At 30.7% G+C, this 53,887-nt stretch overlaps 1 protein-coding gene, 2 long non-coding RNA genes and 1 other non-coding gene across 11 annotated transcripts; 3 read left to right on the forward strand and 1 right to left on the reverse strand.

Annotated features, from left to right (window-relative positions):
• The first annotated feature begins 6,733 nt into the window (after nt 1-6,733).
• LOC149517594 (small nucleolar RNA R71) lies at nt 6,734-6,840 on the forward strand. The gene has a single exon (XR_016344349.1). It is a non-coding gene; the product is annotated as a small nucleolar RNA R71 (small nucleolar RNA).
• Nucleotides 6,841-20,150: 13,310 nt separating this feature from the next.
• Nucleotides 20,151-21,864, forward strand: LOC111278907 (uncharacterized). The gene is made up of 2 exons (XR_002688835.2): nt 20,151-21,437; nt 21,575-21,864. It is a non-coding gene; the product is annotated as an uncharacterized LOC111278907 (long non-coding RNA).
• A 13-nt stretch (nt 21,865-21,877) lies between these two features.
• On the forward strand, nt 21,878-22,436 carry LOC149517595 (uncharacterized). The gene is made up of 2 exons (XR_016344015.1): nt 21,878-22,016; nt 22,337-22,436. It is a non-coding gene; the product is annotated as an uncharacterized LOC149517595 (long non-coding RNA).
• Nucleotides 22,437-39,766: 17,330 nt separating this feature from the next.
• Nucleotides 39,767-51,539, reverse strand: LOC111278908 (histone acetyltransferase HAC1-like). Of its 8 annotated transcripts, none has more exons than XM_089764641.1 (18): nt 51,130-51,486; nt 50,409-50,623; nt 49,250-49,364; nt 48,837-48,975; nt 48,681-48,734; nt 48,085-48,546; nt 46,180-47,966; nt 45,705-46,001; nt 45,328-45,606; nt 44,601-44,729; nt 44,199-44,399; nt 43,923-44,065; nt 43,501-43,813; nt 43,189-43,328; nt 41,810-41,888; nt 41,303-41,695; nt 40,665-40,882; nt 39,767-40,550 (listed from the first exon to the last, which is right to left on the reverse strand). In XM_089764641.1, exons 2-18 carry the CDS (start codon nt 50,615-50,617, stop codon nt 40,436-40,438), a joined length of 5,073 nt encoding a protein of 1,690 aa, XP_089620767.1. In that variant the 5' UTR covers nt 50,618-50,623; nt 51,130-51,486; the 3' UTR covers nt 39,767-40,435. The 8 variants fall into 8 exon arrangements, with proteins under 8 accessions (XP_089620767.1, XP_089620766.1, XP_022721386.1 ...); XM_089764640.1 differs by having other exon boundaries at nt 48,085-48,600; XM_022865651.2 differs by having other exon boundaries at nt 50,409-50,826; nt 51,130-51,444.
• Nucleotides 51,540-53,887: the final 2,348 nt, after the last annotated feature.

The following is a 53,887-nucleotide window of genomic DNA, read 5'->3' on the forward strand; positions in this document are numbered from 1 at the left end:
TTTTTCAAGTTTTATATCTTTTAGGTGGATTTCCTAGAATGGTGAACTTTTATTATTTTGTATCCTTGATTAGAATTATTAAGGTGGTGTTTCTGTATCCCTTAGTTTCTAGTCTTGGTGTTGAACTTTTATCTTTTTAATCTAATAATCATATTCTACTATTATTCAAATTCTTATGAGTTATCTTCTTTGTGAGTTTTTTTGTTTGCAGTTAATCTTTATATCTCAAACATTAATTTTTGACATCAAATTGGTATCAGGCTATGGTAGGTCATTATTGTCAAGCACTAGCAAAAGAGGTTGAAGCCAAGACCAATGTTGCAGCAACTACCAATATTGACCCAAGAGATGCCCTTATATAAGAGATACGACAACAGATCCTTCAACTATAACATCAGCTGCATATACAAAAAGAGAGAAAAAAGATACGAAAACAATGAAAGAGAAACGAAAAAAATGAAAGAGAAACCAATCCATTCCATATAAACAACAACGATTCTGATGATAGCATCTTATCTCACCCACAGTAAGTTAGAGACTATCTACGCAAAAACTAACTTCAACCTAGCATATTCAATCCAAAAATAAAAATTTCTAAGTTTGAGGGGAAGATGCAACCTAAAGAACTCTTAGATTGGTTGCACACGATAGAATGCATATTTGAATACCATGATACCTTTGAACATTGCAAGGTGAAACTAGTGGCCATCAAACTCAGAAAGCATGCATCCTTTTAGTAGGAAGATCTAAAGAAGCAAAGGGAAAGAGAAAGCAAGAGAAAAATTGCAACTTAAGAGAAGATGAAAAAATAGTTGAAGAAAAGGTATCTCCTAGACAACTTTCAACAAGATGTCTTCCTTAAGCTCTATAATTTGAAATAAAAAGATTTTCTAATGGAGGAGTATACAATTGAGTTTGACCACTTCATGTTAAAATGTAATTTAGTGAAACGGGAATAGCAGACTATTACCTGGTATCTTGCAGGATCGAAGATTGAGATAGTTAATGTTGTGCTACTATAACCCTATTGGACTTTCAATGATGTGTGCAAGCTTGCCCTTAAGGTGAAAAGACAACAATAGGAGGCCCGTGGTAGCAACTTGAGATTTAGGTCTCGAAAAGGCTATATCAATAAAAGTGGCTCATCCAAAACAATTAGTTCTTCCACGCCTATTCCAAAATAGCCCCAAAAGAAAAATGAAACCTCAACAAGCAAGCCTCAGTCCAGTGCACAAACCAGAAGGTGTTTTAAATGTTAAGAGCTTGGACACATTGCCTCAAAATGCCCAAACAAGAAGATTATGACTCTGGTAGAGGAAAACTTGAAGAAAAATGAAGAAGAGTTAGCTGAAAAAGATCAAAACCTTGAAAAGAAAGAAGAGATAACCTATGGTGATTGTGAAGCCTCCTTAGTCATACAGTGCAGCTTGAGTACCACACCTACTAAGAAGAAGATTGGTTACGTTGGTGTACTGCCCATGGGAAGGTATGTGATGTTATAATTGATAATGAAAGTTTAAAAATGTTGTTTCTAGCTTTAAGGTGCAAAAATTAAGCCTCAAGGCAGTGGATCACCCCCAACCATATAAGCTATCTTGGCTGCAAAAAGAGAATGAAATTAAGGTTAGTAAGAGGTGTTTGATTCTTTTTTCCATAAAAAAGAATTACAAGGACAAAGTGTGATGTGATGTAGCTCCGATGGATGCTTACCATTTACTACTCAAAAAACTTTGGCATTATGATAAAAGGGTTATTTATTATGGTTACCGTAACACTTACACATTTGAGAATAATGGATGCAAAATCATTCTAGGCCCTACCAAAGCCATGGTAATGTCCAAACCAATCAAAAGGGAAAGAAACAGCTTGTTTACCAAGGTTAATTACAGAAAGAAAATTAAGATGGGTGATACTATGTATGCACTGATATTGATTGAGAAAAATAAAAATAGCAAAGAGCTCTCTGCAGTGATACAACCATTATTGGCAAAATTTTAAGATGTTGTTTAGGAGGAGTTATTAGCTAGTCTACCACCAATAAAGGATATTCAACACTGTATAAACCTTATCCTAAGAGCTGTTCTACCTAATAAAATAGCCAATAAGATAAGTCCTAAAGAGCATATGGAGTTGTAATGCCAAGTTGAAGAATTGGTGAAAAAAAGAATGGTGCATGAAAACATGAGCCCTTATGTAGTCCCAGCCCTTTTAATGCCTAAGAATGATAGATTGTGATGCATGTGTGTAGATAGTAGGGTAATCAACAAAATCACAATTGACTATCATTTTTCTATTATGTGCTTAGATGACTTGCTAGACCAACTACATGGAGCAACTATTTTCTTCAAGATAGACCTACACAGTGGTTATCATCAAATCAAAATAAAACATAGAGATAAGTGGAAAATAGCCTTCAAGATAAGGGATGGTCTCTATGAATGGATGGTAATGCCTTTTCATTTATCTAATGCTCCTAGTACTTTCATGAGATTTATGAATCATATCCTTAAACCTTGTATTGGCAGATATGTAATAGTATATTTGATGATATTTTGATGTACAACAAAGATGAGAACCAACACTTGAATCATCTACACTAACTGTTTTGCATATTGAGGGAACAAAAACTTTATGCTAACTTTAAAAAGTGCAATTTCTTTACTTCCAACCTTGTGTTTCTAAGGTTTGTGGTGTCAAAAGAAGGAATAAAAATAGATCCCAGCAAAGTTGAGGTAATTTTAAATTGGCCAACACCAACATCTCTGCATGATATCTGTAGCTCTCATGGTCTTGCATCTTTTTATAGATGCTTCATTAGGAGTTTTAGCTCTATTATTGCTCTCATCACTAAATATTTGAAGAATGAAGCTTTTTAAATGGATAAAAAAATCCCAACACAGCTTTGAGCTCATCAAGACCATGATCACTGAAGCTCTCATCTTGTACCTACTAGACTTTGATCAAGTGTTTGAGGTGGAATGTGATGCATCCAATTCTGAAATAGGTGTTGTTTTAAGTCAAAAAGGAAAACCTATAGCATTTTTCAGTGAAAAACTTAATGAAGCTAAGAAGAAGTATTCAACCTATGACAAGGAGTTTTACACCATTTATAGGGCTTTATTACATTGGAGTCAATATCTTCTTCCTAAGCCATTTATCTTATATTCAGACCATGAGGCCTTAAAGTTTATCAATAGCTGGCACAAGCTCAACTGAAGACATATAGCTTGGGTGGAGTTCTTTCAAGCATACAACTTCACTATCGAACATAAATCAAAAATTCAAAATGTAGTGACAGATGCTTTGAGTTGAAAGCACTTCTTATTGGGGAATATGGCTATTGAAGTTATTGGATTTGATGTGATCAAAGGTCCCTATAAGATAGATCTTACTTTGGTTGAATTTGAGAAGAATGTAAGCAAGGACCACACAACTAGTTTTTGTTGCATGATGGATATCTCTTCGAGACTAACAGTCTTTGCATTCCCTTATGTTCTTTAAGACAGGCCTTAATTAATGAGGCTCATGATAGTGCACTAGGTGAACACTTTAGAAGGGACAAAACATTTACTCTTTTGTAGAACAGGTTTTATTTGCTAAGAATGGAGAGGGATGTGATGAAACACCTTAAACGATGTAGATTGTATACTCTACTGCCTATGCCTAATGCTCTTGAAAAGATGTTAGTTTGGACTTCGTAGTTAGACTGCCTAGAACTCAAATAAACAAAGACTCTATCATAGTGGTTGTGGATCATTTTTCCAAGATGGCTCATTTTGTTCCATGTAACAAAACTATAGATGCTTTTCATGTTTTTGATTTGTATTTCAAGAAAATTGTGACTCTACATGAAGTTCCTAGATCCATGGTATCTGATCAAGATTTTAAGTTTCTTAATCATTTTTGGCGTACCCTTTGAAAGAAGTTTGGCACCAATCTTAAGTATAGTTCTTCTTATCATCTTCAAACAGATTGTCAAACAGAGGTAACTAACTACAGCTTGGGTAACCTACTAAAGAGTTATGTGGGAAAGAATATCAAGCAGTGGAATTTTGTTTTACCTCAAATAAAGTTTGCCTACACCCACTCACCAAACCAAACCACTGGTTGTAATCTTTTTGAGGTGGTATATGGTAAGAATCTAATCAGTCTTCTAGATTTAGTTTCTCTCCCTACTAATTAACAATTTAGTGAAGATGTAAAGAAAATGGGTAAGGATATCAAATAATTGTATGAACGAGTCAAAATTAAGATTTTACAGCATAATGAGAAGTATAAGAAGGCAGCAAACAAGCATCGAAAACATATGGAGTTCAAAAAAGATGATTTAGTGGGGATTAACTTGCAGAAAGAGAGATTTCCTCTAAAGAAGTTTGATAAATTATAACCTAAGGTAGATGATCCATTTAGAGTTTTTCAACGCATTAAAGAGAATGCCTACAAGCTTTTTGACACTTATAGAGTATCTTCTACTTTCAATGTTGCTAATTTGTCACCCTACCATGACAAGAATACTAGTTCAAACTTGAGGACAAGTCATTTTTAATCAGAGGAGATTGACATCAGAGTGTCTGCACAACATACAATGTGGGTTAAAACTAAGGCAAGCTTATTCAAAAATAAAATGGGCCTATCATTGGTCTTAATCCACTAAATAAATACATAAATAAAGTGGGCTAGAATAGAGAGATTGCATTCACACTAGCTGGAAAAAAAAGATCATGAATATGAATAAGATTGTGGTCAAGTTTATTATCATGTAATCTACAGGAGTAAATGGGCATATTATGTTCACATACAAATCTCATGATTTTAGGCATGATTTTAGCAATGCAATCTAAAAGTTTCCATGCTTAGAGAGATGTTCCTAGCCTATATATTTTCTATTATTCTTTGGTAAAAGGCAAAATAGAGTTTTCTTTATCTTTAGGCAATCTTCTAGATTATTTTTTAAATTCTATTTCTCTTAGGTGGATTTCCTAGAGTAGTGAACTTTTATTATTTTGTATCTTTAATTAGAACTCTTAGGGTGGTATTTCTGTATCCCTTAGTTTCTAGTCTTGGTGGTGAACTTTTATCCTATTATTTCAATAATCATATTCTTTCGTTACTCAAATTCTTGTGAGTTGTCTTCTTTGTGAGTTTTTTTGTTTGCAGTTAATCTTCATATCTCAAACAACAATTCCCAGTATCATCCCTTGTAGTAACATAACAAACTGGTTAACAAATTTAAGGTTGAACTTTACGAGCTTCAGCTCTTCACACCCTAATTGTATAAAAATATTCAAAAGTATTAGGTTTATGCTAAAGCCAAGATCATAAAAAGCATCATCAAATTTTAAATGTCCAATTTTGTAAGGAATAGTAAAACTTCTTAGATCTTTTTGCTTTCTAGGCAAGAGTTGTTGAAATTCAGGGCTATAATCTTTCAAAAATGTAGCTTCCTTCAATTTTTTAGGTAGCTCCTTTTGAAAAAGCCTTGGGGAAGGTGGTGTTATGTTGAAACACTATATATACATTCTTACAATCATTATTGGCCTTGTTTGAACTTTTTTGTATCTTTTTCTCTTGATTTTTTCATTTTGATCTTCTTCTTGAATTGCCTCCTCTTTAACTGTTTCTTTAAGTTTAAGCTAAATGCTTTCAAATAATACTCTCCCTACTTGTAATACCATTTACCTTTCTTCAACAGACCCTTTATTGTATTCTTCATAATGTTCTTCATATTCAATCTCAGTATTTTCCTCCTGACTTCCTTATAAGGCTCAATGTTTTCTAAGGCCTCTAATGTCATGGTGTTAAAACCTTCTAGAATTTCTCTTTCAAATCTCAAAAGTTCTTCATCTTTTAATATATCTTCTTTTCCTGTAAAATCTACTTCTGGTTGTTTTACAAAACTAGGAAGGTTTAACACTTTATGTTTATCCATGAAATCATCATCCTTATCATAAACCTTCATCCTAACATCTTCCAAATAATATATACCATTACATCCTTCATTGCCTTATATTTTATGGTTGGATTCAGTATTATTGGGCAAGGTACCTATAAGGTAGTTAGCTATAGCTTGGGCCAATTGACCTATTTAGTTTTCAAGGTTCTTGATTAATGTAACTTGGTATTGGATATTAGCATTGTTGGCTTGTATCAATTGGATCAACATGTCTTCAAAACTTGGTTTTTTTTTTTTTTTTTAAGGTGGGTTGTAAGTTGGTGGATTATGGCAATAGTTATTATTTTAGTTATTGGTGGGATGATGGTTTGGTTGGTTCCAAAAAAATTTTGGGTAGTTTCACCATCTAAGGTTGTAGGTATTACTATAGGAATTGTGGTTAGGCTTAGATTCTCGATGTATTAGATAGGTTCTAGCTTGAATTGACATCTTTCATTGGAATGGGGTCCTTCACATATATCACAAGACACAAAAGGGTTTTGGATTTTATTCACATGGTTGGTTTGGGGCTAGGCTCTTAGGCTTTCTATCTTTTTAGTTAGGGTAGCTAATCAAGAATTGATTGAGGTAATTACATCTATCTTAAATAAACTAGCAGACTTTTTACTTACTTTTCTTTTCATGCCCTATCGGTAGTTGTTAGCAACCATCTCTTCAATCAACTTAATTATTTCCTTAAAAGTTGTGTTCATAATTGCTCCTCTAGCAGCTGTGTCCAAAGTGGTTCTCATAGAAGGTGTAAGACCATTATAAAATATTTGGATTTAAAGCCACTAGGGTAATTTATAATGTGGGCATTTCATTAACAACTTCTTGAATCTTTCTTATGCATCACATAATGTTTCACCATCTACTTGTAAAAATGTGGTGATCTCATTCCTAAGCTTTGTTGTTTTGGTAAGTGCAAAAAACTTTGCCAAAATCATTTGTACCAAATCATCCCATGTGGTGATAGAACCAATTTTTCACCTTGTCCTTAATAGAAAAGGAAAATTTCTTAGTTTAATAGCTTCATCAAAAATACCATTATAGCAAAAAAATCATATAATTTAAGAAAATTAGAAATATGAAAGTTAGGATCATCGTAAGGTAGTCTTTCAAATTGCACAGAAGTTTGGACTATTCGTATAATTGAAGGCTTGATCTCAAAATTGTTTTCTTAAATGGCTGGCTTTCTAATGGATGGTTGAAAACCATCATAATGGGGAACTATATAGTCCCTTAAGATTCTTTGAACCTTATTGCTTGCATTGGCCATTGGTGTAGGTGAATGTGGTGCTTATTTCTCATTTCTTCTTCTTTTCTGAATGTTTTTTCTATTTCTTGATCAATTGAAGATAAGTCAACACTTTCGGATCTGCATATGCAAATAAGAAAAGATCAAAGAAAAGTAAAACATACAAGAAAAATTAAAACATACAAATCTATACTGATAGGTGTTTACCTTCAGTAAAAGGTATAATGGTGGAACATATAATAAATGTTATACTAATAGATATATATTTACTGATAGTCTTAAACTGTAGGTATATCTCTACGAGCTATTCGACACCTTAAAAATCATCAATATAGGTTTATACCGATAAAGAATATATTGACAATTAAAAATTCATTCGAATATATATTTTGACTTTCGATATAGGGTTTATTGTGCTATACTAATGGATTTTATGATTTTACCGATGGTTTTTTTAGCGTCAATATATGCTAAATTTTTTGTAGTGTTATTAAAGTGTTTACCACTTTTGTAGTAAAGTTGTATGAGCTTAAGGAAAAAAGCATAGAAGTGATTTTTTGAGCAATGTTAGGGCTAGATTTTTTGGCATATTGGAGAATTTCCATTGGTCAAAAATTGAACAAGAAAAGCTACAGAAATTGGTGCTCAAAATTACAAAGGGGAGAAGGAACAGTCGTATGATGCATTGAGAAAGCATGATACAGAATTGGCACCTATACTTTAATAAAGTGGAAGGCCAATAACCAGCAGCTGACTTGGCACTTTTGAGGCTCCAATTGGTCATTATTCTAACTTTTTAAAGATTAAATTATCAAAGGTAGAAAGCTTGAAGAGAAAAAAAGAAGAAGAGTGCAAACAACAACCTTATGGATGAAGATTGGATAAGTTGGAAATATCTTCTAATGTAACATCCTTGTTGGCATTTTAAAGTGATTTTAGTGGTTGGAATGCATCATCCTTGGCCTGTAAATAAAGCATTTTGGGCAGAATTCAAGGAGAGCTTTACAATTTGGTTTTCTTATCTTTTCTTTCCAAAATGTTTCATCCTTGTTCATTTAAAAGGCTATTTAGAGAGAAAATTCCTTTAATTTTTCAGCAAAATTTACATTTTTGCTCTTCAATTTTCATGAATTTTAAATGCTTTGCAATATAATTTCAATTTCTTTAAATTTCATGTACATTTACTTGCAATTTCTTTGTTTAATGATGTTTGGTTGTTTTTAGTATTGCACTACTTTCAATTTTACATCGAAACTTTATGAGTTTTTACGATTTTTAGCTAAATTTTTTTCTTTAAAACTCTTCATTAATCAAACTTAATATCTGGAAATTTTTACATTCAAATTTGCACTATATATTTTTTTAAAAATCATCAAAGTTTTGGCTGAAAACTTGGAAGCAAATGAGGCAACAGGTGGTGATAGCACTCGTATGGCTTTTCTCCATGCTAGATGGCTGGTTGATTCTTGATCACATTTATACTTGTTCTTTTACTTATTTACTTCAAGTTTTATGATTCTTTACCTTTAATTTCATGTTTTTAATTTCTGTTTGGATATTTTCTTTGTTTAATGCTTTGTTTTCTTTATTTTTTCCTTTAAGAATGTTCATAGTTCATTGAGCTTGTTTTTTTACATTTTGAGCTTATTTCTCTTCATGCTTTTAATGTTTACATGTTAATTGATGTTACTTTAGTTTGCCTTAAGATCATTTACTATATTGAAGTGTAGATCTAGGTTTTAAGATTCAAAAGTTTGAATTTTTGTTTTAAGATCTAATTTTAGCTTTATGTGTTCCTCAATTTCCCTGCATTTAGTTTATGCATTTTTATTATGCTGCATTTAGATCTAGGTTGTTATTACATTCAATTGCATTTATTTTTCTTGCACTTGGCTTAGATCCATCTTATCCCTTGTATTTTACATTCGGTTCACTCTATAGAAGTAGTTACAATTTTACGGTTTAAGTTTCAAGTTCATTTTCTGTTCATGTATTTTAATTACAAGTGTACATTTTATTTTTATATATTTCATGCATTAGATTATATGTTCCTTATGTTTACTCATATGTTCATTTGATTTTGTTTAATTTCATTTACTTTACATGTTCATTGCTTTAGGTTAATAGTAATATATTGATAATCAATACTTAGGCTAAACTTCTCAAATGATTAGTTTTTGTGAGGCAATAATTTAGAAAGTTATCTCTAGGCCTTATATTCACATCCCAACCAATTGGCGAACATCATTGTTGATTGGTTGGGTACCCTTTTCTATTAAAAAAAACCCTAAAACTCATCTAGATTCATTCCTATTCCAAGTCAAATTCTTCCTAACTGATTGACGTATGTGTAAGTCAATCAATAATCACTTCCTAGGCCTATTCCAAGCCCAAAGTTAAGCCTTATTCATAATTTTGTCCTAAATTGGCCCAAATTCATCAACTATTGGTTTTAAATGGGCCTCTCTATCAAATAGGGTTATTGCAAATAGGCTAACAGGCCTATTTCTACCTAATTTCGTAATATGATCAAAACTCACATCAACTGCTATGAAATTCCCAATCCTTTTGTTAGTTGTCTCAGCAACTCCTGCATTCATCCACTTTTTTGGTAATAAATAGATCCTTACCTAAAACTGCTACTTTGTTGAAGATATAATCAGAGGTGTACACACAATTTTCATGTTTGAAAATAACAAGAGGAAAATTTATAGTCAAATAATAGTTTCAATTTATTAAGAATTTAGAGTACAATCATTGAAAATTTTTAAATAAAAAATCTTCTAATTATTTTCTTCATAGAAATTCTATCAAAGGTTTCTTGAAATCTTGAAAATTGGTCCCAAAATTTAAAAAGTTTTGGAAATCTTGGAATTTGGTCTCAAGAATTAAAGATTATTAGATCCTCAGACTTTGGTCCCATTTTAGAAGGTCTTAGAATTTGGTCTTAATTTATGGATTCTTGAAATTTTATCATAAATTAGGGATTCTTGGAATTTAGTCCCAATGTAGGGATTTTTCAAATCTGGTCCCAATTTAGAAATTTTTACAATGTTGTCCCCAATTAGGAATTCTTAGAATGTAGTCCCAATTTAGGGATTCTTAAATAGTCCCAACTTATCAATTTTTATAATTTGGAATTTGATCACAATTTGAACCTTTTTCTTAGATTTGTGGGAGCTTTGGAAAATTTTTGTTCTTTGGATCTATTTTTTTCCCATTTGTCTTCTTAAACTTGTTTGTTGGAATTCTACAAACCTTGTTATTTAAATATTCCTTCTTGGACTTTTAGGAGTTCTGAGGCTTTGATTCTTCGAATCTTTCTCATTCATAAATATCTTTTTAAACTTATTTTTTTTGAATTCTAGAGACTATGTTCTTCATATATTGCTTCTTGAATTTATATAGTAAATTATTTAGTAATACATAAATATTTAATTAGTCAATATATATAATTAAATGAAAATTTTCATAGGATATTTGCCACCTTGTAATTGGTTAAAAACTTTTTCTTTCTCCAAATGCCTTATCAAGGCTTCATAACTTGCATAATTTTTTTTGGTAAAAGGTAGACAAGCCTTAAAACTTAAGTGCCTTTAGTGCCAAAGTTTGCTTGCACCTTTTCAACAACATGAAATGATTTGCAAACTTAAATTTTTCCAAACTTATGACTTTAGAAGAATTGAACCAAATTTTAGTTCAAAGGACTTTTTTTGTTTTGATTGAACTTGATAATTTGGATTGAGTTACGTACTTACTTTCCCTTAAATGCGAAGGATCAAATTATAATGTAGTTTAATTTTTTTTGCCTTAACTTTTGGCTAAACCATCATTTAAAAGTGCATTTGGTTAAAGGGATTCCATAAATTTTACCCTAAAATCTTAATGGTAGGTATTTGATTCCCATGTTTAGTTTATGATAAATTGATTATAGGGGAAAATGTCATATTTCCAACAGTATCCAAAGTCTCGAAATAAAAAACCCACATCTTCTTATGGTATACTAGGATTTTAAGAGGGAAAGTTATCTTATTTCCAAATTTGACCTAAATAAAAAATTATCACATAGCTATTACATTTTTTAAAAGCATGTCTAGAAGTGACTGAAACTAAATTATAGGTTTTTTTCAATTTAGTTTTTTTTTATATTACAATTAAGGCATTTGATATAAAGAAACACCTTAATTGTAGATCAATTAAGGCACTTGGCTTGAAGAAAAATGCCTTAATTGATGATTTAAAGTGTTTGTGAAGAAAAATGCCTTAAATGATCTTTCAATGCGTTTATTTGGAAAAACACCTTAAAAGATCATTTAAGACATTTTTATGAAAAAAAAAAATCTTGAATTATCATTTAAGGCATTTTTCTTCACAAACACCTTGAATGATCATATTAAAGGCGTTTGTTTGGAAAAATACCTTAAATGATCATTTAAGGTGTTTGTGAATAGAAATGCCTTAAATGATCCAATTTATATATTATAAAATATGATCATTTAAGGCATTTGTGTAAAATACCTTAAATGATTGATAAACTAAAGCATTATAAAAAAAAAAAAAATGATCATTTAAGGCATTTCTGTTCATAAACACCTTAAATGATCTTTTTTTTTAATATAAAAGATCATTTAAAGTGTTTGTGAACAAAAATGCCTTAAATGATCCAATTTATATATTATAAAAAAATAAAAGGATCATTTAAAGCATTAATGTTTTGAAACACCTTAATTGATAATATTTAATAAATAAAAGCTACAATCAATTAAAATATTTATTTTCTTTTACTGCTAAAGGTATCATTTATCGTTTGGGTATCTATTATTAATAAAACAAAATGAAAAGTTGTCATTATATATGTCAAGAAGATTATGATAATTATATAAGAATTAATATACGTAGATTTCTTCTAACTAAATGAATGAATCTAAATATGGAATGCCCTGAAAATAGAAGAAAACCTCAAATATCGCACTTTTCTAGATATCACACTTTCTTCTGGAATCGAAAATTCTATGAATCAAATAACCCTTAAAGGATTTTCAATTTGGTGGTTTTTTCATTCTTTCTTTTCTTTTTTTTTTTCCCTTTTTGGTGTGAAGTTCAAGCTCTTGGTTAGGAGCAAGCATTACCCCTATTGGCCTATTTTGCATATTCACTTGGAGTTGGCATAACCTTCACTTCTTCAATTTTATCTTTAAATACTTTTAATTTAATTAGAGAAAAAGAAAATCACTAATTGATAAAATTTAATGAAATGATCCATGTAATCTTAAGAATTTGATTGGTCAGAATTTGATTTTATCTCTAAATTATTTTAATTTATCTAGAGATAAAATTAATGACTCATTAAGAATTCTGATTGGTTGGATTATAAGTTTTTGAATTTTGATTGGCCAAACCCTATTTTTCACCTTGATTTTCCAAATAACTAATAAATCTTAAATTAATTTATTTAATAACACAATAAAAATTTTAATTGGTCACCAAATATAATTAAAAAAATTCAAAGGACATATGCCATCTTGTAATTGAGCGAGCTCTTACAACAACCCCCCTCAAAATTTGTTTACATACACAATTTTTACAAAAACTAGCTCAAAATTTGTTTGCACCATTGCAAAGACATGAGAAGTTTTACAAGCTTTAACTTTGCAAAACTTGAGACTTTGGGACAATCAAACCAAAATTTAGTTCAAATGTATTTTTAGTTGATTGAACTTGGTAACTTGGACCAAGTTGCCTACATACCCTCAAATTTGAAGGATCAAGTCAATACACAATTCATTTTTTTACCTTAACTCTTGCCTAGATCGTCCTTTATAGGATTTTCAACCAAGCTGGCTTTTATCTTTCTTTTCTTTTCTTTTTATGTGCATTTTAGGCTCATGTTTAGGTGCGAGCATTCCCCCCATTAACATGTTTTGCATCTTTACTTGGAGTTGGCATAGCTTTTACTTTTTTGGGAAAAAAAGATCCAAATTTTATGATTGGAGTTAAGGCTAAAGAATTGGAACTTATTACCATGGCTATGTTGGAAATGATAATTCTATTTTATAGAATTATTATGGTTCTTATTTGATTAATTATGATACTTTATTAATTTTGCTTATTTTTAGCAATATAATTCAATTATCTACCTAATTAGCTTAAATTTTCTCATATGTAGGTTAATCAAATAAGCAAAGAACAAGGTAACTTGGCAATGTCATTTGGCAATGTCATGTAGGACAAGAAAGTGCCAAGGTGCCAACCTCGCCCAATCAAATGCCTCCACTTCAGTCAAATTAATTGTTGACTAGGAAAATAGTGTTAGGAATAATGACTCAAATCTCATAGAAGATTTGTTTGGAATTTGTTAGATATTGCTTGATCGATAAGAAGACTTACAGAAGAAGAATTTTAAAAAGAAAAAAATTCTTAATAGGTAAGTTTGACTTGTAGAAAAAGAATTCTAAGAGGAGAGAAATTCTTAATAGACAAGTTTGTATGGTTATAAATAGATGAAGTCTCTACAAGGTTAGGTGTAAGAAAAGATGTAAGAGAGTTATAGGGTTTTATGGGTAGGCACCCAATAAAACTACTGAAGATTTAAGTCTTATGGGCATGTATATTTGTTTATGAGTAGACTAGAGAAGACTGAGAGGGTCCACATAGGTATGATGTATGGGCGCATATAAGTATGTGTTTGGTTATATTAAAATGGTGCACATGGGTATGCGTTTATTTTGGTTGAGAATACTCTATAGGACTAAAAGAGATTAAGAGAGTCTATGGGTATAGATTGTTGAATTGTTGATATATTTTAATGTATATTTGTAATTCTCTACAACTAATGGATCTTATTTCTCATCCATGGATATAGGTCAATTGGATCGAACCACGTTAAATTACTATCTCTTATGTGATTGATTGATTATTTGATTTTACTTCTGCTGATATGATTGGATTGGGGCTATTTGGCCTAACAAGAGGTATTAGAGCTATGGTGATCCTTAACAGTGGTATCAGAGTTGAAGCTCAAGATGTAAGAAAAGCTGATAGTTTGAGACATGAGAAAAGATAAGCTTAGAGGAGTTCGATTCAAGAAAAAAGTTCAAGTTTGTGTTTTAAAGATCGATTTGCTTGAAACGTAAAAGCATACAAAAGAAAATGATTGTGAGACTTTCATTACAAGTGAAGCCAAGCATGTCTAGCATGAAGATAAATTATTGATAGAATTTGAGTCAAGGTGGAGATTGTTAGGAATAATAACTCAAATCTCATAGGAGATTTATTTGGGATTTGTTAAAGATTTGTTAGATATTACTTGATCGACAAGAAGACTTGTAGAAGAAGAATTCTAAAAGAAAAAATATTCTTAATAGGTAAGTTTGACTTACAGAAAAAGAATTCTCAGATGAGAGAGATTCTTAATAGGTAAGTTTGTATGGTTATAAATAAGTAAAGTCTCTATAGGGTTAGGTATGAGAAAAAAATGTAAGAGAGTTATAAGGTTTTATGAGTAGACAACCCATAAGATTATTAAAGATTTATGTCATATGGGCGTGTATGTTTGTTTGTGAGTGGACTAGAGGAAACTGAGAGGGTCCACATAGGTATGATGTATAGGTGCATATGGATATGTGTTTGGTTGTATTGAAATAGTGCATATGAGTACGTATTTATTTTGATTGAGAATACTCTATACGACTAGAGGAGATTAAAAAGGTCTATGGGTATTGATTGTTGAGAGGTTGATATATTTTAATGTATGTTTGTAGTTCTCTACAACTAGTGAATTTTATTTTTCATCTATGGACGTAGATCGATTAAACTAAACCACATTAAATTACTGTCTTTTATGTGATTAATTATTTGATTTTGCTTCCACTGATATGATTGGATTGGGGCTATTTGGCCTAACAAGTGGTATCAGAGCTATGGTGATCCAAATAAGTGGTATCAGAGCTATAGTGATCCCTAACAGTGGTATCAAAACTAAAGGTTCAAGATGTAAGAAAAGCAGATGGTTCGAGACATGAGAATAAACAAGCTTAGAGGAGTTTGATTCAAGAAAGAAATTTGAATTCGTGTTTTAAAGTTAGGTTTGCATGAAGTGTAAAGGCACACAAGAAAAGATAATTGTGAAACTTTCATTACAGGTGGAGCCAAGCATGTCTAGCATGAAGACAGATTATTGATGGAATTTGAGTTAAGGTGGAGATTGTTAGGAATAATGACTCAAATCCCATAGGAGATTTGTTTAGGATTTGTTAGATATTGTTTGATCAACCAGAAGACTTGCAAAAAAATGATTCTAAAAGGAAAAAGATTCTTAATAGATAAGTTTGACTGCAAAAGAAGAATTTTAAGAGGAGAGAGATTCTTAATAGGCAAGTTTATATAGTTATAAATAGGTGAAGTCTTTACAGAGTTATAAGATTTTATGGGTAGACACCTCATAAGACTACTGAAAATTTACGTCTTATAGGCGTGTATGTTTGTTTGTGAGTGGATTGAGGAGACTGAGAGGGTCCACATAAGTATGATGTATTGGTGCATATGGGTATTTGTTTGGTTGTGTTGAAATGGTGCACATGGGTATGGGTTTGTTTAGGTTGAGAATACTCCATAAGACTAGAGGAGATTAAGAGGGTCTACAGGTATTGATTGTTGAGTAGTTGATATATTTTAATATATGTTTGTAATTCTCTACAATTAGTGGATCTTGTTTCTCATCCGTGGACGTAGGTTGATTGGACTGAACCAAGTTAAAGTATTATCTCTTGTGTGATTGATTATTTGATTTTGCTGTACTAATGTAATTAGATTAGGGCTATTTGGCCTAGCTGTCAAACCCCCATTGCTGACTTGGACAATGATTGTCACGGTTTGGGACTTAAGCTTCAAACCCGCGCGACTCCGAGACCCGGGCATGCACTCATCCGGCGTCCCAGATCAACCTGACCGTCACGGTTCATACCCTTGTGAGGTATTGTCTGCTCTGACCCCTTTGGCCTCACGGTTTTGTCTTACAAAAGGCCCCTTACAAAAAAGAGATGGTGTGAACGCTTATATACCCCAGTGACCTTTTTTTTTATATTCGATGTGAGATTCAGGACTCCTCCTACATGGACAAGCTAGCCACACCATATTCCTCAAAATGTTGCTGATTTGGAGAAAGTTGCTAAGCTAGATTGCTTAAGGAATGCATGACTCACCAGTGGACAAAAGGGGACAGCAGCACCAGACGACAAAGATGATCCCATGCTGAAATTGACGCAAAAAGAAGGCTAAAGCGAGCTGTTGACCTGGCTTTTTAGAGCATAATGGTTGGAGGATGAAGACTTAGGAGTTGCCTATATTAGGGAGGTCTTGGCTGCAAGCGAATCCAAGCCCCAGCCGCCATTTACTTTTCCATTTTCCTTTCCTTGTAACGCCATAAATGCTGGCAGCTGCTGTAGCTGTTCAATTTCATGCATTTCCTTCGTATTTTCCTTTAGTTTTTCATCGTTATTTTCATCCTTTAATCTTCTATATTGTCGCTATATTTACAATTAATTTTGCAAGCTTAAAGTTTTGTTTTAGCAATGGAAGTTTCTTGTTTTCCTACTCGCTTCTGTTTACATTTCCTGTGCTCTTTTGATTCGGTTTTTATGCTTCCTTAGCTACTTTCCTTCAAGTATTTAATAGCCTTTTCACTCCTTAACTCTCTCACTTTCCTTTACAGTGTCAGTTTTTGTTCAATGCCATTTTTGCTTCTTTCCTTTGGTTTCCATGGCTGGTTGGGCAAGATGAGGAAGGTCGAAGTTTGCCATTATATTTAGAAATCACCTAGAGGGCACATCTCTACTTGAATCTATCATTTTCCATTTTAGTTTGATTTATTTTCAAGTTCATAAAATGTTGTTTTCATTTTCTGTTTTACATTCGATTATAATTGCTTTATTTTCATGTTCTTTACATTTCATGCAATTTAAATTCCCAACACTTTACTTTATCCTTCTTTAAATTTATGCAACCTTAATGTACTTGACTTTTAATTTTAAGCACTTTTAAATTCTAGCAACTTGCTTTTAATTACTTGCGACTGACATTTCCCTTACACTATAAATTCCCTAGCTCTTTACTCTTTATTGTAATTTATTCTTAGATCTTTACTTTACAAGTTCTTTAATTTATGTTCTTTTAATTTCTTGCTTTCAATTCCATATTTGTAATTGCTTGTTGATTTGCGGCATGTTTAAGTTTGGTTGAGTAATTTACATTTATGTTTTAGGTTGTTCTTCCATGATCGGTAGTTTTATTTGTTAGATTAACTAGTTTAATTTTAAAGTTGTTAGTTAATTGGGGAAAGTAATTTTGGTAAGTTAAAATTTATGCAATTCACTTAATTTAATTAAGGCTAAGTTTGTAATTTAAATTACCTTCTCCAACTTTCACTACGACACAAAGCATATTTAGAGATAGAAATTTTGAGGCAGATACTTTCTTTTTTGTTTTTTAAATCGTGACTTTTAATGGCAAATATGGAATGATCGTCATAATTCCTTGCATCTATCTCAATTTTAATTTTTTTTAAGGGTAAATATGATATTAGTATGTATATTTATTAATATTAGATTTAAACCCGTACGAGACATGGGTGATAATTTTATTTTATAATAATTTTTAAATAAAATAAAATGAAAATTTTAAATATTAATAGTCAATTAACACTAATAATAGATTAAGAGTAATTACATCAAAAAGATTTGAATTAGTAATAATATTCATTTAATCTATAAACACTTTAAAATATATGGCAATAAAAACTAAAATCGATGAAAATTTGATTAAGATGTGATTTTGCATACAAATATTTGAATATATGAGCAACAAATTTTTTTTATTTCAATTTGTAATTGAATTTTGTTAATAATTAGAAACTTTTACTAAATTCAAGTTGAAATAATTTATAACATCACTAAAAGTCAAATGTTATCAAGTAAATCAATTTGGACATGTAATACTAAATTAGACTATCACATTTAAAAAAGATAGATCAACCACAAAATCAGATAATTTTTTAGTATATATATACTACTATTTAAAAATTAAAGTATTTATTATTAGAAAAAACATCAATTTGTTTTATTTTTAAAAAGGTTATATTTATAATTTTGCCTAAAAATTATTTTTTGATGATAAAATACGTTATTAATATTCTCATAAAAAAATAAGCCTATCAGCCTCAATGTATATAAGAGTAATAACTTATTATGCATACTTAACTTTTTTTTTTTTTACTATATATTTCAATATATTAAAAATAATAAAAGTTCACATTTGAATTTAGCTCTACTTAAATCTACATGAAACTATATCTTTTTTTAAATTATAAGAAATTCAACTTATTCTAAATGTTTTTAAAAAAAATTCACCCCTACAAATTTTGTAAAAAAAATTAGTATAGTAAAATGTTGAATAAAAAATTACCTTTTTCAATTATTTGGTTAAAATAACCATCATTTACCATAAACCTTATAATGCTTGTTATATGTATTAAAAAATTGAAACTAAAGAGCTACTTCTATCAATTTTCATTTACTTGGATAGTAATTAGCTCCATTTTAAGTTAAATCATAAAAGTGATAATATCAAAACAACAAACATAATATCAAAATGACAACAAAAAAATTCATCACTAAGAAAATAAACAAATCAATTCACTTCATACAAAAAATAAAAAATAAAATTCATATGTGATACATATTATAGGATAGGTGATAAGTGCTCACTTTTCTCTAATTTATCACCTAACTTGCTCATTTATTTCATGATAAAGTATAATGAGAATTCGATATATAAATCGATATTATAAAAAAAATAAAAAAAAATGTATAAAGATATATATAATATATGTATAGTTTTAAACTATAATATAGGTAATAGCAATAGGTAAAATTTAAAAAGAAATCCAAAACATAAAATTTTCAAGAAATTTTGCTTAATTTTATCATTTCTTTTGAAAATGATTTTTTTTTCTAAAAATAAATCATTATTCAACTATGATGAAGAATTAATATAAAAGATCTTAACACAAAAGAAAAAAAAATAAAGCAATTCCTAAAATAATACAAAACCAAATATAAAGTAATTTGTGCATCTAATCTATCTATATTTAACATCACAAACAAAAAGAAATAGAATCTAAGCTAGGTTTATTGCATGGCAAAAAAATATCATGATAATAGAAAAAAATATTGTAGGGATACAATTTATTTCTTAAGCATCCTAATACGATGGTCTTGAAAATAATTGTGAGATGATTTGTAATTTTTGAATATTTAATTGACTAAAATAAATTTAAGAATCAAATTAAAATCAATAATAATATTTTAAAGTAAGAGTAGTTTATACTTGATAATTAGAATAATCAAACATATTATGTATTTAACTTATTTTGGAAAAATGAAAAAATAAAGATTTTGAAATAAGTGTAATGATGGTAATGAAATTCATTTTATTTGATATATTTTAAAATTAATTTTAATTGATTTAATCATCTATTAATTATTTTAAAATTAATATATATATATATACTAAATGCGTATACATAATTTAAAAGATAGAGTAAATAAATAGATCATAGATTTCAAAATTACAAAGTGATTTTTTTTTACACAAATATAATTAAGAGTTGATATTATAATTAGAAAAAGAGAACACAAAATTATCTTATTGATGACAATTAAAATTTTATTAACTTTGATATGAATTTAATTGTGAGAAATTTAAAATAAATAATAATAAATAAATTAATTTAATTTAACTTTTTAAAAATAATTCAATTAAAATAAAATATGAGATACCTAAATTTTTCAAGTTCGTCTACTTATATAAATAATATAGGTCATACGCATTAAAAAAAAATTTATTAAAAATTTTGATTTTTTTTTATTTATATAAGATTGACCTTTAAAGTTGTTTTTGTTTGAGAAAAAAAAAAAGGCAGAGCAAGGAACGAATCCCAAAACTGAAAGACCAGGAGGAAAATGGGAAAAAAAATGAACGAAGTGAAAGTGTCAGCGGACCAAAAGCACACGACAAGAAGATAATCATTCATTAAAAAAATCAAAACATTTATTTTCTTCTAATCTTCTCTACAATCCATCTGTTATGTGGCTATCAACTTTCAATCACTACTTTTTTCTAAACCTGGTGTTTATGTTTTTCGTTTGGCCTTATGTTCCCAAGGTTTTCGTCAAAATATTGAAGTTTTCTTCCCAACCGAAACCCCACCGCCTTCCCAAAACCAATATCACCAAAGCCTTCAACTTCTCCTCCTAGTCCAAAAAGGGTACCAGACCAGATTCATAACTGTCGCCGCCATCATCACCAAAGCGGATAGGGAGATCCGAGCAGTTGAGGTTTTTCTGGCCATATCAATGATAGATCCAGCCTCGCTCTGTCAGATCTAGTGATTTGAAATAGGGAAGCTCCACAAAAATGAGAGAGAAGTATACCAAAATGGGGAGATTGGATTTTTCTCCTCGAATCTGTTCGTGGATTCGATGCTTCTTCTACATTTACTGAAATCAAAGATGTCGATTATCCAGATATTCTTGCAGAAAAAATTGTGCTTATTGCGGATGATTCTAGCCTCAAGAGGCAGCAGCTAACCACTTATGCACGCAATCTTGGGGTAAAGATTGTGAATGCCATGATTCATGAACGCTATCTAGCTTTTTATGACCCCTTTGCTCTTGGACTGGTGTTTTTGTGATTCTTGCTGCGGAACTACTTCCTGTTAGGTTCTACTTTTTGCAATTACTCTACAATTTGGTCATTGGATGTATTATTTCTTGTTCATATTTCTCCTAGGTTTGCACTTTTTTGTTGTTATAGTATACTATATGCTTCATCATGACTAGAAATTTTTATTGGGAAATTGATTTGACAAAAGGACACAAAGATTATAGTGTTATTTTCTGAAACATCCATTTTGGTAAAAGGAAGTTTGTTCTTAGTTCGGCAGTGAAAAAGGATTGAGGGATGGGAAGTTAATGTTGATTTCTTTTTTACGAGGATTTTCATTTTGTTCTATATTAGATAGAGCTTGCAGTACGTTGTAGGGATTCAGTCTATCTTGTGGGTTTAAATAGAAGCTTACAAGCCACATCTGGGAAATCAGTTGTGACCAATCCACCAGTTGCTCTGAAAATTAGCTCTGCTGACTGTCCACAGTAAGAGCAAGAAATGCGGAAATAATTGAGCTTGACACAGGTTTGTTTCACGCCATTTCTCAAGGTGGAATCTAATTTTACCCACATTCGGGTATCAAAGTATGAAATGGATCTTGTATCTAATTTTACCCGCATTCAGGTATCAATGTATGAAATGGATCTTGTACCCTTGTGCAGATTTTGGAAGTCCATTTTCGGGTCAGATAAGTAGGGAAGGATTCAAGCAATCAAGGAAGCTTTCAACTCAGGATTCCATTCTAACTAAAAATTTAAAAAGCAAAATGGTGTCAAAATGGGGATGCCACTTGTTAGGATCTTAGAGGTTGAAGTTCATCCTACTTTTTTTTGTGCATGACCTTTGTTTTATATTGCTTTCAAAGGTCAGAAGCTTTTACATAAAAATTATAACAAGTTTGATGTTAAATTTCACTGCTCCTACTAATGAAATTTGCTTTTTGGAACCAAAATTATTATCTATAGGTTGTATTTTTGTTTTTTTTGTCATCATTGATGCAGGGTAGAGCTTTGCTAAACGTAGATTGATGATTTAGAGCTTAGAAGAGATTATGCAGAAGCTTTGAAGTAGCTGGTATACAAGTTAAAGGATGTAGCTAAGGAGGTTAGATTCTTTAATTATTCTCATACCAAATAGGAATCTTCAGTATGATTCATTCCACTTGGTTTTCTTCCTTGTCATGACATAAGCTTAAGCCTTGGACATTAGATTTTTGGCAAATAATTGATTTTTCAAGATTTATACATATGACCTTATCAGTGGTTTCAAAGGAAGTTATATTTGAAGCCTTTTAGATAAATACTTGATTTTCTTTGACAGCTTTGGGTGAGTTTTGATAATTACTATAATTGCTAGGCTAATAATAAATTTTCTTTTGAAACTCATTAAGTTTGTTTAACAAAATCTTTTTCTATTCATTTTAGGATCGAATAATGATTATTAATATGGTGGTAATACCTAGACAAAGAGATTGCCCAAAACTTACTGCAAATGAAGATGATTATGGAACTTGGATACTTTGAAGTGTTGTTATTGGTTTGCTCTAACAAAAGATTTTGCAACTTTTTGAAGATTCATGCGGAGGAAACACAATATGTACTAACTTTTACTCAAATCTTTTTTATATTTGTTATGTACAATGTAATTTAAACAACAATTTTGCAATTTACTCTTCAATTTTAATACATTAATGAAAATAATTTGAATTGTTTATGAATATAGGTCTATAGGAACTATTTATTACCTTTTATATTGTAAATCAATTATTTAAAAAAGAAAATAATATATTCAGAGGCAGTTGTAGAAGTTTCTAAAATTTTTGTGTAGTAGTTCCATAAATTGTTGTTAGTTGTTAGTAGTGGCAAATTTTTCTGTCTTCATATCCAAATTTAGGAACAAATATAATTGTTTCTAATTCCAAAATTAAAGGCACAAGTATGTGCCTCAAAAGGTTATCATTAAAGACACAAAATAGTTGTTATAAGCTATTTTTAAGGTCAAATAAATGTGCCTCTATATCTAAAGTTAGAGGAATTTTTTTTTTGCCTCTAATAGGTTGTTGTTACATTTGGATCAATCACTTAATCAGTTTTTTCACACCATTTCATTTCAGGTAATGGAAAGAGTTTGGATTTTAAAAGTTCCTCAAAAACCTTTGGAACAGCATAATCAAGTAATGGACATTGATTTTCTTTTTATTCTTTCATAAAGTTTTTACTTTTTTCTTGCACTTATAAAGAATTAGGGTGAATTAGGGTTCATTTTTTAACTTTTTTTGGAGTCATTGTAAGATCTTATACTTACAGCCATGGACTATTTGCTTTGAACCTCTTCAATCAAAATTTTGCCCATATTGTACTATCTTCTTTCGATTGTCTTTTATTGGCGCTTGTGTTGTAACATTTCGAGACTAGAGGTGGTGATTCATCCACTAGACAAATGGAGAATGAGAAATTGGGGGCTTAAAAAGGCATTTAAAAAAAAAAAAGTCAAAATAAAAAGTCGGTCCAATTTTTTTTGGGGTATGATTGGTCATTCAAAAGTTGTTCTTTTAATAAAACATTTGAAAGATTTAAAACTTTTATAAATAAACAAATTTGTGGCTTGAGAAATCAAATTTAGAGTTCGGGAGTCCGTTATGCATGAAAAAGAATTAGTACCACCAAACTTTTATCGTAGACAGTATCAATTAATTGCATGCTATCTTTGAAATTTGGTACAATGTTATTATTATATTGTTTAAAAAATTAATTCCCTTTTTCATTCTAAAAACTTGAATTTTTTTTATCTTTTTTAAAACAAATTAATCTTTTGAAAATAAAACATTTTATTTTTGGATCAAAGTAAAAACGATTTAAATATCTAAATATTTTTTTTCACTCTTTTATATTAAGGTAGAGCTTCAAAAATATATCTAATTTAAATATTTTTAAATTGTCCCACAAAGACTTAAATAACATTTCATGTAAATAATAACTACCGTAAGTCCCTTTACTGTTAAGACAAATCTTGACTGCTATACTTAGTTGAGATGTTATCTTATTTAAAAATGATCTTTTCGAAAACATATTTTTGAAAACATGTTAATGGTATGCATGAATATAATAAAAATAAATGAAGGCATGAATGACATAATACAAATGCATGATTATTTAAGTATGTATAATAAATTAAAAATGAAATGCAAATGCATGCATTGAGTTTAGGTTAAGTTTAGGGTTTAGTTTTTAAGGTTTGGGATTTAAGGTTTAAGATTTAAGCTTTAAGGTTTAAGATTAAAGTTTAAGATTAAGATTTAGGTTTTAGAATTTAAGGTTTAGAGTTTAGGGTTTTTAATTTAAGGTTTCCTGGAGTTGGGTCTCATGGAATTTGGGGTTTTATGAAATTATGCATGTGATAAAAGTAAATTACAAAAATATCATTAATAAAAATGTAAATACAAATGCATGACAAAAGAATAAACTAATTACAAATTTAGGCATTTATAAAACTAAATTACAAATAAGATATGCATGAGATAACATGTAATGAATTAGACACTAAAATTTTTCATAATTTTAAAACATGTTCCACTATTTTTTTTCTTCAAAAATCAATCGAACAAACACAAAAAAATCTTCCAAACCTACCAAACTAACATTCTATTCATGGAATATTAAATCAAACATACTAAAAACTTGAAGAACTTACCAAAAACATAATTAAACACATGGAATTTAGCAACATTCAACCATAAAAGGGAGAGCAAGTTTCAACCAAGCAATGAAACACCTTGGTCGAATGTCCTATGGCAGCTCAAACTAACATATTTTCATTATTGTCACTCAAGCATGCATCACTTAGTCAGCAAATCATCCTATGAATGTGTCTAGATCATAATGATTTTTAGTTTACAATCTTCAAATGATTAAGGATTCGTTTTATTTTACATTCTTCGAATAATTAAGGATTCGTTTTAGTTTACAATTTTCGAGTGATTTTTAGTTTACAGTCTTTGAATGATTAGTCACCAAATCATCCTATGAAGATGTCTAGATCATAAGAAAAATTTTACCAAACATGAAGTAAACTAGAAATTGTAAAAAAAAAAAAAAAATCAACAACTAAAGCACGAACTAAGCACCAACATATATCAATAATCAAATAAAATTCATGCAAAACACAAATAAAGTCATCATTTAATCATCATAAACAACATTTAAAAGCAACCAAATCATTAAGAAAACCAAAAAGAGGTTCAACCATGGTGAAGGGGAGGTTGGTTGAACCTCCAAATGGTGGTAATAGTGGGTTGTTTCACTTTTTTTTATCTTTTAGCTTAAATCCAACTATAAAATAGTTGTTTGAATGTTTGAATCAAATTTGGAATAAAAAACACAAATAACTATGAAATTTTTTAGGAAAAGAAAAAGAAAAATGAAGACAACCAATATTAAAATGATATGGAATGTGATGGAAATGCAAGGAATGCAAGAGGAAAAGTAGTAAGGTCATACCTTCAAGCTAGCTAACATAAAAAAGTTTTTCTTTCTTTTTTTCCTCTTTTTTTCCTTTACTTTTTTTTCTCTTTTCTTCCTCTTGTTTTTTGCATTTTTTCCACCCTTCTTCCCTATTCTTCCTTGTCTAAACCCAGCTCAAGATAAGCATGACATGAAATTGAAAATAGCCCTTTGATCCAAAAAACATCTAATGGTATACATTTTCCCTTATTTTATTTGTAAAGAGCAAGCTTTCACCCTTGGATCAAGCTTCATAATGTCATCCTATAGTCCAAAATGCACACTGCCAAATATGGGATTTTTTATGCAATTGGAGCCAATGAAAAAACTATTTTGTTCATCTTACCAAATTTTTTATTTTTAGGCCAATTCCTTGGAAAACAATGTTCCTTTTGTTCTTTTTTATGGTTTTAAGCACCAAAAATATGAAATAATATGAAATTAAGATTTAAAAATTTTCATGAAAATCCAACCTCAAGAAGATCAAATTACGAAATTATCCGTAAAGGATATTTTGGTTATTTTACATCTCTCGAAGTGCAATCAAGGTTTTCAATATACAAAAAATCATCAAATATTATAGTATAGTCTTTTCATAATGTCTTCATGATTGGGGACTTCTTTGGATTAGATCCATAAGCTGCATCTCATGTAATTGGATTGGAGGGGTTGAGAATTGGTTCACAAGCCAACACTAGAAGCAAAAGTAGAAGCATTCGTGTACTCAACACAAACGTGCAAGACAAATGTTGAGACAGGAAGAAAAACCCTTGGACCCAATTCTATTTACGTTAGGGGAAGAGTTAAAGGAAGGGGCAGCTAATTGAATTTATTCTATCTTTTCCCATTTCTTAGACAAGGTAAACATGATCTGAAAAGTTTCACAAAAATGATGTTAGAAAGGTTAAATTACAAAAACATCCCTAAAGGGTATTTTAGTGATGTCACACATTTAAAAGTACAATCAAAGTTCTCAATATTTCAAAATATTAAATAATATAAAATATGGAGCCTTTTGCGAAATTTGGACATTGGGAGGTCAATTTACGAAAATACCCATAAAAGGTATTTTGTAATTTCACACCTCTCAAGGTGTGATATCGGTTTTTAATGAATAAAAAAATCATTAAAAAATTTCAATTATAATATGAAAGTTTCAAGAAAATTAGATTTCAAAAAAGTCAAATTATGAAAATACTTCTAAGGGTATTTTGATAATTTTACATTTTTTGAAGTGCGAAAATTTTTTAAAACTTTAAAAATCACAAATTTTAATTCCAAGTTGCATTGATCCTAATTGGTTGTGAATTTTGAAAGTTGATATGATTTCCATTCATTTTGAGATATTTTGACTAAGTTTGATTTTGTTTATCCAAGTTTAATCAATTTTGACCACATTTGATCTTAGGGCATTTGGATCAAACTGGTCTAAATTTTAATTTGAAAACTTATCAAAAATTGGAGAAGTGTTGGATTTGAACTGGGTTAGATTTGAAGGGCTTCACAAATGGTCAAAATTTGCTCAGATAAAATTAAGTGTTTATAGCTATCTTTTTTTACATATTTTTGAAAATCAGAAATAATGCAAAAACCAAAGACACCGATTTTGTCCAAGACCAAGGCTAAAAGGGTTTTGTTGGTGTGTTGTTTGTTTGTTTTGTTTCCATGTTGGAGGAGGTTTTTTCTATAAAAAAAAAAAAAAGGTACTCATATAGTCTTAAGTAAATGACTTTAAAAATCATTTTTTGAAAAGTGCTCTTATAAACATAGCAAGTGACTTTAAAAATCTCCTTGAAAAGTGCTATTATAAAGATAGGTAATAAACTTTAAAATTCTCATTTTGGAAAGGGCTCATATGAAAATGAGCAACAAACCTTAAAAATCTCATTTTGAAAGGGCTCTTATGAAAATAAACAGTAAACTTTTAAAATCTCATTTTGAAAAAGGCTCTTATAATGATAAGCAACAAACTTTAAAAATCTCATTTTAAAAAGGGCTCCTTTAAAAATCTCATTTTGAAAAGGGCTCCTATAAAGATAGGCAACAAATTTTAAAAACCTTATTTTGAAAAGGCTCTTATAAAGATAGGCAACAAACTTTAAAAACTTCATTTTGAAAATGGCTTCTATAAAGATAAATTTCAAAAAATTCCATTTTGAAAAGGGTTCTTATAAAGATAGATAACAAATTTTAAAAATCTTATTTCGAAAAGGACTTTTATAAAAGATAAACAACAAACTTTAAAATTTTCATTTTGAAAAGTTTTGAAAGTTTTATCTTTGAAAAGCTAGGTAGCATATGAGGCCTTGAAAATGATTTTTTTTTTTAAAGGACTTTTTTTTAGTTTTTTCTTTTGTTTTTTCTTGAGAAGTATCTTTCTTCAATTGTATTTATTTTCTTTCAAAAATCAAGCTCATTCTGCATGTAATGTATGTGATGATTGCAAAAAACACAATGCATAGGAAAACGATTTTGTTCACATCATGTGCTTGTACTTATGACAACAAGGTTTTCATGATTGCAACTATCTTCAAATAAGGTTTTCATGACTGTAACTATTTTCAAATTCTTGGTTCTAAACAAATCATCAGCAGTCAAATCATACTCATCTGATCAAAATTTTTTTTCAATTCAAGCCTTTTTTGTTCTTTCTTTTTTTCTTTATAAATTTTTTTCACTTTGATCTCTCCAGGAATTGTTTTAATGATTTTGCTAAAAACACTTTCTTTCTTTTTCATTCATTATTGTCATTCCATCATTTGTCTCCATTCATTCTTCATCACTTTTTCATTTTCAATTTTCTTCATTTACTCATTTACTCATTCATATCCTTCATTTCCCATTTTCATTCTCATTTTCATATTCATTCATTCATCATTTTATCATATTTTTTTCATTAGGCTTAATGATCTCATTTTGGTGCCAGCTAATCTAAGCTTAAATATCCTTAGTGCCAACTAAACTGAGCTTAAATCTTTATAGGTGTCAACTAGACTGGGTTTAATTCCCCTTGCTGCTAGCTAGACTAGGCTTAATTCTTTTTTGTACCAACTAAATTAGGCTTAACTCATTCATGCCAGCTAAACTAGGCTTCATTCTCTTTGGTGACAGTTAGTCTGGGTTTAATTCTTCTCGATGCCAATTAGTCTGGGCTTAATTTTTCTCAATGCTGACTAAACTGGGTTAATTTCCCTTAATACTAGTTAGATTGGGCTTACTTCTCCATAGATGCCAGTTAAATTGTGATTAATTTTTCTTGGTGTCAACTAAAATAGGCTTAATTCTCCTTCATTTCCATTTTTAATTTTATTTTTAAAATTTTTTTTTGACATTTACTTAACTTCTTATCATATCTCTTATTTTCATTTATTTTCTTAACAGCCCTTTCTCTTTTGCATATTCTTTTTCAATTCTTCAAACTTTTTTGTTATTTTTGTCTCTAGGTAACCATTTTTTCTTTTTTCTTATTTTTCTCCCTTTTCCCATGGCATTCTCATTTCTCTTTTTTTGCTTTCTTTTTTTCTTTTTGTCTCCTTTCCTTTTTCTTTTCATTGTTTTCTTCTCTTTTTTTTTTCATTTTTTTTCAAACTCTTTCCCTCCATCTTTTTCTTGGTAAACTCTTTTTCTCTTGTTTCTTGAACTAGCAGATTCTTTTCTTTTTACTATTTTTTATTGTTTTTTTTTCTTTAAATGTTTTTATTTTTTTTCTTTAATATTTACAAAGTTGACAAATGCAATTATGACACAAATGGTAATTCACAAGAAATTATGTGAATGCAAATGTTTTTATGTAAATGCAAGAATCTATGCCAGATTTTTTTCATGATGCAAACGTTCAATGTAAATGTAAGTGACTTTTTATGATATAGATACCAATGTTCTTTCCATGTGGATGAACTTACAATGATTCAAATATGAATTTCTTTTTATGACAAATGTATCTAAAAATATGGATGACAAATTTTATTACTAGCAAATTTCTTTTTCATGATGTAAATGCATCATATGAATGCAAATGCCAAATGTTGATGTTTACAATATGAATGCCCCAAATATTCAAATTTGCAAATTCATTTTTTCCTCTTTTATGTTTTTTTTTTCAAATACTCCCTGCAACCATAGAATTTCATTTCAAAAATTCCAATGCTTAAGCAAATGCAAGAACTTCATGACGTATATGTCCCAACATAAATATAAACATAAAAAATTTTGCTTATCGTCCATTTCCCGTTTAATTAAATTTTCAATTTCTCCCAAAATGATCTCTATTTACCATTCTACTGGTCTTTCATCCATCCCATTTTTTTCTTTATTGGTTTTGCTTTCAGACTAGCTCTCTTGGTTTTCTTCTTTATTTTCAACATGCTTCCTTTCATTTTCAATTTCAACATATGACATACAACATGCAAAATGTGTTTTAAACTTGTTTGCAAAAACTAAGAACCCACATTGCCAATCCAAAAAACATTTTTTTTCTTTTTTAATTTAACAACATTAATTATTCCATGAAAAAACAATTTTCTTTCTTGAATACAAATAGGCCTAAAAATTCTCACATGATTTCTTTACTTTTCATAAAATGTGAGACTAGTTATTTAAAAATTTTCCAAAATGGTCAACAAAATTTTTCCCACATAATTAAACTTCATGATCAACAAGAAATAAAATATCTAAACAAATGTGACTTTAAGAGTTTTTGGGAATTGGTGTTCCCTATTAAAAATGAAAGAGGTGACAATTTTCTTTTTAAATGGGTTGAATGGTTCAACACATCAAGATTTTAGTTCAATCAAGAAGATTTCATAACTTCAAGATGATAAAAGAAATGTATACTTCTCAATGTTGGCTCACAAATGAAACATAATTTTTTCTAAAAAATGAATCATTTGAAAACCAAACATGTTCGACATTTTCTTTAGAATCTAAATGTGGTGTTTTGATCGATGTCAAAGTCAGCTATAATAAGCTTAAAATTTTGAAAGGTCATTTAGGGATGAAGAAAGAAGACTCAAATTTTTAAAATCAATTTTTTTTTATGCATTTTCAGCTTTTAGGACCTTGATCTCTTCAAATCTTTCAATGGGTCTCAGTTGCCTTTAGTTAGTATCTATCTTGCTTAACATCAGGATTAACTTCAAGGCTTTTAAGGTTTGCTTTAAACTATCATTTGATAGGGTTTTCATCCTAGAGCCACATTTATCTTTCTTTTTTTTTTCTTTTTCTGTCTTTTTTTTTTATTATTACATCATGCACTTAAAAATTCAAAAATTTTCAAAATGAGATAACAATCCAGACAAGTAATTAGGTAAAAAAGGGAAACAAAAAGGGCTCATGGGTTTTATGGTCATTCCTCAAAGTGAAACTTTTTAATTTTAAGCATTCATGATTGATCCAATATAAACTTATATTGGGACTTAACATAGGTCAAGGTTCGGGGTTCTTAAAAAAGGGATAGATGGACCTAAAATATGTGCTTGATAATGATAAAACCAAAGATCATCTTTTCATTTAAAAGATTCACTTCAGGGCATTTGTCCTTTCATTTTTTCATGCCTTCCACTCAATCATTCATTTTTTTCTCTTTTTTTTCTTTTTTTTTATTTCTCCATTTATTTTTTCTTTTTCCCCTTTTTTTTTTCTTTCCATCATTTCTGTCCCTTTTCTTACTTTATCATTCCTTCATTCTTTTTTTTTTCTTTTCCTTTGAATGGATTCAAATCTTCGAAACCTTTTATTAGATGTTTTACCCCTCAACATATAGGGTTTCTTCTTGGACACTATCATACTTAACCTTTTCAATACATCATTTTTATCTTTCAGTGTGGATGGTGATCATTGATTAGGGTTTATTTTGAAAGAGTTTTATCAAGCTAAAAGAGGTAACAAAAGATAAATTTCTTACATCTATGAAGGAATGATGAAAGATGGTCATTTATTATCACAAGTATTGTTACTTAAATTCGAAAAGCAATTTTTCTCTAAAGAAACAATTTGAAAAAAAGGTTTTTTTTCTTTTTTTTTTTGAATTCCTTGGACTTTAACTTTCTTTAAACTCTCTAGTCTTCTCTTATTGGTTTTTTCATAAATTTATTAAGATCTTTTCATTTTTAGATTCATTTGAATGTCTCGAATACATGATGTCATAATCAAATTTTTTTTCTTTTTCATTCTTTTCATTTCATTTTTTTCCTTTTCCTTTTTTTTCTTTTCTCTTTTTTTTTTTATTCTTCTTTGCATGCCCTCCACCATCAAGAAAGATACCTTACTTTGGCAAACCATCCCTCTTATGGAATGAACTTGCTTAAGGTGTCAAATAGTTTGTCATCTCACAAAAAAAAAAAAATAATAATAACAAATTGATCATAATTCAAGTTGTCTAAAAGGCAATGAATTCTTTCTTTTTTTGGTCAATATGCCTTAAGACATTGAACAAGGACAATTTTTTTAGTAAAGAACTAAAAGACTTATATGCTTATGGCTATATAGAAGGATTTGAATGGCTTCGATTCTGGAAATTTTGAAGCTTCAACATAATCTTAACACATCAAATTACCATATCAAATCCTTAAAAAAATGTCGTGTTTGCCTAACTTCCTATGAATCTCAATTTTTTCCTTTTGTTTTGAAATTGGTTCTCTCATTCTTCATTTCCTTGGAAAAGATTATAACCCTTTTTATACCACAATATTATCAGGTGAAGGTAAGGTTCAAAAATTCAAGTTCATGTCTCTTGAGAAGTTATGGCTGATAAATGAAATCATTTAAGTGATTTGCAAATTATTGGAAGGCATTTGGTGAGTTTATTTCTAATAGAGATCACCAATTCTTTCGACACTCATTCTATCTTTTATTACAAAAAAAAAAGCTTCAATTTTTTCTTTCTTTTTCTCTTTCTTTTTTTTTTCAAGGCATTTCTCATTTTATGATTTCAAAAATTAATTATGTAGGGCTTTTATTCAAATCCAACAATTTTTCTTTTTTTTAAAAAAAATTTTAAAAATCCAAAACTTAAAAAGATTTGAAAACCTCAAATGACAATATGAGACAAAATGATGCATAATAATTGAAACTTAAAGTCTATTCATTTAATACACACAATCAAACCCACCCCAACATTAACAAGGATATACAAACCTAAAAGACTGCCTTATCCTCATAATTTTTATCCTTGATTCTCATACTATTTAACTATTATAACCACTAACCATTTCTTTAAATATTACAACTTTTCATGGAATGTCATTTGACCCCTAATATGCTCATTGTATCCCTAGTGTTTGAACTATTTAAAATAGCACTGACACTCAATCCCTAGACTACTACATCATAATTGTACTTATATAAGATTGCCTTATCACTCTTGTAGGGAAGCAAACTAGGCACACATGTGGTCATTATTACTATTTTGGGGTAGGGAATTGACTCATTCGTCATTGGTTTCAATTCTTCATAAACAATTATCAATGTTTTTTGCAATGCAAGACCCCCTGAAGGCTGACTTGATATCATATTCACATCATTCTTTTCTTCCTCATTATAAAACTCCATTATTTCAAAATTCATTAACTCTTGCACCACTTGCTTGAAGTCGTCACAGTTTTGAATCATATGTCCCATAATAGTTTCATGATATTTATAGATCAAACCTAAATCTTGATGGCTGTCCTTAATTTCAGAGATTATTGATTGAACTATATCAATTTTGATCAAATAGTCATACACTTTTTCCAGACGGGTCCTTACCTTTTTTATGCACCTTTTAACTCCCTTGCCTCTCTTTACTGCATTTGCTATAACCCTAACATGATCAAACAATAGGTTGCCACCAACATTTGGCTTCGTTAGGGTGTCAAAATTTAGTTGCCCATTGGGGACAAAGGCAATAAGGTGTTTTCTCAAGAGTTGTGGGTATAAATATATGTAAAACATGGGTATTAGGTTAATAAGAGTTCTCGCTTTAGTGTTGGTGGTGCATGAGTTTTTCTATTCTAAAGTTTGGTTGCTTTGTTAGTAAAATGGTTGTATGGTTGGTGTTGAAGGGATTTGAAAAACTTTGGATCGAAAACTAGGTTGGTTCATTGGTTTAGGAGTTGGTGGTGGGATAGCAAGCTGAACAAGTGGTTGTGGAATGCAAAGTAGAAAATATGAATTCAGGTGTGAAATCCTCAAAGGTCGCATAAAGTTTGGGGGGTTGGTCTTAGGTGCTTGCCAAGGAAGTCAAGGGCAATTATGAAAAGGATTTGAATACAGGTTTGGATTTGGGATAATTGGTGAAGGTTGTTTGAAACCTAATAACTGTATATTGGAAATTAAACTTTTGAGCTTAGTCATTTATGTGGCCAATACATCAATTCCTTTCTTAAACTTATTCGGAGTCTAATATTCATCCAAGACACCATATGCATCAAGATCTTTCTTGGGGATATTACGCCTGGTAAGAACTAATTGATTTTGATTTAATTGAATAGGAAGTAAAGACGACCATTGAGGAGAAACAAACTCAACTCCACCACGGCCTTTAATCATTTTTATCAATTGAGCAACCTGTTGTTTCATCTCTCGAAGCTCATGCCCAAATTCCTTTTGATTCAATTCTAATGCACTAATCTTTGCTTTCAATCGATCTCCTATTTTTGACCTTCTAATACCCACCAAGCAAACCTTTTATTTTGTTGGTAAAACCAAAAAGTCTGTTATTATTACTTTTTGCTAAATGAATGCCACAAAACAAATTACGACATACAAGACATGTTTATGAATGCATGAAAATGATAAGGATGCCAAAAATGTCATGAAATGCAAAAATGCCTAAGACAATAGATTTTCATATGTACGAGGCCCAAATGATAAAAAATTACATCACCTAAAAACATACAAAAAATGCAATGTTTTGTTATAGAGGTAGTGAATGCTATTTTATACAATGCATGTTTTATATTCATGGACCCACATGTATGAAATGCAATGACATACTATATGTGCAATGAGATGTATACCTATGGCAAATGCAACATACTTATATGAAATGCATTGACATATTATACGTATGAGATTTGTTTACATAAAATGCAATGCATGTTTTATGCTGACCCATTGGAATTGACACTATCTTAAGTTAAGCAATGAAATGGAGTGCATGTAGTAATTATTAAGATATGCATGAAATGAAATGCATGTACCGCCTATTAAAATGTGCATGAGATGAAATGTATGTACTATATATTATTTTCAACTTCTAGAAACATAAGAATGTATGCAAACATGACTAATTGAAATGCAAGAAATGAAAAACTACATTGACTCTCTCTCTCTTTTTTATTTTTTAGAAGGGATAAAAAAAACTCAATAACATACATTTTTTTTATTCTTCATAAAATGGCTAGGATTTAAAGGGTTTTTTTTTTCATTCTATTTTTTATTTGCCAATAAAGAATTTAAGGAAAAACTCTTCTCTTTTTTTTTTTGAAAAATTTTGTTTTTGTTAATGGGTTTTTTATTTTTTTTGTTTTGTTGGATAGTAAAAAAAAATGTTATTTTAAAGCATTTCTTGAATATGCACATTTTCAACAAACATCAAGTGAATCAAATTGTATTTAAAAGAAATTTTCTTTGAAAGAATTTTTTTATTGTTTTTTATTATTATTCTTCTTCTTTTTCAAAATTTTAGTCTTATTCGCACTATTATTATCTCTAAATATAGATTGTATTATAATGTTCTTTTATGTGTCCTAATTTAGGGCAATTACAATGGAGAATGTGGGCATAACTCTACCTAAGGCTGACTCCCTAAAGTTCACTATATGTTGGGTCAGAAATTGACACATCTAAAGGTTTCTTAATTATTCTTCACATCATCATCCATCACAGACTAGTGCGGCACCTCAATCCTCACCCATTACAAGTTACGAGCAGAAATGATTCAATTTCAGTAGAAGTATTTCATTAGCCATTGCAGAAGTTTACACTTCATGAATGCATAGCTACTTTACTTCCTCTTAAAAAGGTTAGGGTCGAAGTATAGAGCTTCTGCATGTAATGCAAAGTGAGTGCATGCGAAGGAACAGACAAACCTTTCACATTTTCTTTAAAATAGCCCTATCTTAAATGCCTCATAATTATTAAAAACTGGATAAATAATAATAATTTAAAATAAATGACATAATTAATATTGCATGAAATGTAAAACATACACGTACCTTTTTTTTAATTTTTTAGAAATAAGGAAATTAGAATCAAAACATTTTTTTGGATTTTTTTCTTTATTTTTTTAATGATTTTTTTTTCAAATTTCCCACTTTTTAAGAAACAAGAAAATTAAAATCAAGGGATTAAGGTTAAACACTAATTAGGACCATTAAAACAAAATTTAGGATCACATGCAATCAATCTTTGGCCAAAATCTCTAAAAAATGTCTTTCGGTGAAGTCGTCAAGTTGTTGTGACGTTTCGAGACTAAAGGTGGTGACCCATCCACAAAATGAACGGAGAATGAGAAAAACAAGGGCAAAAAAATGCATTTTCAATAAAAATCAAACCAAGACGTTACCATCAATCTTTTTTATGGTGTGATTGGTCACTCAAAAATTTTATCATTTTAATAAAACATTTAAAAGATTTAAAAGTTTATAAAAAAAAAAAATCTATGATCTACGAAATCAGATTTAAGGTTTGAGATTCGATTATATGTATAGAAGGATTAGCACCTCCATAGTTCCTGTTAAATATGATACCAATTGATTGTATGCTATCATTGAATTTTGGTACAAATGGTCCTATTATAGTGTTTAGTTATTAATTCTCTTTTTCATTCCAAAAACTTGTCTTTTCTTTTCTTTTTGAAAACAAAACATTTTATTTTTAGATCAAAGTGAAAATACTTTAAATAGCAAGACAATTTTTTCACTTTCCTATATTTAGGTAAAGTTTCGAAAATATCTCTAATTTAAAAGTTTTCAAATTGTTCTACAAAGACAAAGATAACACCTCACCTAAATAATAACCAAGGAGAGTTCTCCCATAGTTAGGCCAAATCTTGATGACTATATTTAGTTGAGATGTCTCTTATTAAAAAAATATTTTTTTTAAATATATTTTTGAAAATATATGCATATTATGCATGAACATAATAAAAATGAATGAATGAATGCATGAATGACATAATACAAATGCATGATGATTTAAGTATGTAAGACATTAAAAATGAAATGCAAATGCATGGATGGGGTTTAAGTTATGGTTTAGGATTTAGGATTTAGGGTTTAGGGTTTAGAGTTTAGGTTTGAGGTTTCTAGAACTAGGGTTTAAAGTTTAAGTTTTAGGGTTTATGGCTTAGGGTTTTAAATTTTGCATTTAATGAAATTTAGGTTTCATGAAATCATACATGTGACAAAAACAAATTACAATAATGTCATTAATAAAAATATAAATACAAATGCATGACAAGAGAACAAATTAATTACAAATCTAGGCATTTATAAAACTAAATTACAAACAAGATGTGTATGTGAAAACATATAAAAAAATGAATCAGACACAAATTTTTCAAAATTTTATAACATGTTCCACTAACACAAACACCAAAAAATCACCAAACAGCCTATCAAACTAATTTTTATTCATAGAATATTAAATCAAATATATTGAAAACTTGAAGAACCTTCCACAAACATAATCAAACACATGAAATTTAGTAACACTTGGCCACAAAAGGGAGAGCAAGTTTCGACCAAGCAATGAAACACCTTGGCCAAATGTCCTATGGCACCTTCAACTAAAAATGTTTCATTCATTTCACTCAAGCATGTATCACTTAGTCGCCAAATCATCTTATGAAGGTATCTAGATCATAAAAAAAAAATAAAAAATTACCAAATATGAAGTAAACTAGAAATAGCAAAGAAACCATGAAAACTAAAACATGAACTAAGCACCAACATATATCAATAATCAAACAAAATTCATGCAAAACATAAATAAACTCATCATGTATTCGATCCCAAAATTTAGGGACTTTTGGAATTCTTGGAACTTTGTCATAAAATTGAGGGATTCTTAGATCTTCAAATTTCGATCTCAATATAGAAGTTTTTAGAATTTGGTCATAATTTAGGGAATTTTTAAATTTTGTACAAAATTATGAATTCTTGAAATTTGGTCCCAAATTAAGGATTCTTGAAATTTTGTTTCAAATTAGTGATCTTTGAAATTTGTTCCCAATTTAGAAATTCTTGCAATTTTATCTCAATTTAGGGATTCTTATAATTTGGAATTTGATCCCAATTTAGGAAATTTTTTTATCTTAACACTATGTTCGGATTAAAGGGAAGGAAAGGAAAGGAAAGAAAAATAAAGAAAAGTAATGGAAATAGAAAAACCTTCCTTTGTTTGGATAAACTTTTAATCTAAAGGAAAGGAAAAAGGTGAAAACTAAATAACCTTTGGTTTTTCTTATAATCCTCACTTTTTAATACCCTAATTTGGGGAAAAAGCTAAGGAAAAGAAAGTTGAAAAAATTTTATTTTTATAAAAAGACTATTATTATATCTATCATTTTATTAATACTAAAAACTTAGTCAAAAAAACCTAACCACGTCACAATCTTCTTGTAATTTTTTCAAAGTTATCTTTTTTTTCAAGTGAGTTTCACATGTCTCTTCTAATATAAAAATTTTTTATAATTTTTGGTGATTTGATTTTGACGAATGATTGAATATGAATAGACATATTTTTTTGGGTTTATTAAATGCAATGTTTTTATGTGATTGTATTTTTTATATTTAATGGCTTTTATATCAATACATCGTCAAAGTGATAGTGTGCTAAAATTTTGACAATGGTAAAAAAATCTATCAATATATATTTGTAAAATATCTTTCTGTTTTACTTGATTAAAAACCACTAATATAACTACAATTGTGATGTCATACAAAATAACAAATATATTATGGTCTAAAAGTACTCTAAAATCACTGACAATGAAAGGTTATAATTGAAAAAATTATTATAATAAATCATTTCCTTTCTTTTTCACTCTTTGTCCAAACAATGGTTGTTAGAATTCTTTTTTTTTTCTTTATTAATTTTAGTTTTCCAAACAAATGGTACATATATCATTTCTTTTCCTTTGAAAAACTTTTTTTTGCTTTCCTTTCCTTTCCTTTCCTTTATTAATATTTATTCAAACATTACCCAAGACTTTATTCTCATATTTGTGAGAGCTTTTGAGAATTTGGTTTTTCAAATCCTCCTCTTTCCCAATAATATTCTCAAACTTGTTTGTTAGAACTTTGAAAACTTTGTTCTTTAAACCCTCCTTTTTGGACTTGAAAGAGATCTAAGACTTTTTTCAAATCTTCTTTCCTAATTGTCCCTTGAACTTGTTTTTTGAAATTTTTGAGACTTTGTTCTTCACGTCTTCCTTCTTTAACTTATGAGAGTTACCGAGACTTTGATTCTTTGTAACTTCTTTTCTCCCAATTGTCTTCACGTCTTCTTTTCCCAAATTGTCTTCAGGCTTTCTTCCCCCTAAGTAGGGTGTCAAAAGGTTACAAGAGCTCTCTATTTATTGTGCTAGGTGATACTAGATGAGAAAGTTCCAAAAATACTTAATTTCTAAATACATTAATATACATAATTAAACTATCATTTAACTATTAATCTCTCTTTTGATTATGGAAAGAGTCTTCAAAATATTCATTGCAAAAAATGTTCTTTACTGTAGCAATTATAACAAAGAACCATTACGAGTCTCGGTAACAAATAAATTAAACAATGAAGATTTTTTTGGATTTATCTAAGACACTTTTTTTTTTATTTACCTCCGATGGGCCTGAAGCACTCGGACCCTATAGGGCTCCGCCCTTGACTAGAACGAAAACCACTAAATAACTCAACTCAATCCCAGAGACCGTTCAAAAAGTAATCTTTGGGAAAACTTGCGTACAGGAGAAGACTCAAAACTCTTGCCACATAAACCTAGCTCCGAGGAGACTTGAGCTTAGTTTTAAAAAAAAAAAAAAAACACTTATAACTTATGTCATTTGTTTGCCAGTACTCAAAAGTTTCGTACAACTGAAAACCCAATCAGAATCAATCGAAACAATGTTTAAAGTATTACCAAATTTTTATCCAAAGACTAAGCGGCAGCTTATTCCCCAATTATACCTACCCTCTAAACAAAGTTCAATTTTCAAAACATGTTTCATCTTGTTGCTAAAAATACTACAAAGAACACCGAAATTCAGATATTATCTAAGCGATTCACTTGCACAAGGACAAATTCAGACCGAATTTTGCTAATATTGGGAGAAAAATCACTATAAAATCCCTTGAAAGTAAAAACAATAGCAATAAGAGTTAAAAATAAATAGACCCTCACTGAATTATATACACATAATTTCACAGTATTGATTAAAAATGAATTGCTGAAGTTCTCCAATGCTACTTATTTTTCCATCTTTAAATAAGAAGCCATTCTACAAAAAGGGGTTCAATGTTCGAAGGGAAAAAAAAAAGAGACCCGAAAAGAAGAAAGGGGTAAAAAGACTAAAACAAAATATTTTGAAACTAACATCCCTCCCACAATCCTCTGTAAGAAAGCAATTTTGGCAGATTAGAACAATTATAGTAAACTCGCCACCAAGGGATGACATTCCACAGAATAAAAGATAAAAATTAAAGAATCACCAAATCAGGCCACTAACACACCAGTCCTTGAACTTCGAGGGGCATAGTTAGCGACTGTTGCAGGCAGATCTCTTAAAACTTCACTTGCTTTCTTTGTAGGGAATTCGGTAACGGGTTTATGAATGAAAGAATTGTTCCCTAACAAGCGATGACTAATCAATCTGTTTGTAGTATTGCATGCCTATCCCCTTCTGACCTTACTAGATCCGCCTGTTTCCCCCAATACTGCCTAGTTCCAAGCAGTAAACCAGTGGAGCAGCACGAAAACTATTTTCCACCTCTCTTCATAGAAGGGAACAATTTTCATCAAAACATCCAAATCTATATTTACAATTGGTTTTAACCAGAGTTACCAGTAACCTCTGCAGCTCTCTGTCTCATCATCTCCATCACTGCAGCCCTACGCCGCGAATCAGACTGCTGTTGAAGCCTCCTCAAATGTTCCTTAAGATCTCTGTATTAATTAACAAATTTAACATTATTAGATTTAAATTAAACCCATGAGTGGAAACAGGGAAAGGAGCATAATATATGGCTGCTCAAAAGAGTGGGAGCCACATGCATGTACCTGCATCGTGGTACATGGCATTCAGATTCTTTGCATGCTCGAGCATGAAGTTGCAGCAGATACCACATTTTCTTACAAAGTACACAGCCACCAGAAGCACGTGTTTTGCATTGTATTCCATGGCGGAAGAGCCCCTTCACTTTCCGACAATTTGGGTATTGGCAATGAGCAGACCGACATTGTGATGCATGCACCAAAAGGTCAAGCATTTTCCTCAGCTGTAATTTTCAAGAACAAATCATGTTAGAAGGTCGCACCTAAAATCTGCCATGTGAGCAAACATAGTAATGACTCGTGAACTCATTTTTCCAACCATCTACGTGCCAAATCAGAAGGAAAATAATATATCCAGGGAACATAAATAATTTAATCCAAGTTAGCATTTAGCATATTTCAATATTCAAGTGCAGAGTGCCAATAGCATCTTAGAAATATCCAATTAGAGAGCGGTCTTTAGTCACACTTTCCAATGTTATCAAGCCAATTATCGGTGCCATGCCAAACCCCCAAAAAGGAATATAGTGGACGTACATGCGAATATGTTTTGATGAGACTTAGCCAATTAACCACACCCAACTAGTCGCGTAGTTGAGAGAAATTTTTATTACAAAATGTTCAATAAATTTAAAGTAAAGTACCTGCAGAACCCGCAGTTGCCTAGCTTCTTTATTCTGTGCATCACGTTCAGCAGTGGATGGATGATTTGTTAATTTATGAGCATGATCAATGCCCCCATCCTTTTGGTAACATGCATTGCACACATCAAAATCAGGGCAAACTTCACAGCGCCAACCTTGACCAGTTTCAATGTCCAGATGACATATGTTACAGGTTGTGACAAATGCAGGAGCAGTTGGATTGTGAAGATGGTAGAGGACCATCATCGATGAATGTTTAGCTCGCCTTAGGGTATCATACTGATAATGATTCCCTTGACAAAGACTCAAAAATGCCTGCCTAGTGTCAAAGAATTCACTCTCAAGAATTTCATCTTGATCCTTTGTATCAGTAGGCACATCAGTAATTTCAACCTGCACAATAACAATTTTCCAAATAAATCGATTAGAAAAAGAAAAGTCTGCATAAAGAAGCAACAACAGACAAAACAGTTGAAGTAAATTATAGTAGTACTCTGAGAAACTTACTGGATATAGTACATGTTTTTCCCTCTGATTGATGGGATGTCTCTCTCTTTCTTCACGTTTCTGCTCTGTTTCATAGCACCTGTGAAGGTACAAAGAAGCAAACATCAGATCCATCTATCTAGGAAACCTTCTCTTAGTTGGCAGAAGCAAACTGAAATAAGAATAGACAAAGATAATAACGGGAGAAAAAGATCAAGATAAGAATTGCATCATTAGGTTTCTAACCAGAGGAAGGGACATGGAGTTGAGTCCTGAAATTTTTACCAGTGAAACTTGAGAAATAATCAGGTTTTTAAGAGCACAACAATTAGATTCCTTTTCTCTAAAAGCAAAAGTACGATTGTAACATTACATTATTAGAATTAACATGTCAACTGCCAGGTGAAATTTTGTACCAGGCAATGGTAACTTCCTAGATGTTCTTTTCATTTTCCCCCAAATATGAAGATTTATTTTTTGCCAAAGGTCTGCCCCCAACAGAGGTCCATTCAACAATAAACTCCTAGAAACTTAACAAGGGAAAGCTCATTATTCAACATCATCAACCGTCGTGGCATCTTCCATAACTAAAATAGTAACACTTAAGGAAAGAACAACTTGCAGGACTAAGAAAGTCCATTATTCGACATCATCAACAAATGTGATTAATGTCTCATAACTAGAATATAATGCCAAAGCGTGAGAAATATAATATTAATAATAACAAAAAAAAAAATAATAATAATGCCAAGGGTTTATATAACTAGCATACCTCTATGCATTAATAAGAGAAATTATTTGATAAATTGCCTGTGGAATTTTTTAACTTCACACACTGAGTTAAGAGATTAACACACATCACACGTTTTTTTTTAATTAGTTTTTCTTATTTTCTTGATATATCCTATGGGATATGTGTCAATCTCTTAACCTCACTAGTGGAGTCTAAAAATTCTACTATCAATGTATTCGATAATTTCTCATATTAATAATTCTTTATAATTTGAATATGAAGTAGGGATGGACTTATAACTGTCAGAATCAGAAATACACTCAACAAGTTCTAAACTACAGAAAAAAGATTGAAGCCAATTTCTAAAATGTAGAAAAAGATTGAATCCTGACATGGATTCAAACTTGAGAAATAAATAATAAAAACATTATAAAGAGACATTTAACTATGTTTACAAAAAGAAAGCATACACCCTCTTGCTCATACATAGATAAATTGACAAATTATAAGTTCTCGTGCTAGACAACCATATTATTATTTATATAATCCAACTGATAAAATCATAGCCAGATAGAGTATCACATGTAGCATACTTCCATGCTCACACACACAGAGAGATCAACTACACAAGAAAATATTACACACATAAATAGAGAAGCAATCTTACGTATCACAAATCTGAAAGTTTTTGCACTGGTTGCAGACCCAACGAGTTCCAGATACCATTAGAATACAACAATGAGTGCAACAATGTTGCAAGTGAACCATGATAAAATCCTCCTTCATTGGGCAAATGGTCTCACCAAGCTGAAGAGAAGAAAAAAGGGGGGAAAGAGTAACATAACCAGTTAAAATCCCTTGGTTCATGATATGAAAAATCTAAGATAGCAAGAATGGTAATTCATCACATCTACTAGCTTTAAACGGAACGAAATCATAGGGTTAAAAATGCTAAAAGATTTGGAAGAAAAGAGATTACTTTATGCATCAGTAGCAGATCCCTTGATGCATTAGCAGAGAGATCAGACTGACCAGATGCTTTTAAAGCCCTTTTTGTTATGGTCTTTTTGGTTGTTCCTTTTTTGTTCAGCTTTCTGCCCTCTTCTTCTTGACGAAGCTGATTAATTAGATCTTCAGCAGCCCCAGGCCAGTAATCACCATCAAAATATGGCAGCCTAGCTGCTGTTACCTTGGCCTTACATTCACCAGTAGATACAAAGAAATGATCGTATAAATTAGTAAGATCAACTACAACACTTTCCTTGGCAGCTTTCCTTAACATTGATAAATACCTGAAACAGCAATCATGCATATTAGGGAAATTAATAATAATGGGATTAATAAAAATATAACCTTAGATGCAAAATAATTAAAAAAAATCTTGACAACTATTTGCCTCACCATTCTCGCAGTTTATCTGATTTAGGTGTTTTCTGAATTTCTGGATGACAATATAAGATATAATCTTCACCCTTTAGTGGAGGGCAAGCCCATATATAGCAACTTGTAAAACCACGCTTCTTGCAATATTCAAGGTATCCAATCTGGAAAATTAAGGTTCAGAATCCAATATTTCAGACAATAATCTCAACTAAATAGATCACTGATAATATATTTAAATTAAAAATCGTGACAATAATTACCACTAAGCAGAACTCAATAAGAGTTTAGACTTACAAGAATTTCATGGTAAACAAACGTACGGAGAGCCTCTCCAGTAACTGCTTTAACCTCAGGCCGGAAATACTTGACAGAATCTAAGTATGACAGATAAACACGGCGCTGATTTGGGAATGCACATTCTGCTCCAAATTCTTGAACATACATGCCAAACAAGCATACTTCTACCCCTTCTATCTTCTGAAACAATAAAATTACCTGAAAAAGAAAACCATTAACTTATAAGCATTTCATAGTTACAATTAAAGTTCCATTTTCAACATACAAGCATGTATTACACTTAACCTATATATATATATATATATATATATATATATATATATAAAAGAAAGAAACCAAACACACACACACACACACACACACACACACTAACACACGCTTAATGTATATCCTTCACACCTTTGATTTATATGGAAATTCTAGTGGATAATTCTCTTCTTGAAAAATTTCAAGAAACCGCTGCTTCACTTCCAGCTTTTTGTCAACTGATGAAACAACTCTAATTACAAGTGCCTCAGCCCCAGGAACCTGGAAAAATCAATAAAAAACTAAATACACTTATTAACTAAAGAAGCAGAAGTTCATGACAATAGAAGTTCACAACAAACATGCAACTTCATTAAAAAAAAAGGGGAAACAAATCAACAGCAAGAAGAAATTCTGTATATAGAAGAAAGTTAATAAGCCCAAGTCAAAGGAATCAGAAGTTCTAAGTTTCATCCTATAGATAATGAGCTTTGTGGCTATGTGACCTATAACTGGCTAGAAATTGGTGGCAAATGTAAAAGATTAATCAAAGCCATCCGGTTAGATAAGATCCAATTACCCCATTTTTCAATGTTGTCCTAATTATACAAAAACAAACTACAAGCAAAATGCTCAATCACCAGCAAAATATGCTTCATTTTGTATCACCTCTACAGCTTTTTTTGTTTAGCATATTACTAGGAACAAGCAAACTTATCTGAATATAGCTATCATTCTTTCTTTTGTTCTTTTTTTCATTTTTTTGTGTGTATGAGAATTTGTAGCAATTCTACACGTCTTTCAGCAACATGAAAGTAGCAAAAGGATCACCATATAAAACATAGAATCAACTATCATGAGATCATGATCCATTAATCACCTCATCATAACTTTTTCCTTGAACCCTTGCCCTCTCTTGTCTTTCCTGTTTCAGTTTCCTAAATAACCGCTGCTCTATGTGGTCACTAAGGATTGTTCTTGGCAAATCTTTGGCCCCAAGGACAGCACTCTGTGGTAAGGGCTTGCGCTCTCCTCTTTCAATCTCAGTAATATAGCAATTGGGGCATGTATATTCAGCTTGCCCACCTTCATTCCTTCTACCATTAAATAAAGCACAAATTTGATGCTGCCAAGCCTCACACTTGTCACATTGAACCCACTGAAGAATTTTATTGAAGAGAAAGAAAAATGTAAGAGCAACTCTTATGGATGATCATGAAAAATAATAATAACTCAAAAAGTATGTATTGTACATACCCATTCTTCAGCCTCTTCATCATTCTTCTTCTTCTCAAGCCTTGCCTTTGGAATGGCAGTTCCATCAACAACAATGATATCTCCACGAGCCTCATTATGGCATGGAATACAAAAGTAATGTCGTGTATCACCCGCTCCCATTGTGTAGTACATCGCATTTCGCTTAATGCGAGCACCACAAGGGCTGCAATAAATAGGTGGTGGTTCAAAAATAAGCTTCTCAACTGCACATAACTGACAGGAGTTCTCACTCATTGAGTGCTCCATTGCTTGATTCTTTTCAGCCCTTGCCTTACTCTGTAAAAGAAAGAAAATAACTACTATCAATACACCTTGCTTTGTCTCAAAGTCCATTTTCCAGTACATCAAGTAGTAAGCTAACACATATATTCAACTCCTACAACTTATTAATGATGAACACAGAATAGTAAAAGACAATGACTCAAACAAATCAGAACATTATAATAAAGGATACCTGGCCAACCCATTGTCTGAGACCTGTAATATGCTCCCTCACTTGCTCAGGGGTGAACAGTTCGGTCAGTGACACCCCCTTTATTTTGGGTTTCCCAGACTTAGTTCCAGCTGCACTTTCAGAAGGCTGTGTCACATTTTCTTGTTTAACTGAGTCAGGCTCCTTCTCAATCTTGGCATTTTCTTGCTTAGTTAGACCACCATATTCATCACAAGCAATAGGTTTACAATCAGTCTTCTGTTTGCAAATGTTATCTACAACAATCTCCATCTCAATAATAGCAGGACTACCTTTAGAAGAACTCATGGGGACTTCCATCTTTACTTCCATAGGCTCATATTTAACTGGCATAGACATGCCACTTTGCTGGTAATCTTGGCACTGTATATCCTGAGATATGTGATGTTCAACCACAGTAGAACCTGATACCACAGAACCTTCACTTTCGGCTATAACAGACTGCGAAGACTGCTCTATCTTCATGCGTTTTAGTGAAGGCTGTATGTCTAAAGAAGTATCAATTGATGTAGCAGTAGAAGTCACTCTAGCTGAAATGTCTCCAGCATCATATGTTTTAGTAGATCCACCATCCGATGATGGCAAAACAGAAGTAGAGTTTAGCCGGGCACTTGCCTTCTGAGCCTTTACATAATTATTAACAGGAACACAGACAGGGCATGCTGCATTTGCACAAGTCTTGTGATGACGAATCAATATCTTGGAGTGATGGCAACGAGGATATGAGCATTGAGATGATTCACATATATCCATATGACTCAACAACTTTCGGACAGTAAAGCAATAGCCATCACACTTACCCTCAGGGGCTTTACATCTACGAGCATGGCGCAGAAACAAAAGCCACCTCACTTGATTTCTAAACTGCCGATCATGGCTCCCATTTCCAGATCTAGAGATGGCACCCCTTGAATTTGGAGGATCTGATGAGCTTCTAGGAACAACTATTGGACTGATAGTAGACCCATCTGTAGATAAATTGCTACGTTGAGCTTCATCCTGCCCAGATATTCTCTGGCGGAAATCCTCTTGGACATGCTGCTCATGTGACATGTTCCCTAGAATTTGAGCCCGCTCTTGAGAGTGAGGGTGCCACTGGCTCTGCACAACTGATTCTGGCAGTGCTTCAGCCGAAAGCTTATAACCATTATGAAACTCTGGAATCAATTGATCTTGATGAAACATCTGTTGTATTTGTTGAGAATTTTGTGGCAGTGATGAAAGCATATCCTGCTGACTAGAGAGCTCTTCAGCATGGTTCTGCTGGAATTGATTCTGCAATTCAGGAAGTTGAAATTGTTCAGGAGCTTGTTGATGTAGAACCTCATGACGGTGTTCCACTCCAGGTTCACACTTCACTTGACAGCCTATATCAGATGCCAGCTGAGATTGACTATAACCACTATTGCTCAGCAAATTCTGATGCTGCTGATTATGCTGCTTCAGGTGGCATTGCCGTTGCTGGAGATGGGGTTGATGCTGAAATTGTTGCTGTTGATTAGCCTGAAGGAAATTGTCTCTTGAAGAACCTGGAGGTTGGAAATTCTTCTTTTCAAACTGATCCATAGACTGGGGCTTCATATGGGCAGCTGATTGTACACCATGTAAATGTGATGGATTACTTATCAAAGAAGAATTTGTTCTGGAAATGGCTTGAAAATTAACTGGATTCAAAATCTGTGAGTTTGTCACTGATCCAACAGATGTTACAGCACTATACAAATTTCCAGACCCAAAAGAATCAGCATTGTTCATTCCATATCCATCACCTGACAAAGAATTGCTTCCTTTGAGATTACTTGTAAATACCCTTAATAAATTATAATTCAGTCATTATTACTTAGGCATAGGGAAACAGAAAGACAGACAAATAAAATCAGATGTTACCTTGCATCAGGGGCCGCTGATGTTGGTCAGACTGATGTTGGTCGAAGTGTTGTTGCAAAGGTTTTGACGAATTAGCAAACGATGAGACAGTCTGATATCCCCCAGAAGTCCCTGGATCATTAACAATTTGCATATTGTTGCCCATCATCCCCAATGCACCATTTAGGGACCCATTAGGAAACCCAAAAGTTTTCTGCTGCAAACCAGACCTGACGCCACTACCCATTTGGCTGCCAAGGGTGTGCAAAATACGATTGTTTTGACCACCAATATGCTGCTTTTGCTGCTGTGGCTGTGTTACCATCGTTGACTCAACAGTTGAAAGCCCACCAACAATATTGGAAGACTGATTATTCATGTAAGACTGATTATCAATGCTACTGTTATTGTTATTACCATTAAATCCAGGAGTGGGAATCATTTGGCTTGTCATTCTTGGCACACCAATTGATGACATTCCACCTGAAGCAATAGGAAAATTTGCAGGTGACTGTAGATATCCATTAGATATATTTCCTACAGAAGTAATATTCTGTTACCATCAGTAGAAAATGCTATTAAATATGATTACAAGAGACTGCAAGGCCCAAATTTACCTTCAGATCTACTGAAGAAACCACTATTAATGCCACCGGTTGGCAACAGGTTTCCTGTATTGACAGTTGTAGGTGCTAAGCTTGCATTGGCGGCATTCATAGAAGTATCAATAGAAGATGTAACTATCACGCTAGCATTGCCACTGAGTGACATACCAGGGGTCGGTATCATTGTACCAACTGGTGCTGATGCCGAATTAACTAGCTGCGGATGTCGTTGGTTGTGCACATTTCTGCTCCCCTTTATCAGAGTCTGTAAACGGTGTTCCAAAGTACTTAAGTTTATATAGTCCTCCTGGAAAATAAATTGTGACTGTCAGAAATAAGGGGAAAAAAGTGGGTTGTAGCACATAGAAATTAAAAAAAAAAAAAAAAAGAAAGTCATCAGAAGAATGCCAAGTATTGCTTCTACAGTGTGAAAAAAAAAATCAAGAAAATAGAAAATAATAAAAAGAAAAGAAGTGAAGAAATAATATTGCTTCACTAATAAAGTATGTGAATGAAATGGAAAAAAAATCAGTCAAGATACATATTTGCTCTAAACATAGTAATTTGAAAAAATAAATAACCTTTGTATGAGCAATCCTAAATAGACCTTCTTCCAACCGTTTTGCAAAATCCCGAAACTTGATCATTGATGCCTCAGTGATAGGGTGCTGGTTGCGCAATTTCAAAACCTCAATGCTGGCAAAATTGAGATAAAAAATAGCATTAGTTATAAAAAAATAATCGTTATATAAGGATATAATAACAAAATGATTCTAAGATGGAAATGCCAATTCTTGATATATAGATTGATCTCAATAGAAGCTAAATCGCAATAGTAATTATATGAAATCAATAACAAGAAAACAACTATCCATTAGATATGATTTAAATATCTGTCTCCATATCAATGTGAAATCACAAGGATCATTACATACATGTTCTACCACCAATGTGGAGTCTTTAAGAATAATGAACAAACAAAGTTTTCTTCCTTTAGCTTTTTTTCTTTTGAAAAGAGAGAGAGAGAGAGACCTCTCTAACAACTTGAACCAGAAGCCTTCCCCATTGCACTAGACGATGGCCCCTTAAATTTGTTGAAACAACTATTATTCAATTCAATGATGCACTCATAAATGTATATCTCAAGAAGAATTAACATTATCTACTGGCTCATAAAATCCTACACAAACAGATATACAACTATTTCAATGCAAAGCACTGTTTCAATGTTTTTCTTCACACTAGAATTCTACCAATTTACTAAATATAATATAGTTCACTGAGTTTGAGTGAAATATAGACACCTAAGCCCTAATTTATTTTGCGACTTTTTTTTATGCTAACTTTACACACATTTTGTAGAAGTAGAAAAACAAATATAAATATTATCTCAACTGACGGGTGTAATTTACAGTGGTATAGAACTAATAAAATTAAAAACCAAAAATGCCACTATCTATAACGAAAGAATATTACTAAACATGCAACTGAGCAACCAGCAGCACACGTGCACCACAAACATGTACAATTGCACATGCACACACACAAACACAAGAAAACGATGAAATGCAAAATAATAACAAGCTTCAATTGGTATTAAAGAGTATTCAGACAGCATTAAATCATCAGCTAATGAAGCTTTAATTCCAAATTGCTCCCTGATTTAAAATTAATCAATAAGCAGATACAAACATTTCATACAACAAGGTAAACAATACTACTGCTTATAGAAAATCTTACATCTTTCCTCGCATAAATTCACGTGTTCTGATAAGTTCAGGGTCCATATTCAACGTATTATGCGGAGGACCTCCAGTGCCAACAACACCACCAGCACCCACACCTCCTGCAACGCCTAAATTCTGCATCTGGGCAGGTTGGAAAGAGTTCCCATTTTGCTGCGGCAAACCCCGCTGATTAGGCACCTGTCCTGGTAACTGTCCTGACATATGTGCCTGCACATACATTCTACCCTTATTCCTTCTTCTTTTTCACCTTGTCTTAGTAACTACCACAAAAGGAAACAACCACGTAACTTATGACAGACTCTCGCCGTACAATCGCACCATCCACCACTAATCATGGTTCCTTCTTTATTCCTCCTTTAATTGTCAGTTCAAATAAATCACTTTTATGACACTTCTGTATTATATGAACCCTGCTTACAGATATTGAAGAAAATTGAATAAATTAACTCAAAATTTTCAATGATTCAATCTTAGTTTCAAAATTTTTGCATTGTTTTAACCAAATTGATACCAAAATTAGCTAAATTGGACGAAATTTTGGGGAATTTCGGTAAATGAAGCAAGACAAGTCCCAAATTGTGAATTCCAGGATAAAACACATCCTAATTAGTGAATTAAGGACTAAGCAAAGACTAACACTAGGTTAATAAATAAAAAAGAACCTTAATTCCCTAAACCAATTAAGGAGAAAATGAAAACCCTAAAAAACGAACCTGAGGGAAAATGCAAATTGAAAGCAGAAGCAAGAGAAGCTGCGATCGGAACTTCGAGTATTCCAATGGTAAGACCGAGAATCGCGATGACGACGCCGATCGGAAAATAAAAAAGGAAAGCGAAAGGAGTCGGCAAAACACCGCCTGAATCGCACGTACAAGGGAAATTGACACGAGCGTACTACACCAAGAGAGAGCGCCACGAGAAAAAGAAGATCAAAAAGAGATGAGGGAAAAAAAAAAGGGTAGTGGGAGTCGAATTAATCTTTATGGGGCTGGGGTTTGCATAGAAAAAGAGGGTTTCAAGTTGGGATTAAATTTTTTTTTTCCTTTACGCTCTGCAAAAATTTATTTATTGGACGACGAAGATTTTTTTTTTTTTTTTGGGGGCTTTTTTCGATTTTTAAATTTTTTTAAATAGTAATAGTGATTTCTTATTTAACAATGATGAACATGAATGGCTGTGACCGGCCTACTAATCAAATAAAAATTTTTTAACGAAATTTTTTACTAAAATTAGAATTTTTATTTATAAATTGAATAAATTTTATTATATTTATAATATAACATATTAAATAATAATTTAAAATATTATATATTAAATAATATAAGCTATAATAAATTAAAATGTTTACCTTTATCAATTCAAAAGGTTACTGATGTCCGTGCCTTATAAATATAATATAGACAACTATTATTTTTTTTATTAATTAATTTATCTTTTATTTTATATATAATACTTATTAATGTTCAAGAGAATAAAATCCTTTTAATTATAAAAAAAAACAAACAAACACAAAATTTCCACTTAATAAACACTAGAAATGAGCCGCACAATACTAAAAGTCTATTTTTTAAATTAAAATTTGTAAAAATTTTCATTAATTTTTAAAATAATATATTTTATTGTAAATGTTAATATTCTATTAAGAATATAATTAAATTTGTTGACTATAATATTTTTGAAAATATGATAATGAAAATATCTCTAAAATAAATTAACAATAACTTGCATGTTGGAAAAGATTTCAATTAATATTAACATTTTTAAATCATGAAATTAATATAATATTTAAACTTTTTATTTAAATATATTAATCTTATGATTGACTTTGATTTTAATTTTATCAAAATGAATCACATCACTTATTTAAAATAATTTTTAAGAATCAAATGCAGTGACCCTAATGATACTAGATCTCGCTTATTTACATGATGAAATCTCTCCTTAAAAACGGACTTTAAGTAATTATATAGAACTTTCAAATAAAATTAAAATTATTGTCTCAAGCTTTTAATTTAGTAATTAAAAATATTTGAGAGAATATTAAAAATTTAATTTCGAATCAATTTTTTTTTCATTTTATTTATATTAAGCTTTTACTCTTCTAATTTAATTAAAAAAAATTATCGATCTATAAATCATCAATGAAACTCATAAATTTTAAAACTAATTTTATAAATTCTGTAATAGTAAAGTTAATTTATTAATTTCGTTAATTATAACAGTGTTGTATCTACGAAAACACTATGTTCTTAAAATCTATGAAAACCCTATGTGAATTCTTCAAACAGTTTCCCTTCGATCCTTTGAATTTGATATTTGATTAACCAGAATAGGGTTGTTTTTTTTTTTTTTCTCAATTTTTCATTCAAATTTTCTTCAAAATAAAAAATACACGCTAATCTTCTTTGCTTACAAAAATTCCCTAAATTTCATAAAAAAATAGATAAAAATTCCATAAAAAAACAACTCACATAAAATTTCACACAACAAAAATTCATATTGTCATTTACATATTTCAAAATTCCACGAATATTTTATGTCATTCAAATCAATGCCTTGTCGTAATCCATGATCATGTAAACATGACTAACGAAAAATCTTGACACCTATTTGGTGCTCATTTCAATCTACTTACAGCATCAGTGCCGTAGAATTTTGCCGTTTTTTGGTGCAGTCGTACCATTTTGTTCTGTTTGGGTATCCTACGATTGACATCTTTTAACTCGGTCGGATCAACATTTTTCAACTAGAAGTCAGGAGTCCATTGAGCCATTGCAGTGAATTTTTTTTACCATAATACCTACTATTTATTTTTTATTTTTTGTCATTTATTTTATTTCATATTTATATTTAAATTAGTTTAATTTTAATATTTTATATTTTATATGTTTAAATTATTTTATTAAAAAAATATTTATAATTGTTATAAATATTATTTCTTTAGACATTAAATATTTTAGTCTTTTTATAATTTTTAATATTTCAAATTCTAAATATTATCAATTTTTTAAAATATATATCATTTGACATAAAACTAAATTTAATAATTTTTAAATATTTATTAATTTCATAAATATCAAATAATTTAAATTTTTTATTTTATAAAAACTTTAATTTAATACTTTAATTATTTACTCTTTTCATTATAATTTATACCATCATTAATTATATCATCACCACCATTATATTTACATTCAAACACATATTCAACATCAATTTTAATTTTACCATCATAATAAGTAATCTAACCACTACTATTATTTCTACTCTCAAACCAATCTCGCCACATATACAAATGAACCCTTATAACATTTAATCTTACAATCTATAAAAATTGAAACATTTGATTTATGCAAATAAATTTCTTAGAACCAAATATGCCATTAGACTAAGTGTAAATCACCATCCGCACCCTCTGCTTATTTTAAAACTCCACCAAGATACCACATCATCCAAATGAACACCACGTCA

Source organism: Durio zibethinus, chromosome 8 (assembly GCF_047325235.1).
Source record: "Durio zibethinus cultivar Kanyao isolate XHJ-2024 chromosome 8, ASM4732523v1, whole genome shotgun sequence".
NCBI lineage: Eukaryota > Viridiplantae > Streptophyta > Magnoliopsida > Malvales > Malvaceae > Durio > Durio zibethinus.

What these genes read in the sequence shown, in the direction of transcription:
- LOC111278908 (XM_022865646.2), bottom strand. Translation starts at nt 50,635, where the DNA reads ATGTATGTGCAGGCACATATGTCAGGACAGTTACCAGGACAGGTGCCT. An exon ending in TCAGACAATGGGTTGGCCAG is followed by an intron (nt 46,002 to 46,179) that starts GTATCCTTTATT and finishes TTTCTTTTACAG; the next exon opens with AGTAAGGCAAGGGCTGAAAA. An exon ending in TGCCATGTACCACGATGCAG is followed by an intron (nt 40,551 to 40,664) that starts GTACATGCATGT and finishes TAATTAATACAG; the next exon opens with AGATCTTAAGGAACATTTGA.